We start from the raw sequence: 72,089 nt of genomic DNA, 5'->3' as shown, positions 1-72,089 counted from the left end.
TTCTATGCTAATGCATTTCACATGACACCAGTGTCATCTTGCAAGTTGCAAGTCGTTTTAAGTTGTCTTATTTTAATAGTACTGTGACCCATGCGATGCATGAATTTTTGTGTAATTTTTATTACATTTGTCAAATGAAAGATTATGAATTAGAAGAATAAAAATAATTTTAAATATAAGAAAATACAAATTCAACAGATTTTTTGTTGTGATAAATCTCTTTGATTTTGTTTCGTAGAAGCACAACAATCATATTCGTGTGTTTTTTTTTTCTTTATCTAGAGAGTTTAAGCAATATATATGAGTTAATAAAAGTCACTGAGTGAATCCTCATCTTTTTACAACTGAAATAATTACTTGAGAGTAAAATTGGGATTATGATTGTCTTGACGAACTCCAAAAATAAAAGAAAAAAGGGTTTAAAAGTGGACACTTCAGTCGATGGTGGTGATTGGAGTAGCATATTTGGAAATGCAGCAGCAGATGTATTTAAATCTTGACCCAAGCTGCTTTACTCTTCATTCTTAGTCCCTGATATTGCACCAAGTGCAGTGGCTCATTAAGAAATCGGCGGCCTGTATCAGCAGGAAAAACACAACAATTACGCTAAAAATTGAACATATGTTACATAAGCAAATATAGATAATGTGCCAAAATTGACCACCATAAGAATTGAGTATAAAGAAAGCTATAAAAATATGCAACAAAAATTTTAAGAGGCTTAAAAAGTTGTACAGAAAGACATCAACCAATTAATAAGTAACAATCCAGTTTCCACCTAGCTATAGCAGCTAAATTACTTGAAAGCAGCTAATAGATCCCCAATTTTCTCTCAAGTCAAGAAACATTTAAACAATGATAAGTAACTAAATTTGATGCAAATATAAGCGGTGAAATTTGTACATTTTCTTCCCTTAAGGCTTTTATAAAATTTCCTCGAAAAGCCTAAGACATTCTTTTACGACAATTCCCCAAAACTTTACCCAACAGCTGACAGGCCATAGAAGCAGAAACCTTTATTATTGGCATAAAATAAGTTATGTGCAAAAGATTGGTACTGAAAAAATTCTAGCTCCCATTGTTTTGTGCCCAAATTCTATTTATCATTGTTTTTTCCATAAAGAAATTTGCCCACGAAAATTTCACAAACTCTACAAAAGAGAGCAGAAGATCATTTCATATATAATTTGCAAATCAAGTCCCCCTTGTAAGCGGAAATTTTCATGTAGCAATTATATGAAATTAGAACACAACACTTACTTGTTGAAGACATGGTATTGGAGAAGAAGGATTGCTTCCCTTGATTCAATTCACCTGCAGTGTCAATGACCAGATCTTCCTCTGTATCTCACACTCCCTTTCACAACTCTCAATGGGGCAAGCTGTGGAGCAGACAAATATCTGATGTCGTGATTACAGAGGGGACCTAGCCAAACATGTTATAACCCTAGTCCCTTCCCATTATGGGCCAAGGGTTATGGCCCACACTTTAACCCACACCAATTAGATTACAGATGCTCAGGCCCAATTAAAAGAGATCACATAACAAATAAAAGAGCCCAATGCACCCCTGTCAGAATTATGAATTAACCCGTTTTTCACAAACAAAATAACAATTAATTGTAGCCCACAAAACGTTAGATAAATCTAACATTCTCCCACTTGGGCAAAATTAATTGTATGATTTTAATTTTCAAAAGCATGTGTATGAAAACGACTCTTGGGTTAATAACTAATCTCTTAAGATGTGGCCACATCTTAAGAAAACGCATAATTTCAGGTGCAGCATCTGAGTACGACTTCGTCCAACAAAAGCCAAGTAATATCGAATCATGGCGATTATTATATCATCTATTGACATAGAACCTTCCATGGTTACAAATATCACCGACTTCGTCAACTAGTCAACAGTGTGGAGTGTGGTAAGAAAATAGCATGCCAATGTGATCCAACAGCCAAACTGCTATTTTCTTTATCAGTCCTAACAATTTCTCTCAAATGCCTTAAAGCCAAAGAAATTGTATGGTTTTATAAACCATCATGCCTCAGCTCCAATCTGGTGTCAACCACCGGCATAGTGGTCCCAACAACACCGAGCTCAAAATTACAATTGTGCCTCAGCTCCAATCTGGTGTCGACCACCGGCATAGTGGCCCCAATGACACCGAGCTCAAATCTTGCAATTGATATATAAATAAACAATGGCAAATAATAATCAAAACTCATTGCATTATCAATTGCTTAAAATAAATAGTACTTGACAATCCAACACTGCACTTACAGTGTTCATAACAAAATTCAACATGATACGGAAAATGACATAAAACATAAAAAGAAGCTCCCACTAACCAAAAACATCAAAAGAACTCACTATGCCCATGTTCTCAACGTGTTTATTAAACGCAATGGGCCTAAGTCCCTTGGTTAAGGGGTCAGCTAGCATGAAATCAGTACCAATGTACTCAACAATTATGTCATTTTTCTTTACAAGATCTCTAACTGTCAAATACTTCAATTCCAAGTGCTTAGAGCCACTACTAGTTTTATTATTTTTAGTGTAGAACACAGCTGCACTGTTATCACAGTAAAGCTTTAGTGGCCTAGCAATGGAATCAACAATGCGAAGTCCGGTCACCAAATTTCTCAACCAAACAGCATGGGTGGCAGCAGCATAGCAGGCAATGAACTCTGCTTGCATAGTAGAAGAGGCAACAAGAGTTTGCTTCTTACTTTTCCATGATATTGCACCTCCAGCTAGCATGAAAATGTAACCAGAAGTAGATTTCCTATCATCAAGGCATCCAGCAAGATCTGAATCAGTGTACCCAACTATTTCCAAGTTGTCAACTCTCCTAAATACAAGCATATGCTCTTTCGTTCTCTGCAAGTATCTCATTACTTTCTTAGCAGCAACCCAATGATCATTCCCAGGATTAGACTGGTATCTTCCCAAAACGCCAACTATGAAAGCAATGTCAGGCCTAGTGCACACCTGAGCATACATCAAGCTACCCAATGCACTATCAAAGGGTTTCTCCTTCATCTCTGCTCGCTCAATCTCATTTTTAGGACATTGATCTTTACTGAATTTGTCACCTTTAGTAACTGGAACATCCCCATGCCTACAAGTTTGCATATTGAATCTTTCCAGGACTCTATCAATATAGGCCTTCTGAGACAAGCCAAGCAGACCACGTGATCTATCTCTAAGAATTTCAATTCCCAACACAAAAGATGCTTCACCAAGATCTTTCATATCAAAGAACTTAGTCAGCATATGTTTGGTCTCATGAAGTAGACCAAGGTCATTACTAGCAAGCAAAATATCATCAACATATAACACAAGAAAGATGAATTTGCTCCCACTGACCTTAAGATAGATGCACTGATCAACTTTATTTTCTTCAAAACCCAAGGAAGTCACCACCTCATCAAATTTCAAGTACCATTGTCTAGAAGCCTGTTTCAAACCATAAATAGATTTCTTTAATCTACAAACCAAGTGCTCATTGCCACTTGTCACAAAACCCTCAGGTTGTTGCATGTACACCTCCTCACTGAGGTTACCATTCAGAAAAGCTGTCTTGACATCCATCTGATGCAACTCCAAGTCAAAGTGGGCTACAAGAGCCATAATAATTCTAAAAGAATCTTTGGTTGAAACAGGAGAAAATGTCTCATTAAAATCAATCCCTTCTTTCTGTGTGAAGCCCTTAGCCACAAGCCTTGCCTTAAATCTTTCAATTTCACCTTTTGAGTCCTTCTTTGTTTTGAATATCCACTTGCAACCAATCGCCTTACAATTCCTTGGTAACTCCACAAGCTCCCAGACATCATTGTTGGCCATGGATTTCATTTCATCATCCATAGCATCTGTCCACATATTAGATTGAGAACAAGTAATAGCTTCTTGATAATTCTTAGGATCAACAACATCACCAATATCATAAGCATCCTCGCTGAGATAAACCACAAAATCATTAGTGATAGCAGGTCTCCTTTGTCTAACTGACCTTCTAACAGGAATTTGCTCAACTGGTACATCAGATTGTGCAACCTCAACCTGAACAGGAGGATCAACCACATTCTCAACAAGTGGTTGAACCACATTATCAACGAGTGGTTCAGTCGCATTCTCAATGGGAGTAGAAACTCCATGAGTGGTGGATGAGCTAGCATTATTAAAAATAGGCAATGATATAGTTACAACATCAGGCATAAGAGAATCAGTATTATCAGATGCAATGGCAGGCTCGGCTACATCAAGCTCAAGAAATTTTGCATGCATAGACTCCACAATTTTATTACCACTATTAGGACAAAAGAACCTGTAACCTTTAGCGCGATCTGGATATCCAATGAAAAAACAACGACAAGTTTTGGGGTCAGTCTTTTTCTCAAAAAGATTATATATTTTAACCTCTGATGGGCAGCCCCAAACTCGAAAATGGTTCAAACTGGGTTTTCTATTGGTCCAAAGCTCAAAAGGTGTTTTTGGAACTGATTTACTAGGTACTCTGTTTAGTATATAGAGGGCTGTTTTCAAAGCTTCACCCCACAAGAATTCTGGTAAGTTACTCCTACTCATCATGCTTCTCATCATATCTTTAAGTGTGCGGTTTCGCCTTTCGGCTACACCATTTTGTTCAGGACTACCAGGCATGGTGTATTGCGGAACAATTCCACAATCTTGCAAGTATTTAGCAAAAGGCCCCATATGTTGCCCAGTAGAATCATACCTACCATAATACTCTCCACCACGGTCAGACCTCACAATCTTAATCACTTTTCCTAGTTGCTTTTCAACCTCAGTTTTAAAAATTTTAAACTTCTCAAGTGCTTCAGATTTTTCCTTAATCAAATAAAGATAGCCATAACGGGAAAAATCATCAATGAAAGTGATAAACAATTTATTACCACAAATAGTAGGGGAAAGAGGTCCACTAATATCTGTATGAATTATTTCTAAAAGATCTGAACTTCTAGTTGAACCTTTCTTTTTGGTTTTAGTAAATTTTCCTCTAATACAATCCACACAAGTTCCTAAATCATTAAAATCTAAGGAAGGTAAAACATCATCTCTAATCAATCTTTCAACTCTCTCCTTAGAGATATGACCTAAACGCTTGTGCCACAATAAAGAGGATTTTTCCCTAATTTTAGACCTTTTGGCAATGGAGCTCTCAACATTCAAAGATGAGGAAACATTATCAAAATCCAAAGATAACCTATATAAACCATCCAACAAAATAGCATTGCCAATAACTTCAGAATTCAACATCAAACTTATTTTTCCACCAGAAATATTAAAATCAAATCCAAGCTTATCCAAACTAGATACTGAAATCAAATTCCTCCTAAAAGAAGGTACATAAAATGTATCTTTCAAAACAAGTTCAAAACCAGTTCCTAGGACTAAGCTAACATCTCCCACTAGCTCCACCTCTACTTCAAGATCATTTCCTACCCTGAGCTTGCTTTCCCTCAAACTTGGTCTCCTCTGGTTTCTGAACCCCTGTAAAGACACAGCAATATGGGTTGTGGAACCACTGTCAAGCCACCAGGTATTAATGGGAACATCAACTAAGTTAGACTCAAAACAGACAAAAGCAAAATGATTACCTTCTGGTGTATTCTTTTTGTTCTCTAACCAAGCTTTAAAAGAACGACAATCAACTTTCTTATGCCCCTTTCGTTTACACCAAAAGCACCAGGATGGATTCTTGAAAGCAACAGAATTAGGACTTCCTACATTGTGATTCTGACCGTTGCCTGGTTTCCTCAAATCATGATTCTTATGAGAAGCTCTAGGAGCATTTTTCTTATTTTTCCAATTACTCTTACCAGAATGGGGTTTAGCATGGTAAGTCAGAAGGGCTAATTCACTCTTTTCTTTCTTAAGTTTCTCTTCCTCAGCCACACACTTAGTAATAAGGTCATTAATAGACCACTTCTCACCATAAGTATTATAGGCAGTTTTAATTTGTGTGAAATCAGGAGGTAGGCTGTTTAAGGCATGACAAACAATGTAATTATCATTCAGGTCAATGTTGTGGGTTTTCAGTTTGGTTTGGACATGAACCATCTTCAGAATGAACTCCCTTACACCCCCAGTGTTATTATATTTCATGTCAGTAAGTTGTTTCATTAAACATCCAGATTCAGCGTTATCAGATACCTGGAACCTTTCTCCTATAGCGGCAAGAAGGTCTTTAGCATTATCCTTTTCAGGCAATCCACTGATCAGATGTTCAGAAATGGTCCTCTTGATAGCATACAGACTGAGGCGGTTTGACCTCTGCCACTTAGCTAATTTCTCCTTTTCATCAGGTGTACTTTGTGCATCAACGACAGGTTTGGTCTCAAGCAACGCCACATCAACGTCAGCAATCCCTAATGAAAACTCTAAGTCTTGCTTCCACTTCTTATAATTGGATCCAGTCAGGATCTCAATAGAAGCAGAACAGTTATTCACAGAGAAGTTCACTGTTAAGACAAAACAGGAATGCATTAAAATAAATAATATAGGCAAGATATAGCTTTAATTAACACAAGCTATTATGATGAGGCCAACATCATTACGTATTCCCCTTTGGGCGGAATGCGCAAACCCAAGTCGCAACCAAGGTCAGAACCTCAGATGAGTTACTCAATGAGCATATGCATTGGGTTCAAAAATCTATCTTCTTTGGACAGATAGATTCCCTAAACCAAAACACCTCCAATAACTTCATCCACAAATCTCAAGAATAAGCTACTCAGTGAGCATACATTGAGTTCAAAATTTTATCTTCTTTAGATAGATAAATTTATAGACCAATGTACCTCCAATAGCCATCCTCAATCACTACACACAATAACCCACCTTTGGGAGGAAAATTGTACACAATGATCAGAGACAATCAAAATTCTCTTTTGCCCAGAATTCATGACTCAGCCATGAAATCAAACCATATAGCATTCCCAATCAGTTTTGTACTCAACAGTTCAAGTAAATATTTATAATCAATTAAGAGGATATTATATGATTACTAAGTTGCATACATAGATTATATATATATATATATATATATATATATATAATATGCAATATAATATTGTTAAAAGGGTCACAACAAATCTGGGTTAAATGTTGTTACTGGTAAAGAAAAGAGAAGGTTTCATTATCTGGTTTCTCGATAAGCTTAATACAGGTTGAGCACATAAGAACACATAAAATATATATATATATACACACGTTCTTTGAATCAAACATAATGATCATCTAAAATCAGGAAATCCACAATATAACAGTGGCAACAAATTGGACACATCAAAACCATAATATAATCAAAATCCTAATATACCGAAACGGTTTTTAAACTATCCAAATTCAGTGTACGTTCTACAATACTATTTTTAGGAGAGTTGATTTCTATTTCACAATGTCATGTAAAATTGATGCTATCATAACAAAACAAAATCATGTACAAATAATGTATGATAATTCGATTCATACAGATCGCTTGAGAAAGAAATCATGGCAGGTGAAAGAAATCATGGCCGGTGAAAAACGCATGTTTGAAAAGTGAATCGATTTTAAAATCATACCGTCAATCACGAATTGGGTCCTAATTCATATAATTAAGGCTCTGATACCAAATGTAAGCGGAAATTTTCATGTAGCAATTATATGAAATTAGAACACAACACTTACTTGTTGAAGACATGGTATTGGAGAAGAAGGATTGCTTCCCTTGATTCAATTCACCTGCAGTGTCAATGACCAGATCTTCCTCTGTATCTCACACTCCCTTTCACAACTCTCAATGGGGCAAGCTGTGGAGCAGACAAATATCTGATGTCGTGATTACAGAGGGGACCTAGCCAAACATGTTATAACCCTAGTCCCTTCCCATTATGGGCCAAGGGTTATGGCCCACACTTTAACCCACACCAATTAGATTACAGATGCTCAGGCCCAATTAAAAGAGATCACATAACAAATAAAAGAGCCCAATGCACCCCTGTCAGAATTATGAATTAACCCGTTTTTCACAAACAAAATAACAATTAATTGTAGCCCACAAAACGTTAGATAAATCTAACACCCCTCACATCGGCCAAAGTAGAAGAGCGCATATTTAGTGATCCAACTATCATTCAAGTACATGTTTTTAAGGACAACTCCCCAAAAACATTGCATGAACTATGCAGAAAGGAAAGATGGCTAGGAAACCGAAGTGACAGTTCCTCACAGTTAGTGGAATTTTTATGTCAATCTTATGTGTGATGTGTAAAATTAATAATTTTTCAATTTTAAAGCAAGTGGATATAGACCTCATTCTATGAACTGCAGCATGGTACTCACTCAAATGTTTGAGATAAGAAAATTGACACATATTATATATATATATATATATATATATATATATATATATATATATATATATATATAACAACGTACTTTAGTTGAAACCAATGGAGCTCGTTCACCAAGTATCTTCACATTTGGAAGGCAACTGAAATCAGAAGCAATCAAAGACATCTTTGGTAGAACCTCATAGAGAACCTCAAGTATTTGGTCAGTTGGCTTCTGGTGACATGACTAATGCAGTTGTTGCAATTCAATTTGCCAAGATCAAGCCTTTCGAAGGTATTTATTTAATCTGCCTATCATTAATTATTCCTTTTCTGCAATTCTCAATTTTTTTTAAATCTTTTACAGAAAAGACTAGCATTCAGAATGTTTATGGCGCTACAAGGATTTTGTTTAATCCTGCAGTTGAGGAGGCTACTCCTCTTCGAGCAAGGTTACTATCTGTTTTGTGTTCTTTATTTCATGTCTGTAACATGTCTAATATTATAAATGTGCTTATAGTTTTTTTGAGACCAATGATCTTGCTTCTCAAGTCCTTAGCCAGCTTCAAGATTCTGGAAAGTTGTCACCTGCAGAGGATTTTCTACGTCAAAATGAGGGGAGAACAATTGAACAAATTAAAGATTCGGTTGAGGTTTGTTTTCTGAGGGTTTTTTGCACTATTGTCTTAATTGTATTATTTTTTAAACAATTTTTTTTGTTAATTGTAAAAAAATTTATACTTAGTTTATCCTATTTGTTTTTTCAGAAATCAGTTTGTGTGGTTCTTGCCATTGTTAAGTTCATCCCTGATGATAACAGTTGGTATTATCCTGCTTGCAAGTGTAACAAAAAGGTTTACCCCGCAGAAGACATGTACTTCTGTGAGTCTTGCGTTCGTCATGTTGTTACAGCCATTCCAAAGTACAAAATTCGCCTCAGAGTTATGGATGTAAAGGATTCTACTACTTTTGTGCTCTTTGATCAAGAAGCTTATAATTTGCTGAACAAACCATGTTCTGAGTTGGTTGAGAAATCTCATAAGGTAACATTCCTAAACGTTCTTTATTATTGGTTTTAAATAATTGACCTTGATTTATTTATGACTTCTCTATTAATCTGCAGGACCCAAATGATCCCCAAGTTCCATTGGAAATTTTGAGTTTGATTGACAAAACTTTCTTATTCAAGATTGAGGTAGACAATAGTTCCAACACTTGGTTTGAGCCATCATATAGAGTGAAAAGAATATGTGCAGATCCTGATGTGATTTCCCAGTTTAAGATTTTAAACCCCCAGTTAGATGGTTCCCCTCTCTATTTGATGTCAACTCCTAGCTCGAGCTCTATGCTAGAAGGATCTTCTTCAAGTTATTCAAAGGTTGCTTGATGTCTAATCTATAATTTTTATTTTCATTGTCATTTTTTTTTCTTAAGCATTCGGTGATCTCATACCATGTGTATTCAATTTCATTTTAGAATCTTAGTGAAGAGTTTAACGTGGCTGGTGATCCTAATGTTGGGAATTCATTGAATTCTCCTGCCGTTGATTTAAGTAAGGACACTCAAGAAGGTTCAATATTTTGGCTTCTGTTGCTGAATTGAAGATGCAGTTCTCATCCAATCGAAAATCCCGTGTTTGGAAGCCAGAAATTAAATACAAAGACAAGGTAAACTACAATCTAACTACGCTAGGAGGCTCATTTGTTTGCTGAGTATGATTGATTTTGTGGCCTTGCTGATTGATATGTATTTTATAACTTAGGTTCTCAATGGGGCTAACGTATCAAAATCTGTTCGAGCTGGAAGTTTTGACACTAAGTTGCCATCTGTAGTTAAGGAAGAACCTACACCTGTTTCTGTCAAAGTTGAACCTGTATCCTATGTTGCTCAGGAAACTACTCCCCAGGATGTTAGGAAGGTGGTTTGATTAACTAATCTTTTATTTCAAATACCTTAATTTTAGTTTTTCTGATTCATGTTCTAACTGAATTAATTTCAGGTTAAGGAAGACCAAGTTGAACAAACTATTGAAGCTGTAGTTCCTAACAATGAATCTGGATCTGTGAATTTGAGTCCTTTTTCTGTCCAAGTTGATACTGTATCCTCTATTTCCAAGAACACTGAACTGGTGCTTTGATTGCTTATTGTTTGTAATTCTTGATCTTCTTTCATTTAAAAATTACAGAACTGTTAATTCTGATTTTTTATATTTTCCAGACTGATGTTAGTGAGGTTGATGTGAATCTTAAGCAAAAAACAGTGGCTGGAAGGAAGGTTAATTCTGTGGCAAACCTGAAAGAAACTTCTCCTCCGGATGAGAATAATGTGGTGCAGTTTCTCGAATGCTTATGTTAAGTTTATTAATTTTATTTTATCTCATCTATATGTTCTGATTGATTTTTTCTTTTTTTTTAGGTGAAGGTTTGTGATGTTGTTGACAAGATTGAAGCTGCACTTCCTGACAATGTATTATCTCAAGTCCCCCTTCAGGCTGGAAACAATGATTCTCCTCCATCCAAGCGTCCTGTCCCTGTTGATGTTGATGCCCTTGCAAATGATGTTGGAACCAAGAAGCCGTTAAAGATTGTTAAGCAGGAGAAGATGTGAAAGATCAAGATTTTTTTTGGAGTTGTTTTTTGTCTTTTGGTGTTTTAGTGGGGTCTTTGACCCATGAATTTCCCTTTTAAGAACTTTGGTTATTTTGTTTCTTTTGTTGAATTCTGTTTCGAGTTGCTCATTGTGCTGAGCTTGATGGTTATAATGACATTGCTATGATTTTTGCTTTCATCATTTTGGATCATAGCTAAATTTAATTTTCATGTTTTCAACAGTGATGTGTTTTCCATGACCTCTATTTTCTAATGTGTTATAAGTTTATTTATATTATGGTTATTGGTATTATTTGGTCTGTGGGTAAACCTGTCTCTTTATGTCAGGATGAATATTTCAAAAATGGGTTAATTTTTAACGAATTGAAAAATAAATTATTATTTATCTATTTAAATGGAAATTTCGATAATAGAAAACCTTTTGTTTTCTAAATATTTTGCTGGGCTCAGTCAATATTTTTTTGAAACAATAGGGTGTGATGAAAAACTTTTTGACTTTGAAATTCAAATTTAAAAAAATAACAATTATCCACGACATGCCTTTTGAAACAATTGGTTGGCATTTTATCTTTTTTCTTGAAGCACAAGAATATTATAAAATTACATTCGTTATTAAGTTGTGTTTAATCTGGAGTTCTAAAACCAATTTGTATGCCTTTTTGACAATATTTTCTTTGTGATTTAAAACTATTTGACTTTGATATTCAAAGTTTGAAAAATATTTAATCAACAACATGCTTTTTGAAACATGCGGTTGTGATTTTATTTTTTTACTTGAAGCACTATAATATTGCAAGAGCGTTTTTTGACTTCTTAATTATTAAATCTGAATTTCAATGTCAATTGTTTTTTTTTATCACATCTATGTTTTTTAATTCTGATTCAAAGTTATTTATACAGAAAATCTCAATTAAATATGAATTTTTTTTAAAAAAATACTTGCTGTTTCATATCCATAGAATGAGGGATTTCAACTTGCATGATATTTAATCGGTTGTGGCCATTACATATTTTTGTACATCCATCCCGTCTTAAATTCTATTTTATTATTTATTTATTTTTAACAAAAAAACAACTATTCAAAAAAAAAAAACAAAAAAAAACTGTTTGGGACTCTCTATAAAAAGCGTGATAGTCTTTTGCGTTTTCAATACTTATAATATTAATGTTCTGTTTTGGAAAAATGAAAAATTGATTAAACACTTCATCTTCTTTATGTCTGCAGCCGTTTTTACTTTTGGAATTAACATTATGAGACTTTCTCTCTTCCTGAAGTGGGAATTTAATATTCCCATATCCCCACAAACACTCTTCCATCTTCCCAAGTAAGTTTCTGTTCAAACTATTGTTAAGTGGGCACGTGTTATTATGTGGTTTTACATGCCATTACATCAATCATTTGCTTTTCTACTCATTGTTGCATATCATCTGCAGTGTATTTCGAAATCTTCTTCTTGCAACTTCTATTCTCTTCTTCATTCCAGTAAACCCATTTCACAATGAATCCCCAGAATTTTCCCCGACTGTTCTACAAGAGTTTTCTCCCTGTTGTGAGCCGGAATTTGGAGGTAAATATGTGTTCACATTTTTTCTCCCTTTATGAGTTTCAACATGTCTACTTCAGTGCATGTGATTTTTCTTTGCAACATTTTTTTTACAGTACGAAGGGGAGTTGGATCGTGGTTATGTCAGGCATCACAAGCAGAAGCTTAAGAAACAGTGGTTGCTTAGGGACGATGGCGGTAACACTCATGTTGTGGAATACAACATGGATGAAAACCGGCCAAGGCTAACCACTGGGTGGTATCAGTTAAGAGTTTTTTACGATTTGGAGGGCAATTGTACTATTTGGCTGCATGAGGTTGGAGACTCTATTTTCCATATTGAAGTTCTTGATCAATATGGGAAAGAGAAGCAGGTTCCGGGAGGCCCTCCTCCAAGTGATTCATACACTGATGATGAAGTTGATAAACTTGATGTATTTGATTTCTATCCAGATTTTAAGTTCCCTCCTGAAGCATCCTCCTCTCTCTTTCCTCGACCTGCTGGATTTGTTGAGGGGGATGCTGAAATTGAAGTTGTTACTGATGTTGAGACTGAGCCTGCTGAAGTTCAGGAAGGGGGGGATGAATGTGTTTTCAATTGCCGTCTTACTTCTCAACATTACCTAGGAAATCAATTTGTAATTTTAAATCTATATTCTTTCTTTCATATAATGTTGTTTTTTATTTTTTTATTTTGATTATTAGATAAATTTCTTTTTTTATGTGATTGTCTTTCTGATATCTTTTATTAATAACCCAGCCTGTTCCACCAACTGCTGCAACATATCTTAAGAATTATGGAGTTCAAAGCTGGATCTTCATAGGTCCTGATCAATATCCTGGCGAGTTTAGGGTGCATGTCCTTCCAAACTCAGGAGTGGCCAAGATTGGTAGAGGTTTGAGGCAGTTCTGCAACTACAACGACATTTCTCAGACCGACCAGCTCAGATTCAGGTTCTCGAATGCTATGGATCAGATTGTCCATGTTGACAAGTTTGAGGCTATTTGATGAAGGAAGGCTTTAGGTTTTATTGTGTGGAAATGTGTTTTGTAATTTGGAAGGGTTATGTTGAACCATTTATGCTGTTTTGATTTGTTGGCCGTTTTATTATTCAGGACGTGTTTAATTTTCATGAATATGTTTAGGTTAATTTTCATTATCAAACAATCTGATGCGTGAAGTATATTATGAATTGCCTCTTCATTTTCCATAATCTGTCATATTGGTTTTGTTATCTGAGCAAATTTTTTTCTATATTTAAAAATTATGATATTTCATATATTTAAATTTAAATATTTAAGTTTATATTTGTAAGATATTATATTGTGAAAATAATCCTGGCGTTTTCCATCCCATTTAGTGATACCAATTTCAAAATTAACATATTGGATTTCTTAAAAAAATTTACAACCGATTCTATAGTTGTTGAAGAAATTTGAAAAGTAAAAAAATAAAAAAATAAAACAATTTTGTACTATATTCTACAAGGCATATAAGAGATACTTTTATTTTGTTCAAAGAATTTTGAAACAATTCATATCTTATTTTAAAAAATAGTTAATTTAAACTTAATTATGTACTATATTTTACAACGTATATAAGAGATTCTTTTATTTTGTTCAAATAATTTTTAAACAATTTATATCTTATTTTTAAACAATTCATATCTTATGAGATTAGATTTTCCCTAATATCGTGCTGAATATATTTAGAGGATTATTTTTTATAATGCTGTATAACCATTTATCTACACATTTAAACAGAATGTCAACCATCTCTACAATGAAATTAAATTATTAATTTTTTTAACTAAAAAGAATGTCAACCAACTCAATCCTAATTTACGATTTCAAAAGTTATTGCTGGAATCTCATTATTAAGATCATGTTTAGAGGATTTCAATATTTAGTTGGGGTAAGTCCAACCATCCCTAATTGAGTGCCTAAAACCTCTTAGTTGCCTAAGCATCTTTTCTCCTTAAAGCCCAGAAAATAACAGGAACTTTTCTCCTTCCTCTGTCGTTCGCCTTTGATAGCAAACCTTGAAACGTTTTGCATTATTTCCATGGATCCCCCATTGACAAGTCATGCTTCCAACTCACGAGAAAATAGAGATAGAAGGAGAGTGGAGAAGTCAAATAAGAAGGCGTCAAGATATTCAGGTTCTCCGGCAGGCGGTAAAGGGAAATCTACTGAGGAAAATACATGTAAAAAAATCTAATCCCCTTATTCTTTTTCGATTATTCACTACCCTGTGGCTCATGCTTTGGTTATTTGCAGCTGTGCATCCATCAAGAAATTCTACTATTCGTCCTTCATGCACATCCAGACTTCCTTTAGCAAATGTAACAAATATTGAATTCACAACTCCAGCGAATGTAAAGTTTGGTTCTCAAAACAATAAGTCCAAACTTCTTGGTTAGTCTATCTCAATGTTATTATTTTATTTTACTACTCCTTAAATTCAACTCACATTCTTCCAAATTCATTCGTGTTGCAGCATCTCCACAAACACTTTCCTTTGAGCATCATATTCCTACTCAATCTTCTCAAAAAAAAAGGAAAACATTATCTGTGGATAGTAGGTATCAACATGAAGGCAAAGAAATATATCCTAATTCAGGTCTTTATGTTTTCCTACTTACTATAATAGGAAGCTTTATGATTGGTGTTTTCATTGTTGTTTTTCTTTTCACAATAAATTAATTCTGATATTGATTGTGTTATTTATTAATTCGCACGAAGTGTAATTCTGGATTTTACCCAACATGGGGTTCCTGTGACTACTGGAGATTCGAATATATTGAATGGAAAAAGCCCTGCAAATACACTTTCATTTAGTAATTCAACCCCACTGCCGAATGTTGCTTCCTCAACTTCATCTATGGTAAAAGTTGGTTGTCAAAACAACAAGTCCAAAATTCAAGGTTAGACTATCAAAATGTCATTAATTTATGTTACTGCTCCTTAAGTTGAACTAATAATCTTCTCAATTCATATGTGTTGTAGCATCTCCTCAAACAATTTGCTTTGAGCAACCTATTCCTCCTCAATCTTCTCAAAAAAAAAGGAAAACATCATCTGGGGATAGTACGAGTAAACATGCAGGAAAAGTTAAATTACCAATTTCAGGTTCTCATGTTTTTCTATTTACTATAATTTTCTGGGTTTTATGATTGGCGTTTTTTTTGTTGTTTATTTGAATTTTCATAGTAAATTTATTCTGATATTCAATGGGCTATTTTTAATGTCACAGGAAGTATCATTCTGGATTTCACCCAGCAAGAGGTTCGTATGACTGGTGGAGGTTCGGAATTGTTGAAAGGAAATAGCCCTATAAATTCCCTTCCATTCATGAATTCAACTCCACTATCAAATAATGAAGCTATGGCTAGACGATTTTCAAATAAGGGGTCCAAAACAAAGAACATTGATCTTTCTACTTTGAATTCAGTTAGACCTTTTTCACTAGAAGAAGCCTCTATACATAGGAGTGGTCCTAATGTACGAACTCATGCGTTGAATTCGTCTCAGCAACCGCTGTTTCCGTCTGTTATTGGTTCATCTTCACAACAAATTCTCACCTCATGCTTAACTGCCAGTCAAGAAAAACAAAAGAAATATCCAAACAAGGCCTACCAGGGGCAAAATTGCTAATTCCTAGCCCTTTGGAGAGCAAATATGCACGACATAGAAGGAAGATAATTATGCATCCAAACAGAAGTGAAGGGCAAGAGGATAATAATATGGATGATGACACAGGACTGTCTAATATATCTATGTGTGAACCAGGAGCTTTGAGTAGCGATTCCGACGGTTCTGAATCAGGTTTTTTAAATAGAAATATTTCAGTCTCTTAGTTCTATAATAATTACCACTATCAATTTACTTTAATCATTATTATGAAATTCAGATTTTTATAACTGATTTAGTGCATCTATTTAATTTATATGTAGGTGAAGATGATTCCGATAGTGAATATCTTGATGACATCGAGGGGGAGATTCCTGAAATCCCTCCAAACATTGCGGCATTACTTCGGATTGTTGAAAATATAAGTAACAACATTAATATTTATATCAAGCAATTTTATAAATATGTTATTCTCTTTGTTTTTTAATTTTCTGAGTTTGTGACTTCTATATTGATACAGATGTGCTTGATTTGGGAGACCCTACCAACCTTGCTTTTATTGCGGAGCCCTCATGTGGTCTAATGAGAAAACTGGCAAAATAAAATCCACTGGAGCTGCAGCTTACTCATTGTGTTGCCTTAAGGGAAAGGTTGATCTACCTTTTCTCCCTAAGCCTCCTCCCCTACTTCTTGATTTATTAACAGACAAAGAACCTAGAGCCCATAATTTCAAGGAGAATATCAGAGCGTATAACAGCATGTTCTCATTTACTTCTATGGGTGGTAAGGTTCAAAAGTCAATTAATAACGGAGGGGGACCCCCATAGTTTGTTTTGAGTGGTCAGAACTATGACCGAATTGGGTCTTTAATTCCAAGTCAAGTCCAAACTCCTAAGTTTGCCCAACTATATATTTGGGACACTCAGAATGAGAATGCTAATAGAGTGAAAAACTTAAGGTATTATATCGGCAACTTTTTTTAATTTTTAGTTTTAATGTTTGAACTTTTTTAACTTGCCATATTGACATTTATTTTATCTTATTTTTTTTGTAGTTCGGATGGAAAAGGCAAGGGTCTTGATCTTTCGTTAGTAGAAGATTTGAAGCAAATGGTTGATAGTCATAATGTCCTTGCAAAAGCATTTAGGCAGGTTCGAAACCACCTAAATACTAATGATTCCTGCCAGTTATCAATCCGTCTTTTTAGAGCAAGAGGGAAAGATCCTAGAACCTATAACATGCCTTCAACAGATGAGGTTGTAACACCCCATTTTCTGATTAGTAGAATGTTAATTATTTTATTTTAATTATTATTAGGTTATATATTTATTTGAATAAATATGTGATTTTATTATATAATAAGGTGATAAAGTGATATATGTAGTGAATAAATTATTTAAATTGGATATGAGTGATATATGTGATTATTATTTAAATCTTATGTGATATAGTAAAAGATTTAATTAAAAGGGGTTTTAGGGTTTAGAGTGAGTAATTAGAAGTTAAATAGAAAGAGAAAAGAAAGAAAGAAAAATCAGAATTAGAAGAGTAGAACAGAAAAGGGAGAAAGCGTGAAAGCAAGAAGGAGAGGAGAAAAGAGAAGAAAACCTAGGCTTTGATCTTCAAGAGGTAAGGGTTTGAATTCTTATTTTTTTGGTTTGGCATAATAGTTAGTGATGGTAGAAAGCATGATTCAGGAAGTAGGATTTTCTAAATTGAAATAGATAAGGTGAATTAGCAGACGATATATGATGAAGTAATGAAATACGAGAGTGAGTAAAGCTTGAAGGGATGAATATGGCAGAGAAGTAGAGCAGATTAGTATTTATATTGCTGAGCGTGTTTGCGAAACGAGTGAAAGGAAGGTGCAAAGGAAGGTCAAGAATTGCGTTGCGGTGGACAATTGTAGTTGAAAGAAACATTAAGATATTTGCCAATTGACTGTCATGTGATGTGCGTTACTTATCATGCCCATGAGTCAATCCAACATCTTTATTATGTAAGGAATATGAGGATCCAACTTGAATAAACAATCCAATATATTGATAGAAACCAAAGATCAAACCATATGTCAACGTTGAATGCAATACAGCAATACCAAGTTGCATTCAAATTGCAAAAATTTACAAACTAGGAGGCATTCAACAGTCAACACGTTACTCAATTGAAATTTGTTGCTGGTATGTAGCAGATTGCATAGGCAATTTTCTTGTTGTTACATTTGTGTGTCGTGGGAATTTAGCAAAGTATATTGACCATAGGATCCAAAATAGATAGGTTTGATTTTTAGATGATTTGTCGCATGGTGGGAAGGATGGGGTGCGCGTAGCGCGCGAGGGATGAAGGTGGCGAGAGAGGAAGAGGGTGTTTGGGGAGAATTAAGAAAAAAAAAATTAATTTTTGTATAATAGTTGCAGAATCTGTTATATATGCATTATATTTGATTTTTATCTGTTTAATAATTCTTATATGGTGTTGCTTTTATTAAATTGATGTTATGAGTTCAGTTGATATATTTTGTGAAATTGGAGTTGATTTCAATTGTTGAGGTGGTGATGAATATGCTAAAATAATTAAGACTTTGAGATGGTCTGAATATGCATATGTTAGTTGAGTTTTGTACAATACACTGCATAGTTGTCAAGAGGCAATGTTTGCTAGTTCTCGTGGAGGCTAGTGACTTGTCCCAAAACTGGAGTGGTTTTGAAGCCTAGAGCGAGGGCTTATTGGTGGTTATCTGTCTGGAGTGGACGCGGTGATACCGCTAAGGATAACAACTTTGGTACCAAAGACATTTGCACGGAGTCACACTTGAGTCATATAAGTTATTGTAGGGAGTTATTGATGTCAATTAAAGTTAACTGCAATACCTTTGGAGAATTTTGTTCTTGTGGTAATTGACAATATTTATATTTGCTTTATCTGAGCTATGATTATGGAGTATTGGCATACTTTGAAAATTAATTGATTATATTAAATTTTATGATATATCTTCTTAATTATGTATGAGAAATTTATGGATAATTTTTATAAGCTTTCGCATTACTTATTATTATGCTTATCCATATGATATGAGTTCTCACCCTTCTGTTGGAATGATGTTCTATGCGACATCGCTCAGGTACGGAGAACAGTGGAGCTTCTCGCGAGGGTTAGTCAGAGGAGCTAGTCTTTTAGATATGCTTTTAGTGATGGGAGTCATGCTCTATTATGTAACACCGGGGAAACGCTTAGTTTGAACCTTGATATTAAGAGTTATTTTGTGAACTCTCTTTATTTATTTTTGGAGTATGTTTTAGTTTGGAGTTGAAAAATAAATCCGCTGTGCTATGCATATGACGTTATGACACTAAGTTTGGAAATTTATATATTTATTATGAGCATGACAGGTGTTTTGATTTATGGCTTTGGAGAATAAGTGTGACACCCTCTGTGTTATGCATTTTACTCTGATTTATGCCTTAATAATTACGCGGGGTTTAGAGGGTGTTACATTAGTGGTATCAGAGCATGATCGGTCAGTAGGCTAGGTTTATTAGCATGTCTATTAGCATGTTTAAATCCTTTTTGTATTCGATATGTGTTTTTGACGCAATCGATACTGTTTTGGAATTCTCAGGACAATGGTTGCAGAAAGGAATGATGAAGCTATCGCTGAGGCATTGGCATTGTTGGCCGGCGCCATTGGGCAAGGTCAGCAGGCGAATGCTGGAAACCAGAATCAGGATGAATTTCGTGCTTTGGGGAAGTTTCAGAGGAACAATCCACCAACCTTTGAAGGGGCATACAACCCTGACAAAGCACAGGCATGGCTGAAAGCAATTGAGAAGATCTTTCGTGTCATGAATTGTACTGATGCGCAGAAGGTGCAGTTTGGCACCCATATGCTTGAGAAAGAAGCTGAAGATTGGTGGGACAACACTGTTCAGAGGTTTGAAGGTGATGGGATGGAGATTACTTGGGATCTTTTCAAGGGTGCATTTCTTGAGAAGTACTATCCAGAAGATGTGCGTGGAAAGAAGGAAATTGAGTTTCTTGAACTGAAGCAGGGTAATGGAACTGTGGCGGAGTATGCTGCAAAGTTTGAGGAATTGATTAAGTTTTGTCCCCACTACAATACTGCTGAAGCTGAGAGATCTAAGTGTAACAAGTTTGTGAATGGTTTGAGACCTGAGATCAAGAAGGCTATGGGCTATCAACAGATTGTGCGATTCTCTGATCTGGTTAACAGGAGTAGGATCTATGATGAAGATAGCAGGGAGAGTGCTGCTCACTACAAGTCTTTGAAAGAGAAGAAAGAAAAGGGGCAATTCAGAGGAAAACCGTATGGGAAACCTGCTGATATGAGTAAACAGAAAGCTGGTCATGACAAGAAGCCAAGTGGGGGAGGAGCTCCTATTCCGGTTAGGTGCTACAAGTGTGGTGTTGAAGGACATCGTTCTCCAGAGTGTCCCAATTCTGAGGTGAAATGTTTCAGGTGTGGCAAGCTAGGTCACAGGTCTTATGATTGTAAAGATGGCCCGATGGTGACTTGCTACAACTGTGGTGAGCAAGGTCACATTAGTACCAAGTGTGACAAGCCGAAGAAGGATCAGGCGAGAGGAAAGGTGTTTGCTTCATCTGGTGCTGAGACTACTGCTGAGGATAGACTGATCCGAGGTACATGCTTTATTAATAGTACACCTTTGATTGCTATTATTGATACTGGTGCAACACATTCTTTCATTTCTTTGAGTTGTGTCAAGGAGTTGAATCTTCAGTTAACTGTTATGGATAGAAATATGGTTATTGATACTCCAGCTATGGGATCAGTGACTACTTCTCATGCATGTTTGCGTTGCCCGTTAAGTATTTGTGATAAAGACTTTGAAGTCGATTTAGTGTGCCTTTCTTTAGATCAACTAGATGTTATTCTTGGTATGGATTGGTTGAGATCCAACCATGTCTATATCAATTGCTTTGCTAAGGCAATTCTTTTTCTTGAACCTGAAAAGAACGCGGATATGTTTATGTCCACTAGGCAAGTGAATGAGTCACTGCGGGAGGGCGCTGAGGTGTTTATGCTATTGGCAACCTTGAGTCTTACTGAGAAAGAAACAACTGGTGAGTTAGCGATCGTTTGTGATTTTCCGGAGGTCTTTCCCGCGGAGATAAGTGATTTGCTGCCAGAACGTGAAGTTGAGTTTGCGATCGACTTAGTTCCTGGAACTAGGCCGGTATCGATGGCCCCATATCGGATGTCAGCACCTGAATTGAAAGAATTGAAGAGTCAATTGGAGGATTTGCTCGAGAAGAAGTTCATTCGCCCTAGTGTGTCACCGTGGGGCGCACCGGTTTTGCTGGTTAAGAAGAAGGAGGGTACTATGAGATTATGTGTAGATTATAGACAGCTGAATAAAGTGACTATCAAGAATAAGTATCCACTTCCCAGAATCGACGATTTGATGGATCAGTTGGTTGGTGCAAGTGTGTCCAGTAAGATAGATTTGAGGTCTGGGTATCATCAAATTCGTGTGAAGCCTGAAGATATTCAGAAAACTGCTTTTAGAACCAGATATGGTCACTATGAGTATTCTGTAATGCCATTCGGAGTGACTAATGCCCCTGGTGTATTTATGGAATACATGAACAGAATTTTCCATCAGTACTTGGATAAGTTCGTTGTTGTTTTCATTGATGATATTTTGATTTATTCCATGAGTGAAGAAGATCATGCTGAGCATCTGCGAATTGTGTTGTCTGTGTTGAAGGAGAAACAGTTGTATGCTAAACTTTCTAAGTGTAAGTTTTGGTTGAAAGAAGTAAGTTTCCTTGGCCATGTGATATCGAGTGAAGGTATTGCTGTTGATCCATCGAAGGTTGAGGCCGTGTCGCAGTGGGAACCTCCGAAGTCTGTCTCTGAGATCCGAAGTTTTCTGGGTTTAGCAGGCTATTACCGGAAATTTATTGAAGGCTTTTCCAAGTTAGCTTTGCCAATGACGCAGTTGACTAGGAAGGGTCAAGCTTTTGTTTGGACCGCGGAGTGTGAAACTAGTTTCCGGGAGTTGAAGAGAAGGTTGACAACCGCTCCTGTTTTGATTTTGCCTGATCCGGTGGAACCGTTCGAAGTGTATTGTGATGCTTCTTTGATGGGTTTGGGTGGTGTGTTAATGCAGAATCAACAAGTTGTGGCTTATGCTTCAAGGCAACTTAAAGTGCACGAGAGAAATTATCCGACTCACGATCTCGAATTAGCTGCCGTTGTATTTGTTTTAAAACTCTGGAGGCATTATTTGTTCGGGTCAAGATTTGAGGTGTTTAGTGATCACAAGAGTTTGAAGTATCTGTTTGATCAAAAAGAGTTGAACATGAGGCAAAGAAGATGGCTAGAGTTCTTGAAGGATTATGATTTTAGTTTGAATTACCATCCGGGTAAAGCGAATGTGGTAGCTGATGCATTGAGTAGAAAGTCTCTACATATGTCGATGTTGATGGTGCGAGAGATGGAGTTACTCGAGCAATTTAGAGATTTGAGTTTAGTTTGTGAAGAGACTTCTTATGGGGTGAAGCTTGGTATGTTGAAGCTTACTAGTGGCATTCTTGATGAGATTCGAGAGGGCCAACAATCTGATTTGAGTTTGGTGGATCGATTTACTTTGATCAATCAAGGTCGAGGCGGTGATTTTCGGATCGATGAGAATGGTATCATGAGATGTCTTGACATGGTTTGTGTTCCGGCTGTATCTGATTTGAGGAAGAGGATTCTTGAGGAGGGGCATCGTAGTGGACTGAGCATTCATCCTGGAGCTACGAAAATGTATCAAGATTTGAGAAAATTATTTTGGTGGCCGGGAATGAAGAAAGAAATTGCGGAGTTTGTGTATTCTTGTTTGACTTGTCAGAAGTCGAAAATTGAGCATCAGAAGCCATCTGGTTTGATGCAACCGTTATCCATTCCTGAATGGAAATGGGATAGTGTTTCCATGGATTTTGTGTCTGGATTTCCTAGGACACCGAGTCATTGTGATGCTGTTTGGGTGGTTGTAGACAGGTTGACGAAATCTGCCCACTTTATTCCTATAAGGATGGATTATCCCATGGAGAAGTTAGCGAAGTTGTACATTGAGAAGATTGTCAGTTTGCATGGTATTCCGTCTAGTATTGTGTCGGATCGAGATCCGAGGTTTACCTCTAGGTTCTGGGAAGGATTGCAAAGTGCTTTGGGTACGAAGTTGTGTTTGAGTTCTGCTTACCATCCGCAAACAGATGGTCAGACGGAGAGGACAATTCAGTCACTGGAAGATCTTTTGAGAGCTTGTGTGTTGGAACAAGGAGGTGCTTGGGATAGTTTCCTGCCTTTGATTGAGTTTACTTATAACAATAGTTTCCATGCTAGTATTGGGATGGCACCATTTGAAGCTTTGTATGGAAGGAGATGTAGGACACCAATATGTTGGTATGAATCTGGTGAGAGTGTGGTTGTAGGACCGGAGATAGTTCAACAGACCACTGACAAGATCAAGATGATTCGGGAGAAGATGAAGGCTTCTCAGAGTCGTCAGAAAAGTTACCACGATAAGAGGAGGAAAGCACTCGAATTCGAGAAGGGAGACCATGTATTTCTTAGAGTTACTCCGGTAACGGGTGTTGGACGAGCATTGAAGTCGCGTAAGTTGACGCCGCGTTTCATTGGTCCTTATCAGATTTCAGAGAGAGTAGGTGCAGTGGCTTATCGAATCGCCTTGCCACCGTCACTTGCTAATCTCCATGACGTGTTCCATGTGTCGCAGTTGAGGAAATACATTGCAGATCCGTCTCATGTGATCCAAGTAGATGATATGCAAGTAAGAGATAACTTAACCGTGGAGACATCACCTATGCGAATAGAGGATAAAAGATTGAAGCAGCTTCGTGGCAAGGAGATTGCATTGGTGAAGGTTGCTTGGGGAGGACCGGCAGGGGGAAATGTTACTTGGGAGCTTGAGAGTCAGATGAAGGAGTCCTACCCCGAGTTGTTTGGTTAAGGTAATTTTCGAGGGCGAAAATCCTTAAGTGGGGGAGAGTTGTAACACCCCATTTTCTGATTAGTAGAATGTTAATTATTTTATTTTAATTATTATTAGGTTATATATTTATTTGAATAAATATGTGATTTTATTATATAATAAGGTGATAAAGTGATATATGTAGTGAATAAATTATTTAAATTGGATATGAGTGATATATGTGATTATTATTTAAATCTTATGTGATATAGTAAAAGATTTAATTAAAAGGGGTTTTAGGGTTTAGAGTGAGTAATTAGAAGTTAAATAGAAAGAGAAAAGAAAGAAAGAAAAATCAGAATTAGAAGAGTAGAACAGAAAAGGGAGAAAGCGTGAAAGCAAGAAGGAGAGGAGAAAAGAGAAGAAAACCTAGGCTTTGATCTTCAAGAGGTAAGGGTTTGAATTCTTATTTTTTTGGTTTGGCATAATAGTTAGTGATGGTAGAAAGCATGATTCAGGAAGTAGGATTTTCTAAATTGAAATAGATAAGGTGAATTAGCAGACGATATATGATGAAGTAATGAAATACGAGAGTGAGTAAAGCTTGAAGGGATGAATATGGCAGAGAAGTAGAGCAGATTAGTATTTATATTGCTGAGCGTGTTTGCGAAACGAGTGAAAGGAAGGTGCAAAGGAAGGTCAAGAATTGCGTTGCGGTGGACAATTGTAGTTGAAAGAAACATTAAGATATTTGCCAATTGACTGTCATGTGATGTGCGTTACTTATCATGCCCATGAGTCAATCCAACATCTTTATTATGTAAGGAATATGAGGATCCAACTTGAATAAACAATCCAATATATTGATAGAAACCAAAGATCAAACCATATGTCAACGTTGAATGCAATACAGCAATACCAAGTTGCATTCAAATTGCAAAAATTTACAAACTAGGAGGCATTCAACAGTCAACACGTTACTCAATTGAAATTTGTTGCTGGTATGTAGCAGATTGCATAGGCAATTTTCTTGTTGTTACATTTGTGTGTCGTGGGAATTTAGCAAAGTATATTGACCATAGGATCCAAAATAGATAGGTTTGATTTTTAGATGATTTGTCGCATGGTGGGAAGGATGGGGTGCGCGTAGCGCGCGAGGGATGAAGGTGGCGAGAGAGGAAGAGGGTGTTTGGGGAGAATTAAGAAAAAAAAAATTAATTTTTGTATAATAGTTGCAGAATCTGTTATATATGCATTATATTTGATTTTTATCTGTTTAATAATTCTTATATGGTGCTGCTTTTATTAAATTGATGTTATGAGTTCAGTTGATATATTTTGTGAAATTGGAGTTGATTTCAATTGTTGAGGTGGTGATGAATATGCTAAAATAATTAAGACTTTGAGATGGTCTGAATATGCATATGTTAGTTGAGTTTTGTACAATACACTGCATAGTTGTCAAGAGGCAATGTTTGCTAGTTCTCGTGGAGGCTAGTGACTTGTCCCAAAACTGGAGTGGTTTTGAAGCCTAGAGCGAGGGCTTATTGGTGGTTATCTGTCTGGAGTGGACGCGGTGATACCGCTAAGGATAACAACTTTGGTACCAAAGACATTTGCACGGAGTCACACTTGAGTCATATAAGTTATTGTAGGGAGTTATTGATGTCAATTAAAGTTAACTGCAATACCTTTGGAGAATTTTGTTCTTGTGGTAATTGACAATATTTATATTTGCTTTATCTGAGCTATGATTATGGAGTATTGACATACTTTGAAAATTAATTGATTATATTAAATTTTATGATATATCTTCTTAATTATGTATGAGAAATTTATGGATAATTTTTATAAGCTTTCGCATTACTTATTATTATGCTTATCCATATGATATGAGTTCTCACCCTTCTGTTGGAATGATGTTCTATGCGACATCGCTCAGGTACGGAGAACAGTGGAGCTTCTCGTGAGGGTTAGTCAGAGGAGCTAGTCTTTTAGATATGCTTTTAGTGATGGGAGTCATGCTCTATTATGTAACACCGGGGAAACGCTTAGTTTGAACCTTGATATTAAGAGTTATTTTGTGAACTCTCTTTATTTATTTTTGGAGTATGTTTTAGTTTGGAGTTGAAAAATAAATCCGCTGTGCTATGCATATGACGTTATGACACTAAGTTTGGAAATTTATATATTTATTATGAGCATGACAGGTGTTTTGATTTATGGCTTTGGAGAATAAGTGTGACACCCTCTGTGTTATGCATTTTACTCTGATTTATGCCTTAATAATTACGCGGGGTTTAGAGGGTGTTACAGAGGTTGCGGCTTTGATTGTCGGGGACATTGGGAAGACTGATTTTGGCAGAGATGTTGTTGTTAAAATGAATGATGGCGGTCTTTCAAATATTCATGAAACTCATACTGCTTTCATACCATTGCAGTACCCTATTCTGTTTCCATATGGAGAAGATGGATTTCGTGAGGATATCCCTATCAGTGAGATGTTCAGAAACATGGGAAGTTACAAAAGATGGAGAGTTTCTCTGAGGCAATTTATTTCCTTTCGACTTCAAGAGAGATATAATGAATATGGGAATATTGTCTATGCTAAAAGGTTGTTTCAACAATTTGTTGTTGACGCTTATACAATGATAGAAGCAAACAGACTTTCTTATATTAGAAGAAATCAAAATGTCATTAGAGCAGATTATCTAAATGGGGTTGCAGAGGCCATAGAAAAAGGGGAAACTTACCCAACATCAGTTGGAAAACGAATAATTTGGCCTCCTTCTTTCACCGATGGTCGTCGATACAAGTTTAACAATTGTCAAGATGCCATGTCTATTTGCAAGAAATTTGGCTACCCATATCTTTTTATCACAACAACATGTAATTCCCAATGGGGAGGGATTCAAAGATTTGTTCGTGCTAGAAATCTTAAACCAGAGGATAGACCAGACATATGTGTTCGAGTTTTCAAAATGAAACTTGATCACTTAATGTCTGTTCTAAGAAAAGGCAAGATTTTTGGTGCTGTTGATGCAGGTATATTTTATACCCCAATATCAATTCTGTAGTTTTTTTCTTTGATATCTAATGATTCCTTAATCTAAATTGTAGGTATGTACACTGTTGAATTCCAAAAGCGTGGATTGCCTCACGCTCACATTCTGCTTTGGTTGAAACCCGTTGAAACCCCAATATAAATTGAATTCATGTGAAGATATTGACAAATTTATTTCAGCTGAACTTCCTGACCCGCAGTTGTATCCTAAACTTTATAAGGCAGTTTCATCTTATATGATTCATGGCCCATGTGGTGTTATTGATCCAAAGTCAGTTTGCATGGTTGAAGGCAAGTGCTCTAAACATTTTCCCAAGAAATACCAAAACTGTACTTCTATTGATGATGATGGATTTCCTATTTATAAGAGAAGGAAGACAAGGATTTCTACAGTGAAAAAAGGAGTACCTCTTGACAATGGATTTGTCGTTCCATATAATCCCCAACTTTTGATGAGCTATCAAGGACATATAAATGTAGTGTATTGCAATAAATCCAATGCAATCAAGTATCTTTTTAAATATATCAACAAAGGAAATGATAGAGTGAATGTTCAAATTTCCAAAGACAATGGAGATTCAACCCAGCAAAATCAAGATGAAATTAAACAATTCTATGATTGCAGGTTTGAATTTACATTACTTAGTTTTATATTTTTCTCTTATCTACATGTTCTTTTAACTTAATTCTATTGTAGGTATCTTACTCCATGTGAGGCAGCATGGAGGACCTTTAAATTTGATATTCATGATAGATGGCCACCTGTAAAGCGCTTATCATTTCATCTTCCTGGAGAACAATGCATTTTATTCAATGACAATGAAGACTTGGAAGATGTAGTTGACACATGTTCAAGAAAGGATACTATGTTCTTAGCATGGATGAAAGCTAATAAGCAATTCCCTGAGGGTAGACATTTGACTTATGCAGAATACCCTTCTATGTTTGTTTATAACAAAAGCAAGCAATATTGGTCCAGGAGAAAGAAAGGGTTCTCCCTTGGTCGCCTACAATATATAGCTCCAGGCATGGGAGAAGTGTATTACATGAGGGTATTATTAACAAAGCAAAGAGGCTGTGATAGTTTTGAAAGCTTGCGAACTGTCAAGGGTGTTATTTATCCAACATTTCAGGATGCTTGCGATGCCATGGGTCTAATGGAAGATGAGAGATAGTATATTGATGGATTTGCTCATGTAAGTGAATTTGGTTCAGGCATCTATATGAGAGGTTTATTTGTTACATTGCTATCTACAAACCAAATGAACAAGCCAAGAGAAGTATGGGATAAAACATGGAGATTTTTAAGCGATGGTATTTTATACCACAGGAGAAAGTCTCTTAATATGCCAGAAATTTTTTATGAATTACTGAACTTATTAATTGCTGTCAAGGATCTACTCTAATCTAATTATAAATTTGCAGATCTCCAAATCATTGATTCCGATTTGATGAATTTATGCCTAATAGAAATAGAGAAGCTCTTGCAATCGAATGGAAGGTCCCTTAAAGAATGGCCAAGCTTGCCTTATCCCAATTTTTCAGAAACATTCAGATTTGAAAACCAATTTGTTGCAGATGAACTTAATTATGATAAGGATGAAATGGAGAAAACGCATGAACAATTTGTTAGTTGTCTAACTTCTGAACAGAAGGAAGCTTACACGAAGGTACATTTTAGCCTATCTATAAAAGTGATTCTAAGTCTGTATGTTTTTTATTTTTCGCTGTATTTAGATTTCAAATTTATTTCCTTTCTTCACAGATTTTGAATGTTGTGGAGTCAAACAATGGGGGGTTTTTTTTTCTTATATGGATTTGGGGGATCTGGTAAGACGTTTGTGTGGAATACACTTTCTGCTGCCATGCGATCTAAAGGGAAAATTGTCCTGAATGTTGCTTCTAGCGGGATTGCTTCATTATTATTGCCTGGTGGAAGAACAGCTCACTCAAGGTTTTCTATCCCTATTTCAATCCATGAATTATCAACCTGTAATGTTCGGCAAGGTTCTCAAAAAGCTGATTTACTTCAAAAAGCAAGCCTTATAATTTGGGATGAAGCTCCAATGATGAACAAGCACTGTTTTGAAGCTCTAGACAGAACTTTAAATGACATTATGAAAAATGAAGCAACTTTTGGCCATCCAAAATCATTTGGAGGGAAAGTTGTAGTTTTAGGGGGAGACTTCCGGCAAATTCTTCCGGTAATCTCGAAAGGTAGTAGATTTGATATTGTTTCATCTGCGGTTAATTCATCTTACCTATGGGAGCATTGCAAAGTATTGAAGCTAACAATCAACATGAGGTTACAACAAGCTGCATCTTCATCTTCTGCAAGTGAAATCAAGGAATTTGCAGATTGGATTCTTCAAGTAGGGGATGGAACAGTGAAAACAATTGATGATGATGATTCAATTATTGAGATTCCCCCTGATCTCTTGGTGAAAGATTGTGATAATCCTTTACTTGAATTGGTTAACTTTGCATACCCCAATATTGTTGCTAATTTGGAAAACTCAAAATATTTTCAACAAAGAGCACTACTTGCACCTACTCTAGAAAGTGTAGAAGAGGTCAACAACTATATGCTATCTATGATTCCTGGAGAGGAGACTGAATATTTGAGTTATGATACTCCATGTAGATCAGATGAAGATTCATATATAGATGCAGAATGGTTCACTTCTGAATTTTTGAATGATGTTAAATGCTCTGGTATTCCGAACCATCGAATTATACTCAAAGTTGGGGTCCCTATTATGCTCATCCGTAATCTAGATCAGGCTTCTGGTTTGTGTAATGGCACTAGATTGATGGTTACAGATTTGACTCGTTATATAATTGTAGCTACCGCACTATCAGGACTAAAATCAGGAAAACATATTTATATTCCTAGAATGAGCTTGACTCCTTCCGACACTGGCCTCCCTTTTAAATTCTAACGATGACAATTCTCAATAACTGTTTGTTTTGCCATGACTATCAATAAGAGTCAAGGACAATCTTTGTCGCATGTTGGATTATATCTTCCACGGCCGGTGTTCACGCATGGTCAATTATATGTAGCAGTATCAAGAGTTAAATCCAAAAAAGGGTTGAAGATTCTCATTGTTGATGACAAAGGAGTAGTTTCAAATAGCACTCAAAATGTGGTCAATGAAGAAGTATTCCAAAACATATGATTGATTAGATATAAACTATTTACCCTTGAAAATTATGAATTCTTTTCAAATGTTTTCATTATGCTTGAAAGTTATAAATAAAGTCCTTAAAAGACGTTGAATAAGAAAAATAGAAAATCATTACTAACTCATTCTCCTACTTTTGCAGGTCCCTTGGAGTTCAATTATAGAAAGGAAGAGATGGCAGTCCAAGGATGCATTAACTAATAGTGATATCTATGTATTTTTTGTGCCTTTATTGAATTTAGAAGAGATTCTATTCAAAAGATATTCAATTTGAGTTCAAATTATTCGTAAGTTTAATGAAATTCGTATTCATATTTGGACTTCAATGGATTGTTGTCTTTTTAATTTGTTAATGTACAAAGTTCATAATCTTTTTCGCCGTGCAGCGCACGGGTAAAAGCACTAGTACCCTCTTAAATATGTTAACGCGTTTGGAATACTTTTGTCAACTAATACCTAGTGGGGTTATTAGATGATCAGCTCGATCCCACGCAGCACGCTACATAATATATTGGCTTAAATAAGTTTTCATATAGTCAGATTAGTTTTCATCCTCTATACATATAGTACTTTTCTTTATATAATATATATTACTTTTATGTACTCAACTTTGATGGTACAAAATATATAATTAACTCTAGTTTCAATCTCTGTGTCATTTTTAACCGGTGATGTGTGGCTATCAAATGATCATTTCACCGTTTTCACATTCATAAATCATAAGAATATTATGTGAGATATTTACCTGTTTTCATATCAATTACTCCTGCATGGAAATTCAAAGAAAATCTTCTTTGAAATAATAACTGAATTATTTGGTTGCAACAAATATAGAATGAATTACTGCTATAGAAACGGTACAATTGAAACAATAAATGTGGGTAGCATATTCCTTTTCCACATATAATTACCCAAGTAGTGCACATTTTTTCAATTTTACTAAGTTGTGTGGGAAATGTGCTAAGAGAAATGAATGAATTTGCAGGGTGAAAGACCAGGGTTCAAACCTGGCGCGCGCAGAATGCTTTTTGTATGAAGAACATTTAGTCCAACCTTCATTGTTTGGCTTTGAACATTGATGCCATGGCTAGAGATTTGAGTCGGTGTTATCTTTCTACCCCAAGCGGTGTTCCTTCTCCTCCTAGGTTGTTCTAGTGGCTTCGTCGAACTGCTAAGAGTCTTGTGATTAATGTGGATGGGAGTGTGAGGGACAACCCAAGGAGGGGGGGTTTTGGGGGTTGTTTTCGCAGCAATTTTGGTCAATGGTCAGGTGGTTTTTATGGCTTCTTGGATGATATAAATATTCTGCATCTTGAGCTGCTTGCTGTTTATCATGGTTTGAGATTGGCATGGCAGCGTGGGGCTCGTAGTGTGGAGTGTCAGTCAGATTCTCTTGATGCGGTTACTCTTGTACATGTGAATTCGGTTCCCTTCACGTCTCATTTGTATGCTTCCCTTGTTTGAGATATCAAGGATTTATTGGTTGGTGTGCGGATTTCCTCGCAAAGTTTGGTGCTCAGCAAGATAGCGAGCTCATGGCCTTAGATCACTCTCTGGAAGGGATGAGTTTTTTTGTTGGTTACTGATGTTATGGGAGTCTCCTATGTGAGACCTTAGTTTTTTTTTTTTCAAGCACCGTAAAAAAAAAGGTAGTTGTAAAGTCAACATTAAAGGTCCAATTAGAGGCTTAGAGCCATAAAACTTTCCAACAATATTGTAGTGTTTTATTGGGGCCATGCATTAAAGGTTCAATTATTTTTATTTTTGTGTCACCATTGACTTAAGTCTCCCCATAAGAAGAAGCAGAATATATGGTAGAGGTGCTTGCTAGGATACCTCAACACTTAGTTGGGGTATGATACAAGATGTGACATGGACCAATAACATTTAAGTGAGTGTATCTTGTTTTTACCATATATGTTTTAAAATGAATAAAAAATTCAAATACACTATCAGATGTCGGTTTCCTATTGGTACACGTCAAATCGCGTCAGTCATGTACCATACAATGAGGGTATGGTAGAATTCACCATTTATTTAAGTTTCATCATTATTATTTCTCTTTTCAGTCTTAACCTCTACTTGCGAGCTATTTTTAGCATATCCATCTTCTACAATGAAAATTAAGCCAGCCCTATTAGTTATGGTGATGCCATTATACTGGCTTATGGCCTTGTAATCACGTAATTGTGATTAGCCTTTGTCTTGGTGATCACAAGTCTTTACTACTTCAACCCAAGATCACTCCCCCACGCAAGAATCTTTTAGGCTTGAAGCGCAAACAATGCACAAGCTCATCTATCATGTATTTTTTAATTCAACTTTTTACTAGAAGAATTGGGGGTGACCCTCTGGACTACTTGGTCATAGAGGTTATGATATCATGTCAAAGTAACCGATTATCTAAAAAACTTAATTGGTTACTTCGACATAGTATCATAGTGAAACGCACCGTTTCAATAGAAAAAAAAATAGCAATCAGATAATATAAAAGAATTGGGACCGACCTACCCCACTCCACTTTCCTTTCTCCTTTCCTTTTTCCATTTTATTTGTCCTTCGACAGCATCACTTCTTCCCCTTTCTCTCCATCATTTTTATTTCCCAATCTTTACTCAAATCAACATCAAAACTATTCACTCAAAAAGCTCCAAAATTCCCACCGTATAATACTCCAATTGAAGAATAAAAGAAGCTGAATCTTTCAAGTGGGTGTATGCTCTTGGTTAGTGTTTTGGGTGTTAGGGATTTTGCTCTAAGAGAGGAGAAGATTACCCACCCCATAAAGAGTATTCACTTGAGCTCAAAGAGGTATATTCACAACCCAAAAAAATTATAAAGAATGGTATTCTAGTCTATGTTAATTTTGGGTAAATTAATTTTAGGGATTTGAGCTCACAATTAGGGATTTCATGGTTGCTTTTGGATAATAGATAGCTAAATTAAGTTCCTAAGGAGTTGAAATTTGTTGTTGATGTTCAGACTTGCCGACCACGAACTCATCCGGACATCTTGAAGTTGTTGGGAGCTCTTCTCTCGATCCTTCATAGTTGTGAGTGGTTTATGACCATTGTAGCATATTTTTAATTACTCTATGTTTATGGTTTTGACTATTTTATTATAACTTGAAGTATCTATTTATTTAGAATTGGGGGAAACATCCTTTCATTCGCAATACTATCTTTTATTGAGTATTTAAGGATAGGCAATCAAAAATGAATAATGAATTTGAGAATGATTTTAGTTTGTTTTAAGCTATGAAGTTACAAACTTTATGTATTGAATCATGTTGAACTGAGAATTACATCTTGATGAGCTTTGATAATCATTGAGAACATTCATATTTGAAACTTTGATATGAGATTGCTTATGGTTTTGAAAAGATGGTTGTGGGAATATACATGTTAGAACCCCGTAGCCGTTAACGGAGGTAACGGCCTAGGTGCACCTAGTTATTTGATTCCGGGTGGAGAGGGCTATCCGTTAGATGGAGCCGACAGTGCACGGAAAGGGCTATCAACGAGATGTAGCTTCCCCCGATGAGATTGATGAGATATGACATGATTCCGGGTGGAGAGGGCTATCTGTTAGATGGAGCCGCCTCTTGGATACGATAATCCTTAAGAGGAAAGGGCTATCAACGAGATGTAGCTTCCCCCGATGACACGATGTGACTTGAGAAAGGAAAGGGCTATCCGTTAGATGGAGCCGCCCCTAGGGGAAAGGCCACCCCGTAGGAGGAAAGGGCTATCAACGAGATGGAGCCGCCTTATGATTATGGTTCTCAAATGTGTGTTCCCTATTGTATTTGGATTATCGGATTTTGAGTGATTTTATAAATTGAAAATGATTTAACCGCATTATGATTCTTTAAGTTTTCTCTATGTCAAAGTGATATTAATTTGAGTTAGTAAAGCATGAAGCTTTTACCATACCATATATGTTTTATGAAAGTGATTTGAGTTACTTGACTTGATCAAATGTCATATTTATCCTGAGTTTTAAAGAGAAAATCGTGCCTATGATGTTCCCCTTCTAGTTCATGGTGGTTTATAGGCCCTCACTAAGTCTTTGTGACTTACCCCCTCCTTATTTCCATTTCAGATTCACAGGTAGCTGAGTAGGAGGTTGCGTCAGTTGCAGCTTGTACAGTTACTTCTTTTTGGTAGGCCTCCTACTGTTGGTGGCCATGTTGATGTCTTTTGTTAATCTTTTTGGTATTCTGCAGCTATAGGGAATATGTGATAGTTATATTTTGTAAAGTGTAAAAGTTCTACGATGTATTTGATGATGTTACTTCTTGGATAATGGATATGTGTAGATTTGGATCTCTGGCTGAATGATATACCTCTTTAGCAGGTCTTGTTATTTTGTAAAAATGTAGAAATACAAAGGAAACTCTGTCCAATTATCGTTTGAACTTCGTAAGCATGTTTCTTTCTTTATAAGAGGTATTGCGGAAACGAATCATGTGAAAGCAGGCTTGCTAGGCTATGGTAATAGCTTATGCGCCGGTTACGGCTTAGGTTTGGGTCGTGACAAAGTTGGTATCAGAGCTTTGGTAGTAGGTCCTAATAGCTGCAGACATGAGGTAGTAATAGAATCTTGCTAGTAAATTGTGAACCGCGGCACAACTTACTTCCAAGATGCTATTAACATCTCATGGTTGTCCTAGAGTCTTTTTCAATGTTGTGATTGAGTCTATTCTTAATTCCTTCAAGATTGAGTATTGTCTTGTATTTGATCAATATTTTGTTCTTAGGTGAGGTTGCCACCCAGGATGAGGATTCCTGCTAGAAGGGGAAATTCTGATGAGTCCGCTACCCAACCCCAAGACCCTCCTCCAAGGGGTCGTGGTCGGCGTCGTGGTCGAGTTAGAGGGAGAGTTGGAGGAAGAGATGCGCCGGCTGGGCGTGGATTGGCTGATGAGGTAGCCAATGATCAGGTTCCTAGGGCAAGGAGGAGCAACCCAGGGGTTGCAGAGCTTGCAGCTACTATGCAAGTGTTTCAGCAATCTGTACAACAACTTGAAGGAGTTTTGGGCGGCCAGCAACAACAAGGGAACCCAACTCCTATAGCTAATGATCCGCAGCAAGGAGTAAGACAAGGACAACAACAACCAGTAGCTACCCTTGGTGAGATTACTGTCTCATTGGCAGACTTCATGAAGCTCAAACCGCCTACTTTTTCTGGGTTACCGAGTGTGGACCCACAGAGGTTCATTGATGCTTTGGAGAGACTATGGAGAGCCTTGGGGTGCTCATCTGTTAGGGCTGTAGACTTGGCGTCATTCCAGTTGGAGGGTATAGCACATGATTGGTATGATACCTTGATTCATTCGAGGCCAGCGGGATCGCCTCCATTAGACTGGGGTTCTTTTTCTCAGCACTTTATGAGTCGTTTCCTTCCAGAGAGTGTCAGAGATGGTTTAGTCCATGAGTTTGAGAGACTGGAGCAGACGGAGGGCATGACTGTATCAGAGTATAGTGCTCGTTTTACTCAGCTCTCTAGACATGTTCCTTATCCCCTCTCAGAGGATATGCGTGTCAAGAGGTTCATCAGAGGCTTGAGGGAGTATTTGTATAGATCTGTGGTTGGGTCTAATTGTTCCACTTTTACAGAGGCTTTGAGTTTAGCACTTCAGATTGAGCAGCGGCAGAAGGAGAAAAACAGTGGTACTCGAGATTCTCGCAAAAAGCAGCGACTAGAGGCGTCACAGAGTAGCCAGCCGAGTCGTGGCAGTGGATATGGTGGACAACCGAGGTCAGTGGTTCCAGGGAGTGTATCTAGTGGCTGATCTTCAGGCTCTGTACAGAGTCATAGATCACGTTCTGGAGGGCCTTCCCGACCTAGTTTTTCTCAGAGGCATGGTGATGTGAGATCTATTCCTTATCCTACTTGCGGAAGGTTTCATTCTGGAGCTTGCTTGGGAGATAGTAGAGCGTGCTATCAGTGTGGCCAAACTGGTCATATTAGGAGGGATTGTCCTTTGACTGTGGCACATCCTTCCTCTAGTCATGCATCAGCACCAGGTGGAGCGGCTTTAGCGTATTCTCATACTCCTACAGCATCTATGAGACCGTCTGGGAGTGCTTCAGGTCGAGGTTCTGGAGTATCTCAGCAGGGTGGTAGAGGTACTAGTGGCAGAGGTCAGGGACAGGCTGGGAGAGGTCAGGCACGAGTGTTTGCTTTGACTCGTCAGGATGCTCAGGCATCCAATGCAGTGGTTACAGGTACACTTTCTGTATGTTCTCAGGATGCTCGTGTTTTATTTGATCCTGGAGCTACACACTCTTTTGTATCAGAGTGGTTTGCTTCTCAAATTGGTAAATGTTCTTGTCCCATGAATGATACATTGGTTGTGGCTACCCCTCTTGGGGAGAATCTTTTAGCTGATTCTATTTATCCTTCTTGTGAGGTATTCGTTGGGGATAGAAAATTGTTAGCAGACTTAATAACTCTAGACATGGTTGACTTTGATGTAATCTTGGGTATGGATTGGTTGGCCTCTCATTATGCTACTGTGGATTGTCGTAACAAAGTGGTGAGGTTTGATATGCCTGGAGAGCCTTCTTTTTCATTCCAGGGTGAACGGTGTTTGACACCGTATAATCTAATTTCAGCATTAGGAGCCTTTCGGTTGCTAAGGAAGGGTTGTCAGGGATACTTAGCTTTGGTAAAAGATACTCAAGCAGTTGAAAAGAAACTTGAAGAAGTCCCGATAGTGTGTGAATTTCCAGATGTATTTCCTGAAGAACTTCCTGGTTTACCACCTGATCGGGAGATAGAATTTTCTATAGATTTGGTTCCTGGCACCCAACCAATATCTATACCTCCTTATTGGATGGCACCAGCGGAGCATAAGGAATTAAGGGAGCAGTTGCAGGATCTTCTTGATAAGGGCTTTATTCGCCCTAGTTCTTCTCCTTGGGGAGCACCTGTCTTGTTTGTGAAGAAGAAAGACGGGACCATTGATAAGTGCTCATTTTACGTATATTTGAATATCATTTTAAGCACTTATTTGACTTGCATGCTTGCATTTTTTATCATTATACTCCCCAAAAGAGTTAACTTAGTACGTATTTAGTTTTAGCATAAATATAATGAAAATATCATTAATTTCATGTTCTAACTTGGAGTTTTGATGTAGGGAAGAAATTCAAGGAAGAGCCAAGTTGGAATTAAGAAAATGAAGATTTGAAGGCTTGATGCTTAGCACAAGGAAATGGTGCTTAGCACCATTCTGGCAAAAAGACCATGGCGCTTAGCGCCAGAAAGTGGCGCTTAGCACCAAAGGCGGTGGAGAAAACCCAAGGGGGAAGTAACAGGGGCGCTTAGCACCAGAAAATGGCGCTTAGCACCATTCTGACGGATCCAACTTTTATTTAAGGGCCAGAACAAGTTTTTATGGGGATCTCTCCCATTCTCTTCGAATTTCTCCCACTTTTGGCACCAAAACAGAGCTAGGGACTTGGGCTTCATGGAGGAGAGGTCCCTGGGTTTAGGATTGATGGATTGAAGCTCCGGAGCATGGCGACGACCGCCGAAGGACCGTGACAACCTCTCGGAGGCGATGGAAAGCTTGGGAAAGCTTCTATCGTCGTGGATCCTTCGCCGTTCTTCTGGGTTTCATCTTTTCTTCCTTATCCCTTGTACTTGTTGTTTCTATTTGTGTATTTAGATTGTATTACTTGACTCTTTGATTGTTCTAAGTTCGTTCATTGATGTAAGTGGAAGTCTTTCATGTATGGTGTTTCTCTTTGTACTTCATGTTTCTAACCAATCAATTGATAATCAAAAGAGTTGCACTAGTTTATAAATAGATCGAGAGGTTGATATGAGTTGGTGTATGCTTAGATCAATGAAAGTAGACACCTATGTCTTAGGTTTTTGCTTTCTTCGCTTCAAGTATTGATTATTTGGGTTAGATTTCTATGGACTAGCATGAGATCGGGAGATAATTGTGGGTCCGGTTTAAGAGAGAAACCACTTAGTGAACTAGTTGTCCTAGAATAAGAATATCTTGGGTAGGAGCAATAGTGGATTTCCACGTGACAGGTGGGGTTCTGAGTTCTAACAGGAGTTTCCGGGGTGACAACGGAGATTTGCAAGCCTATGGTACCTTGTTCTAGGAAAAATTGGTCATTGAGAATGTCTTTGAGAGAGAATTCGAGTTGTATTGTTCCTTTTGGGCTGTCTAGATGGTAAGGGATTACGTCTAGGAATTCCAATTGATAGATTCACCTAGGCTAGGGATAGTTAGGTGGATAACTCTCGGCATCGTAAATGAAATGAACCATTGCAAAAGTGTTTGAGTTGAAAGCAATTAGAGGATTAGGGGAATGCATTCTAAATACGTTTTCTTCTTTGTTATCCCTGTAAACATTCTTTTACTGCTTTCCTTATATTCAAAAACCACAAAAACACTTTATCCAACATCTTCGTATCCGCTCAGATCGATATTTAACTGGTGGAACTAATGTTCACACAATCCCTGAGGACGATAAACCCGTATCTGCTTTGCTATGATTGAATCATAAGGGTTTAGTTCCAAAGCAGTACTAACAAGGAAAAAACCTTTATCAACCATGCGGTTATGTATTGATTACAGACAATTGAATAAGGTGACTATAAAGAATAAATATCCTTTACCTCGCATAGATGATTTGTTTGATCAGTTGCAGGGAGCTCAATGTTTCTCAAAGATTGACTTGCGATCAGGGTATCACCATTTGAAGATTAAGAAGGAAGATGTTCCTAAGACGGCATTTCGGGCACGCTATGGCCATTATGAGTTTTTGGTCATGTCCTTTGGACTCACTAATGCCCCTGCTGCTTTTATGGACTTGATGAACCGAGTCTTTAAACCCTTCTTGGATCACTTTGTGATTGTGTTTATTGATGATATCCTTGTGTATTCTAAGGGTAAAGAAGAGCATGAAGAACATCTAAGGTTGGTTTTGCAGACTTTGAGGGAGAAGCAGTTGTTTGCCAAATTCTCTAAATGTGAATTTTGGCTTGATACTCTTGCCTTCTTGGGGCATGTTATATCCAAGGATGGTATAAGTGTTGATCCTAGCAAAGTGGAAGCAGTGCAAAATTGGCCTAGACTCACGACAGTGAAGGAGATTCGGAGTTTTCTTGGTTTGGCAGGGTACTACCGTCGCTTTGTGAAGGACTTCTCAAAGCTTGCCTCCCCTTTGACCAAACTAACTCAAAAGAAAGTTGAATTTCAATGGTCTAACGCTTGTGAGGAAAGTTTTCAAAAGTTGAAAGAATGTCTGACTTCAGCACCCGTCTTGGCTTTACCCTCAGGTGGTGGAGGCTATGCAGTTTATTGTGATGCTTCTAGAGGGGGCCTTGGTTGTGTGCTTATGCAGCATGGCAAAGTCATTGCTTATGCTTCTAGGCAACTCAAAAGGCACGAGCAGAATTATCCCACACATGATTTAGAGATGGCTGCAGTAGTTTTTGCTCTTAAAATCTGGAGGCATTATCTTTATGGTGAGACTTGTGAAATTTTTACTGATCACAAGAGTCTTAAATATATTTTTCAGCAGCGAGACTTGAATTTGAGGCAAAGAAGGTGGATGGAACTTCTAAAGGATTATGACTGCACCATCTTGTATCATCCTGGCAAGGCAAATGTGGTTGCTGATGCTCTAAGTAGAAAATTTATAGGTAGTCTTGCTCACTTAGCGGAGGTTAAGAGACCCATTGTTAAAGAATTCCAAGAACTTGTTGACAGTGGAGTTCAATTTGAACTTGCACATTCTAACTCATTGTTGGCTAATGTGCAAATTCGTTCTACCTTTGTTGATGATGTTAAACAGGCTCAATGTCAAGACCCATATATGGTGAAGATGGTGGAAGATGTTCAAAATGGCAAAGTTTCACAGTTTTCAGTAGATTCTGATGGTGTCTTGCGCCTTGGATGCCGGTTGTGTGTGCCTAATGTAGAAGGCCTAAGGAGGAAAATTTTAGAAGAAGCTCATCATTCTTCTTACACTATCCATCCTGGTTCTACTAAAATGTATCAAGATCTAAAGGAGTTTTATTGGTGGGAAGGGATGAAGAAAGATGTAGCAGGTTTTGTTTCTAAGTGTTTAGTGTGTCAGCAGGTGAAAGCTGAGCACCAAAAGCCAGCAGGATTGCTTCAGTCTATTGAGATTCCAGTGTGGAAATGGGAAGGCATTGCTATGGATTTTGTGACCGGTTTGCCTCGAACTTTGAAAGGTTATGACTCTGTGTGGGTGATCATTGATCGATTGACTAAGTCTGCGCACTTCTTGCCAGTGAAGACTACTTATACTGCAACTCAGTATGCTAAGCTTTACTTAGATGAGATTGTCTCTTTGCATGGTGTACCAGTTTCTATTATTTCAGATCGAGGGGCTCAATTTACTGCCCACTTTTGGAAGTCTTTCCAAAATGCTTTAGGGACCCGCTTGAATCTGAGTACAGCTTTCCACCCTCAAACCGATGGCTAGTCTGAGAGAAAAATTCAGATATTGGAGGATATGCTTCGCTCTTGTGCTTTAGATCTTGGGGGAAAATGGGATCAGTATTTACCTTTGATGGAGTTTGCATATAATAATAGCTATCAGTCTAGTATCCAGATGGCACCATTTGAGGCATTATATGGCAGGCGATGCAGATCACCAATAGGTTGGTTTGAAGTTGGCGAAGCCAAACTTGTAGGCCCATAACTTATTCAAGATGCAATTGAGAAAGTTAAGCTAGTTCGTGATCGCTTGGTTACAGCTCAGAGTCGGCAAAAGTCTTATGCTGATAAGAGACGACGCCCTTTGGAGTTTGCAGTTGGAGATCATGTGTTCTTACGTGTGTCTCCAATGAAAGGGGTGTTGCGGTTTGGCAAGAAAGGGAAGTTGAGTCTAAGATTCATAGGACCGTTTGAGATTTTAGAGCGAGTTGGCCCAGTAGCTTATCGGTTGGCACTTCCGCCAGATCTTTCCGGAGTTCATCCAGTTTTTCATGTCTCTATTCTTCGGAAATATCTATATGATCCTTCGCATGTTATCAATCATGAGGATATGCAGCTAGATGAAAACTTATCTTATGAAGAGCACCCGGTAGCTATAATTGATAGACGAGTGAAACATTTGCGCTCTAAGGACGTAGGGTCAGTGAAAGTTCTTTGGCGAGGACTAGCTGGCGAAGAGACGACATGGGAACCCGAAGATATCATACGTGAGAAGTATCCTTCCTTATTTGAGGCTCAAGGTTAGTTAATGTTTAATTTTAAAATTCGAGGGCGAATTTTCTTTAAGGGGGGAAGAATGAAACGCACCGTTTCAATAGAAAAAAAAAATAGCAATCAGATAATATAAAAGAATTGGGACCGACCTACCCCACTCCACTTTCCTTTCTCCTTTCCTTTTTCCATTTTCTTTGTCCTTCGACAACATCACTTCTTCCCCTTTCTCTCCATCATTTTTATTTTCCAATCTTTACTCAAATCAACATCAAAACTATTCACTCAAAAAGCTCCAAAATTCCCACCGTATAATACTCCAATTGAAGAATAAAAGAAGCTGAATCTTTCAAGTGGGTGTATGCTCTTGGTTAGTGTTTTGGGTGTTAGGGATTTTGCTCTAAGAGAGGAGAAGATTACTCACCCCATAAAGAGTATTCACTTGAGCTCAAAGAGGTATATTCACAACCCAAAAAAATTATAAAGAATGGTATTCTAGTCTATGTTAATTTTGGGTAAATTAATTAGGGATTTGAGCTCACAATTAGGGATTTCATGGTTGCTTTTGGATAATAGATAGCTAAATTAAGTTCCTAAGGAGTTGAAATTTGTTGATGTTCAGACTTGCCGACCACTGACTCATCCGGACATCTTGAAGTTGTTGGGAGCTCTTCTCTCGATCCTTCATAGTTGTGAGTGGTTTATGACCATTTTGGCATATTTTTAATTACTCTATGTTTATGGTTTTGACTATTTTATTATAACTTGAAGTATCTATTTATTTAGAATTGGGGGAAACATCCTTTCATTCACAATACTATCTTTTATTGAGTATTTAAGGATAGGCAATCAAAAATGAATAATGAATTTGAGAATGATTTTAGTTTGTTTTAAGCTATGAAGTTACAAACTTTATGTATTGAATCATGTTGAACTGAGAATTACATCTTGATGAGCTTTGATAATCATTGAGAACATTCATATTTGAAACTTTGATATGAGATTGCTTATGGTTTTGAAAAGATGGTTGTGGGAATATACATGTTAGAACCCCGTAGCCGTTAACGGAGGTAACGGCCTAGGTGCACCTAGTTATTTGATTCCGGGTGGAGAGGGCTATCCGTTAGATGGAGCCGCCAGTGCATGGAAAGGGCTATCAACGAGATGTAGCTTCCCCCGATGAGATTGATGAGATATGACATGATTCCGGGTGGAGAGGGCTATCTGTTAGATGGAGCTGCCTCTTGGATACGATAATCCTTAAGAGGAAAGAGCTATCAACGAGATGTAGCTTCCCCCGATGACACGATGTGACTTGAGAAAGGAAAGGGCTATCCGTTAGATGGAGCCGCCCCTAGGGGAAATGTCACCCCGTAGGAGGAAAGGGCTATCAACGAGATGGAGCCGCCTTATGATTATGGTTCTCTCATGTGTGTTCCCTATTGTATTTGGATTATCGGATTTTGAGTGATTTTATAAATTGAAAATGCTTTAACCGCATTATGATTCTTTAAGTTTTCTCTATGTCAAAGTGATATTAATTTGAGTTAGTAAAGCATGAAGCTTTTACCATACCATATATGTTTTATGAAAGTGATTTGAGTTACTTGACTTGATCAAATGTCATATTTATCCTGAGTTTTAAAGAGAAAATCGTGCCTATGATGTTCCCCTTCTAGTTCATGGTGGTTTATAGGCCCTCACTAAGTCTTTGTGACTTACCCCCTCCTTATTTCCATTTCAGATTCACAGGTAGCTGAGTAGGAGGTTGCGTCAGTTGCAGCTTGTACAGTTACTTCTTTTTGGTAGGCCTCCTACGGTTGGTGGCCATGTTGATGTCTTTTGTTAATCTTTTTGGTATTCTGCAGCTGTAGGGAATATGTAATAGTTATATTTTGTAAAGTGTAAAAGTTATACGATGTATTTGATGATGTTACTTCTTGGATAATGGATATGTGTAGATTTGGATCTCTGGCTGAATGATATACCTCTTTAGCAGGTCTTGTTATTTTGTAAAAATGTAGAAATACAAAGGAAACTCTGTCCAATTATCGTTTGAACTTCGTAAGCATGTTTCTTTCTTTATAAGAGGTATTGCGGAAACAAATCATGTGAAAGCAGGCTTGCTAGGCTATGGTAATAGCTTATGCGCCGGTTACGGCTTAGGTTTGGGTCGTGACACATAGCCTATCTTAGATTCATTTGTTGTGAAGACTTTTCATATTTGAGTCACTCGTGGATGTTCATTCCACGCTCTAGTTGTCCAGCCCTAAGCGTAAATAGTTGTGTTAGAAGTCATACATTAACTAGAGATATGGTCAAACTATATTTTATAAATAATAAAGCAACCCTTAACTTCAGCTAGTTTTTGAGTTTAGTTAGACCCTAAATTCTAATAAAAACAGTAGGATGTAACTTAAGAAGTTTTATTAAATATCTACCCCTCCTTTGTATTTGAAAGTCTTAATGGAGATCATGCTTCACTTTTCTTATATATGTACCCCAAAAAAAAATCATGCTTCAAAATGGAGGAGCAATTAATTATACATTTTTATGACTTGCAAAACATAATTGAGGGGCACCATGATTTGATTAAATGGTCATTTTTCAAAGAATTTGGGTTTCTTTAAACTTTTTAAAAAATCATTATTTTAAAAGAAACTGAAATCAGATTATTTAAAAAAAACTACTTTGATCAACTTAATCATAAAATAAATTGGTGCGATATAAGAGAGGAAATTATTTTTTTCCATTAGTGTAATCAGATTCTGATGATCTATAAAATATAATATTTTTGGATACGAAAATCATTTTAATATGAAACAAAGCTGGCGTATACATAGAATGAGGTAATGATATATACACACCTTTTTTTTTATACACTTCATTTCCACCTATTTTTATTTTTATCTTTCTCCCCTTATAATCTATTACATCTTATACTTTCTCACTCTTACTTTTTTCTTTTCTTCCTATCTCTCTCTTTCTCCACTCATTCCACCTCATTTTGAGGTGTGAATAAATAATTATTGCATAGAATGTGTTTGATTTCTCAATCGGAAACAGAAACAGATGAATCAGATTGGCATTTCCATAAACACAGCACTTATCAAAAGCAGTAGTAAAGATCGATCTGCCATGACATGAAGTTTCCTTTCTTTCCTATGCGGGCCACGCCACTCAATCACTCAAGTTTGTCGTGTCCTGATATACAAGGTATGAATCTTATCCACATTCTCTTACTCTATTTTTCTGCCACGAATAATAAAATGTTATGAATTCTATGATATCCTTTTCTGCCACATTACATACGTCAATTGACCTGGTTAACGTACTGTGTGAGCTAACATTAATGGTGAGTAGCTTCTATGAAATTCACCATTGACTCAAGTGAAGTCTCCTCGCAAGAAGAAAGCAGCGTGTATTAAAGGTGAGTGGCTTCTATGCACTACTTCACACAATCTTAATTAACCTCTCTACTTTGCAAACCATCAATCATCTATGATGAAAATTAAGCCGCCAGTCCCATTAGTTTTGGTGATCATGCCCTTATTATACTGGCTTTGCCTTTGTAATCACGTATTTGTGGTTTCTGGTCTTTGTCTTGATGATCAGAAGTCTTTGCTGCTCCAACTTAAGAACAACCTCTCATTCACGTCAGAAAGTAGCCGCAAGCTGAAGTTGTGGGATCCAAGTGATGATGATTGTTGTTCATGGATGGGAGTAACATGTGACAATGAAGGACATGTTACTGGTCTTGATCTCAGTGGAGAATCAATCACCGGTGGATTTGACAATTCAAGCAGTCTTTTCAGTCTCCAACTTCTCATGAATCTGAATTTGGCTGATAATTATTTCAACTGTACCATTCCATCTGGATTCAACAAGTTGAAGAATTTAATTTACCTGAACGTGTCAAATGCTGACTTTTCAGGGCAGGTTCCAACAGACATTTCACAACTCACAAGGTTGGTTGCTCTTGATTTATCTCCTAGTTACTCTTATAATCTGACGATCTAAAGTTTACAAAAGCTTCTTCAAAACCTCACTAGTATACGTCAACTGTATTTGGATGGTATGCAAATAAGAGATGATCAAGGACAAGAATGGTGCAATGCTTTGTTGCCGCTGCGTGACCTGCAAGAACTCAGCATGGCATATTGGAATCTCAGAGGACCCCTTGATGCTTCTTTGACACGATTTGAGAATTTATCAGTCATTATTCTTGATGGCAACAACTTTTCATCCCCTGTGCCAGAGACATTTGCCAATTTTAAGAATCTCACTACCCTCAGTCTTAGCAGTTGCAACTTGAATGGAATATTTCCACCGAAGATCTTCCAGATTGAAACATTGTCATTTATCGACATATCATTGAATGACAATCTCCATGGTTTCTTTCCAGACTTCCCACTGGGTGGATCTCTCCGTACCATAAGAGTGAGTGTCACAGACTTCTCTGGAACTCTCCCACACTCTATTGGTAACCTGAGGCACTTATCTGAATTGGATCTTAGTGGTTGTCGATTTAATGAAACACTTCCCAATTCACTGTCAAACCTCACTGAACTCACTCACCTGCATTTGTCGGTTAACTACTTCACAGGTCCATTGCCATCATTTGGTATGACTGAAAAACTTACCCACCTAGACCTTTCTTATAATGGCTTAAGCGGTGCAATTCCTTCATCTCTTTTTAGGCTTCCATTACTAGAGGATATTTATCTTGACTACAACCAGTTTAGTCAGCTTGATGAATTCGTAAATGTGTCTTCCTCTGCATTGACCCTCCTTGACTTGAGACTTAATTCTATTAGTGGGAGCATTCCATCATCTCTTTTTAGGCTTCCATTACTAGGGGAGATTTATCTTGACTACAACCAGTTTAGTCAGCTTGATGAATTCGTAAATGTGTCTTCCTCTGCATTGACCCTCCTTGACTTGAGTCATAATTCTATTAGTGGGAGCATTCCATCATCTCTTTTTACGCTCCCATTACTAGAGACGATTTATCTTCAAGACAACCAGTTTAGTCAGTCTCATGAATTCACAAATGGGTCCGCCTCTGTATTGAACTACCTTGATTTAAGCAACAATGATCTATCAGGGAATTTTCCAGAGTTTATCTTTCAGCTCAGTGCACTATCTGTCCTCGACATTTCCTCTAACAAGTTCCATGGACCATTGCAGCTAAATAGGTTTTTACCGCTTAGAAATTTATCTGATCTGGACATTTCATACAACAGCTGGTCAGATAATGTGGATATAACAAATTTTGAATGCTTTCCCAGACTATTCTATCTAGAGATGGTATCCTGCAACTTGAAAGCTTTCCCTAGTTTCTTGAGAAATCAATCCACATTAACCTATCTAGACCTTTCCAAGAATCAAATTCATGGAGTAGTGCCCAATTGGCTTTGGGAACTAAATCTTAATCACCTTAATATTTCAAGCAATTTGCTGACTGATTTGGAAGGACCTATTCAAAAGCTGAAAAATGTTTCTTCCTTATCATACCTTGACCTTCATAACAACCAACTACAGGGTCCAATACCTATTTTTCCTGTAAATGTTGCCTATGTGGATTACTCGAGGAACAGATTTAGCTCTGTTATCCCACAAGATATTGGTAATTACATGTCCTTAGCGTTTTTCCTCACTCTTTCAGACAATAAATTTCATGGCAACATCCCAGATTCCCTCTGCAATGCTATAGGCCTCCAAGTGCTTGATCTTTCAATTAACAACTTTTCAGGAACAATTCCCTCTTGTGTAATGACAATGGCTAAGCCTGAGAACCTTGGGGTATTAAATTTGAGGGACAACAACCTCAAAGGCACTATCCCAGATATGTTTCCAGCTTCTTGTTTTCTAAGCACGCTGAATCTCCGTGGAAATCAATTGCATGGGCCAATTCCAAAATCCCTTGCCCAGTGCTCCACATTAGAGGTACTGGACCTTGGAAAAAATCATATTACTGGTGGCTTCCCATGCTTTTTGAAAAACATATCCATACTCCGTGTCTTAATTTTGCGAAACAACAGATTTCAAGGTTCCTTAGGATGTGGACAAGCCAATGATGAGCCGTGGAAAGTTCTTCAAATCATGGACATCGCTTTTAACAACTTTAGTGGCACACTAAAGGGAACATATTTCAAAAACTGGGAAATAATGATGCATGATGCAGAAGATCTATATGTATCAAATTTTATCCACACGGAATTAACAGGAAGTAGCGTGTATTATCAGGACAGTGTGACAATAATCAACAAAGGTCAACAAATGGAGTTGGTTAAAATTCTGAATATTTTCACATCCATTGATTTCTCATCTAACCATTTTGAAGGACCAATACCAGGGGAGCTTATGGATTTTAAAGCACTCCATGTTCTCAACCTTTCAAACAATGCTCTCTCTGGTGAGATCCCATCATCCATAGGGAACTTGAAACAGCTGGAGTCCTTGGACCTGTCACAGAACTCTCTGCATGGAGAAATTCCTGTGCAGCTTGCAAGTTTGACATTCCTTTCTTATCTCAACCTCTCCTTCAATCATTTGGTGGGGAAGATCCCAACAAGTACCCAACTTCAGTCATTTGAAGCTTCTTGTTTTGAAGGGAACGATGGACTACATGGACCTCCGTTGGATGTAAAACCAGATGGTAAAAAGCAAGAGTTGCTAACGCAACCAGCATGCAAAAGGCTGGCTTGTACAGTTGATTGGAATTTTTTAAGTGCGGAGTTGGGATTTTCTTGTGGCATTGGAATTGTCATCTTTCCCCTCTTGTTTTGGAAGCAATGGAGGATATGGTATTGGAAACTTCTGGACCAAATTCTTTGCTGGATCTTCCCTCAGCTATATCTTGATTATGTAACTCAAGGAGGACAGAAGTACACTGTTTTAAGGTGGTGGCGCCAGTGATCAGTGAGGGTGCTAATAAGTTGTGATGTAATCTGAAACCTTTCCCTCTTAATTTCCTAGCTAATTATGTTGTTGATTGTATGGGTTTATTTGAGTGGTGATATGATATGTACAAGAACTTTGAAGAGACATTCTTCTTGATTTAAAGAAAAAGTGTCATAGGGAGTGGAGGTGTTCAGTGTTTCATTCAATATAAAAAGAGATGAGCTGATCATAAAATCAGACCATTTCAATGTCATAGGAAGTGTTGGTATTTAGTGTTTTATGCAGCCATATATCCATCATCAAAACTTTGGCGTTAGTGATCAGTGAGGATGCTAATAAATTGTGATATGATCTGAAAGCTTTCACTCTTAATTTTCCAATTATGTTGTTGTTTGAGTTTATTTCTTCAAGTGAATAGCATAAATAAAGGTGAGCAGGGTATGATATAAGAACTTTGAAGAGACATTCTCCTTTGGTTTAAAGAAAATAGTGTCATAGGGGGTTGAGGTGTTCTGTGTTTCATTTGAAATAGAAAAAGATGAGCTGATCATAACTATAGACTTCTTAATCATACCATTTCAATATTTATCCTTTCTATAATTTCTAGCTACAGATCCAAGAAATACTATTAAAAGGCAACATATAAAAAGATACAGCTCATTAGCTACTTTTGAAAGCATTTTAAGTGTTCTAAGATTAGAGTTGGGTGATTAAGATTTTTTATTATTTTACATGAGCTTTTTAACTTTCTGAATTCAACTGTGCTTAACATCTTTCTTTGTTGTTCCTTCAGGAACTAGTTTCATTGTAGCATTGTATTTTTAACTAGTGTGGAGTCCACAGTGAAAACTTGAAATGCATTTATACATCCCTTTAAAATATTACTATAAGATAATGAACCTTTACCTATAAATTGATAATAGTACTGCCACAGCCCACAGGCAAGTTTTGGTGAAGATGGCATCGATGGAATTGTGAAGATAATTGAAAAAGAGTGGCTCAACAAAGCAGTCAATTATGCTAAATAAGTCTTTTGAAGACTATGAAATTTTCAAAGTAAATAGATGTGATTCTAACTCATCACTGGCCCTGGAAGTGAGAATAGTGTATAATTTATCCCATTGGAAACCTTTAAACCACAAACCTAGCTACCAAAAATCAGGAAATTTGAGTTCTTTTTATAGAGGTTGCAAAATTTAGGTGAAGCATTTAAGCACAAAGAAGGTAGCATATTTCACATATCTTAACTTAATGAGCTTCTCTAACCTCCTAATTAAGCATTCTTTACGTCCAAACATCAGATTATTAGCAGTCAAGGACCATGCTCCCTGCTAACATAAATCAAATGGATTGATGGAAAATAATTTACTCAATTTGAGAAGCTAAGGCTGTCAAGTTAACAAATAACATTAGAATTATTGTCAAAGCAGATTTCATAATTCTATTTGATGTTGTTAGTACTAGTTAGTTGCTCTATAAATATATAAGGTTCTGTGTAACATTTCATCATCTTTTTTAATAATCAATGAACTTATGGTATCAGTATTTCAACTCCTCAATCTATTATGTTTGGGACCATGTGCTAGATATTTAAGTTCATTACAGATATAAATCCCTACCAAATATCACCAAACTGTGGGGTTGTCTAAATAACTCATGATAAAGTTTGGGTTAAATAATTCATCATCCAATCACATTGGAGATAAGTGAGTTGGAATTTTTATATTTTATGTATTAATTTATTTCCAACTCATTAATCTCAAATGTAATTGGATGGTTGGTTATTTAACCCAAACTTTAGTCATTTAGACAACCTCAAACAGTAAATGAAGATTGAAACAAACCATTTGTTAATCAGTGTAACACTTAAATCAGTCAGTGATTGCTGAAGGGTAAAATAAGCAATAAATTAACTGGTGATTTGTTTTTATTTTCTTGAAAAAGGAACAATTTCATGCTGCCAGATCATCATAAAACATACATAAGAAAGGCTACATGAGTTTTCATAAAAATGTCATGGTGCATACATGTCATTTTATGGAAAGCATTAATTAGTAAAGATCAATCTGCCATGAAATTTCCTTTCCGTCCTTTGCGCGCCACCCAATCACTTCCTTGACTTAATTTGTCTTTCTCTCATCATCATCACCCCTCGATCATTCAACTCAATTAGTCGTGATAAACAAGATATGCATCATTTTTCCAAGTTATTATTCTCTCTCTTGATCTATTTTTCATGCATGCCACATTACATACGTCAATTGTCCGGGTTAACGTACTGTCGGCACTTATTATGGGAAAAATAAAATTGACGGAATTACAGAGTTAAAAATCAAATCAAAGATATTGTGAAGACTGTCTTTCTTGCAAGTCGTTCGAGCCATACATTAAAGGTGGAATAGGAATAATGTTTGGTGGATATATGTTTTCCACGAGCCGGGATCCTCTTTAGTTAAATTCTCTCAAGTTTTCTCCAGTGGACATTTGTGGCGGTTTTGGATCGCCACAAAATGTTTCCAGCTGCCACAAAATCTGTCAATTTTTTTCAGCGGCATTTTGTGGCAGCTGAAAAAATTTTGTGGAAAAAAATTGAGAGAATTTCACTTGAGAGGATCCGGATCCGTTTTCCACCTCCACCTAGTGTAATATGATGAGAAAAGAGTGATTTTTTTATGAGAGAAATATGGAGAAAAACGTGTGGAAATAAAATGAAAGAGAAATTAAGTGCAAAAATTTCAGTTTTTTTTTTACTCCAGTAGTGTAATTTCCACCAATAATTATGGATGAAGTGCAACTTTATTTTTATTTATGAGTTTGGTATATATTGCCACCGACACCGGCAATACCCTAATTGATTTTTAAGCATCGAGACGATACGTCTTTTTTAATTTTTTCTTTTATTTTTCATGTATGTCGAACTGCTATTGGATATATACTTCCATTTTTTTCAATATCACCTAAAACAATGGCGATTCATCGTTCATCGCTGAAGCCACAGCGCTTTGTGAAGGCTTTGATGATTGCTTTGTGAGGTAGTCCTTGAAAATGACTACTTGGACCTTATTTCAGCGCTGATAAGCCTGACAGTTGGAGGTACCTTGTTAAGTTGGAGGTACCTTGTTAATGCAGCCTTGATTGGTGAAATCCGCCCCTGACTAAAATCATTGGCAATGAGAAAGAGGGAGACGGGCTGAGTGCGCGTGTGTGTGTGAGAGAGAGTGAGAGGAGTAAGTAACTCTGAGTCTTTGATGCATAACTTAGTCTATAAATATAATTTAAAATTGTCAGAGTTAAAAAAAATTATATAGGGAAGTAAGGACGATTATTTTCCCATAAACCCCTCAGTGGGTCCGCCACTAACTAAAATCATTTTAATATGAAATAACTGCGTACTTAGAATGTGATCGATTTCTCATTTTATTCAACATGAATAGAAAAACACATATATATCCTAGCAGAAACACACGTATGAAAAGCATTAATTAGTAAAGATCAATCTGCCATGACATGAAGTTTCCTTGCCATCCTATGCGAATTAAGCTAGAAGACTTAATTTGTCTTTCTCTTATCATCCTCACCCTTCAATCACTCAACTCAATTAGTCGTGATAAACAAGATATGCATCATTTTGCCAAGTTATTATTCTCTTTATGTATTTTCATGCATGCCACATTACATACGTCAATTGTTTTTCAAACATCGCCACCACGACTGAAAATACATTTTTTTTTTATTTTTCATGTATCTTGAACTGCTATTGGATATATGGTAGCGTTTGGAATCTGAACGGAACAGGATAGAACGGAACAGAACATAATGGAACAGGACAGTAATGTTCTGTACAATGTGTTTGGTGGTTACATCACAGACAGAACAGAACTACAAGGTTATTTACATATATGCCCATAAATTATAGAAAAATATAATTTGCAAATATTGATTTATTTTCCTAGAAAAATTCATTAGTGCCGGAAACATGTAACTTTTCTGAAAATTCCTGTTGAATAATGAAACATGTGGTTGAGATTGGTGTAATAGATTAAAAGCCAAAAGGAATATTAGGAGGAAAAACATGTGTCTATCTGCGACTCAAAACAGCGTTTGCTTTCTTTTCCTCATTTCTATGATTTTAGGGTTTTTCGTTTTTTTTTTCTTCAGATCTTAGGGGTTTTGTGAAATTGTTTCTGGAGATTATAGAAAGAACAAATTTTTAACATTTGCAAGGATTGTGTATCGGGTTCTTGTTTTTTATATGATTTTGATTTGTTTTTAGCAAGTCACATGTCACATAGTTTCATCTTTCATGTTAATTTCTCAAAAAAAAAAGATTAGAAGGAAAAACAGTGATAGGAATCACAGCATCCCTGACGCTAAAGACACATTGATATATATATATTCAGTTCTGTTACTGATCAGGGTGACCAAGCCACTCGGAGAGCTGGAGTGGCGGTGAGGGGTGAAGAGGTGGAGAGTAGGCGAGTTGGACGATCCCGGGGGGGGGGGGGGGCTCTTGCAAAGGACTCCGATGCCAAAGTAAGTATGGGAATCAAGTAAGTGTGAAGTGAAGTGAAGAGAATAATGTACCTTAGTGTGGAGAAGGAGCCTCCTTTGTATACACGTAGGGATATTAGGGTTGGAGCCATGCAACGTCATGCATGGTCCGTACAGGTAGGTTCAGGACCGTTGGATCCTCTACTTCCCCTGCTGCTAACAGTGATCTAACGGTCTAGGATTTCTTGGGACCCACACCCAACCACCCTAGTTTCGTAGGGTAGTGGGCCTAGGTCAACTCCTAGGTGGTGGGGTTCTGGGTCCGGGGAGGACGCCGTCCCGAGCAGCGGTCGCCTGGTATGTGATCGGACCTTATCGGGCACTAGTTTCGGGTCGTCCCAGTCGGACACTCGCCCCGGGTCGTCCTAGTCGGGCACTCGTCACGGTCGGCAAACGTCCCATACTATACCGAGGCCGCGGTCGGCCGGTTCGAGCAGTCCCCTAGTCGTCCGGTTCCGGGGCTTCCCAGAACAGTAGTCCCCCAGCTCTGGTCCACTGCCTTAGTGGAGCTTGAGCTTGGGAGGGGCTCCCCTAGGAAAGGGTTGTTAGGGCGGCGTCTTGCTGCCTTAGCCGCCCTGCGTTGGGCCTTACCGGAACAGTAGTCCCCCAGCTTTGTCCCACTGCATGAGTGGGGCATGAGCTTGAGAGTGATGGCCCGCCGGGTGGTGGAGGAAGAGTGGGTACATCAGACGGTCGAGTGAGTTCAGATATCTTCGAGCGGCTCGGTGCTGGGACCAGACAACTCCAACTTCCTCTGGACGAGCGTTACCTTGCGTTTCGGGACAAGCTGGGCTCGGGATGAGTGAGGTGTTTACCGTGTCGGGGCTGATTGAGTGGTTTCGAATTTCAAACGTCACACAACAATAACGTGAAACGACGTTTCTGCGGCATAATTAATGCGCCTGACAAGGTGTGGCACGCGTCGCACCGTTTCGTTTCCCTTTAGCTGACGTGGCGGATGTGGATTGGACGAGTTTTTTCCCGCCTTCCCTAGCGTCATCATTACAATCGTAGGGTTTGGTGAAGCGTCGTTTCCCTTTCCTGAGTCTCCTTATAAAATAAAGGGGGAGGCCTCATTTGCGCTTCTTCGCACTTTAAGTCTTCTTTCTCTCTGGTTGAAAGTTCTAAGCTTCTCCGCCGTCAGACGTTATTTCCGCGGTGGTCGTCCTTAATCGCCCGATGGTCGCTCTTCTCTCTGCTACCATTTTCCTTGTAAGGTCATCTCAATTTCTTCTTCCTTCTTTTTTTTTACTTTCCCTTCTTCCTACTTCCATTCTTTAGGGGTTCTAAGTTGTGTCTTCCCGGGTGGGAGTGGTCTCCTCCCCCCGTGCGGCGGCGGGACGATCCACAGACCGTCCGTTCGGCGCAGAGTCTGCTCTCCCTGCCGGGGACAAAGGTGGAGCCTGCGGGTTTCTCCTTTGAGTCGTTTTCAATGAGTTTAGATATTGGCACGACGTTTTCCCTTGCGCAGGCGTTGATATGGTCGGTGCCCAGAAGAGGAAAGGTAAAGCGGTCGGAGAGAGTTCCAAACCCAAGCTTAGTAAGGACGCTCCGAAACGGAAGAAGATTGATCGAGAAAAGTACCCTCATTTATCGGGGGACTTGGAGGCTTCAGACGATTGGTGCAGGGAGATCTTGAAGATCGAGTCCTGCTATGAAAACGAAGACGAGGGCCACTTCCGGAAGCAATATTATCTTTCGCAGACGCAGATCGGTCCTGATCATGACGTCTTTGCTCTTGGGAAGACCGAGAGGCTCCCTCAAACTCCTCCCTTCGGCATCTACATGCATATTTACACGATAAAGAAAGTGAAGGTGCGGATGCCGCTCACCGACTTCCAGGTCGATGTGCTCCGGCACATGATGGTGGCTCCCTCCCAGCTTCACCCGGGGGGATGGGGTTTCGTGCGCGGTTACGAGGTCGCGTGCGTCCTCTTTGGGCGAGCGTCCTCCATTCCGCTATTCTTTAATCTTTTCGCGGTTGCCCACACCCAAGGGCATAAGGGTTACGGGATGGTGACCCTGAGGACGGTGTATCCGATCTTCAAGGCCTTTGCGGAATCCTATAAGGATTTCAAAGACCAGTTCTTCCGAGTGGCGCCAACCTCGTTCCCCCCCTTTTGGTGGTTCGAGGCGGGTCCGAGCGGTGGAATGCGACCACGCTTCCCGCTGGCCTGGAACGCCGGTCATTATAAAGAGAAGGTGACATCGTTCAGTTTCTCGGACGAGGGCACCCTATCGGAGACCGATCTGGCCTTCAAACGCCTGCTGATGGGTAACGCTCGCTACGTCATGGAGGGAGACAAGAAGGTCCCGGTTTGTCCCCTTCGTTGCTATGACTTGTGTTCTTTCAGCGTCCGGAAGAACGCTAAAATGTTGCGTAAGTCACGAATATATTATGCCTTTCCTCGTTCCTCTCTTTTCCTTTTCTCTTACAAATATCTTTCTTCTTTGTGCAGGTGCTTTGGCAGATACTGATCGGACTTTGCTGGTGGAAGAAGGGGAGACCATGGATGAGGAGGCTGATCAAGAGAACGAGGTCCCCGGGGATGAACAGCGGGAAGAGCGGCAAGACGCGAGCTCAGTTGGTCCCCGATCACGAGTGTACGGAAGGGACCGTTAAGGGAGGGACGTCGGGGTCTGCGGACGCTTGGGAGAAGACCTTGACGAAGGGTGCTCAGGGTGCAGGTTCCCCTCCGAAAGGTGCTGCCTCAGGGGGCCTGAGCTCTATTCCTGTCCACGAGGAAGGGGGATCGTCTGATGAAGACGAGGCTGCCCTGGACCCTGCCATAAAGAGGCGTCGCGTGGAGCTCAACCAAACACATCTTGAAGGTGAAGGTCAGAGCTCTAAAGCGGAACGGGTGGAGCCCGTTAGTGTGGTGACCCCTTCGAGGATCTCGATGTGGGGTCCTAGGGCGGCCAATTGCCAAGAACATCTGGAGCAGATCGACGATCTGGTGCTGACAGAGAGCGCCCAGAAGTATTTGGGTGATCAAGATCCCTACGGACTCCTGAACTATGCCCTCCGAGGTTCGCTCAAGATCGCTTCCGCTGTTCGATACCTCCAGCTGTCGGCCCTGCCGGAATTGGAAGAACTTAGAGCGAAGAAGGAGGAGGATGGTCGGTTGAAGAAGGTGGAGCAGGATCTGGCGGGAGAGAAGGCTGCTCGTCTCTTGGAGCTGGAGGCGGGGTGCACCACGATCGAGGAGCTGGGCAAGGTGCTGGACACTGTGAAGGACGAGAATGAGCAGTTGAAGAAGAAAGTGTCGGTCGGGGACGCCGCTCTTCAGGACTTGGGGAAGAAGCTGAAACTCACCGAGGAGGGGGCCGAGGCCGGGGCTGCTCAATTGAAGAAGGTGGAGCAGGATCTGGCGGGAGAGAAGGTTGCTCGTCTCTTGGAGCTTGATCAGGTAACTGCTTTGAAGAAGGAGAAGAATGAGCTCGAGGCCAAGGTCGTTTCTCTGGAGGCCGATAAGAAAAGGTTGGCGGCTATAGTGTCGAAGATCAACAAGACTTCTTTTAACAATGCGGTGAGTCAGCTCTCGATTGTCAACCCGAGCTTCGACATTGGGCCGGTTGGTTATCGAAAGGTTGTCTCCGGGGGGCAGATCGGGACGGTGGATTCCAAGGGGAAGTTTACCCCGACCTTCCCGACAGAGAAGGCTCCTTGAAGGCGTTTTTATGGTTTTTTGTTTAAGTGTTTTGCGTCCTTTTGGACGATCGTAAAAGTTGAACGTTTGTAATGATAACTTTTTATTAGTAATGTTGATGACCTGCCTGTTCGGTTTATGCTATTTTTTATTTGTTATTTAGTCTGCCCGATTGGATTGTTGCCTTGTTGACCTTTTGTATCGTGCCCGGTGGGGTCTTTAACTATTGTGTCCGGTAGCTCTTTTAATTATTGTGCCCGATGGGTCTTTTAATTATTGTAGTCGGCGCCCGTAAGAAAACATCTAAACAAAACACTCCTTCTCGTTTCTTCATAAAAAGCACTTTTTCTTTTGCGTACAAGAGGAGGACTGGAAACAGCTCCTTGATTCTAATTGAAAAGAAAGCTTAAGAAAAAAAATAACAGGAAATCAGAGGCGTGGGGCGCTCGGGCTGTCTTCACTTGGTCGGGCGGAGCTAGCTGTAGTAACGGCTCAAGTTGGTAGCACTGTAGTGGCTTGAGTTTTTCTGGTCTTATCCAACCACTATGCCAGAAATTGCATTTAACAGCGCTTATTTTTTAACTTTTACAACGCTTATGAAGCGCTGTAGAACTTACCGCTGTAGTACTGTCAAGCGCTTTTTTAGAAAGCGTTGTAGAACATGTATTGTTCTAAAGCGCTTTTGTAAAAGAAGCGGTTTAAAAAGTGCATATGCTAAAGCGAATTTTAGAAAGTAGCGCTTTAATAAGTCTTTCTACTAATCACTTCAATTATGAAACGCTTTAATATATGTGTTTACTACAACATTTCTATCAAAAAGCGCTTTAATATAAGTGCATACTAAAACATCCCTATACAGAAGCGCTGTAGCACTTGTTAACCATGTATATATCTATGGGCAGTCTGAAGACATATTCTGGGGACTCAAGACCCCAGGAAGTTCTATTTCCTTTAACTAGAATCACTACCACCACAAATTTACTTGTTTCACCAATACAATACAAAGAAAAACACCCCAACAAGACTTCCCAATGTGTCCCTGTTACCATTAAAATAAAGCAATGAAAATTGCAACATTCTAGCTAACATAGGTATTATCTATTGAAAAAGAACATAAGTAATTGCTCAAAGTTGACACAGTCTTAGATTTTATGTGCTTGCTAAAACCTGCATACTATATATTCCACTATGAAATTTTCGTTTCTCAAAACACCAACTCTGAATTGTTGTCTTAGCCTCAGGATAAAGTCTAAAATAAAATACAGTAATTGCAAGATGGAATTCAAGATAACATTAAGAATTGAAAAAGGAAGGGAAAAAAAGGGCTCTACAATTTTTTCGAACCTTTATGCAACTAAAATCTCAAGCCAGAATTTTCGACTCTGAAGCATAAGGTGCTGAGGACGAAAATGAAACTTCTATATCATTATACTCCATTATGTCTACACATTTCGCCCAAAGTTGCTTGTTGCTAACTCGAAAGGGCATCCACAATAGATTGCTGATCATGGGATCTACAAGCACACCGCAAGGGAAGATTTACAATCAATACATAACAATTCATAAAGAATACAAGATGAAATATCAAAAGAACGTCCATTTTTATAGCAGCAACAACAGGAAAACGAGGGCATCTGCCTGTTCAACAAAGATGTACGTTGATGTTTACAACTCCAAAATGAAATCAGCTAATCCTAACTAATTCAAAATTCAGAAGATCACCTCAATTGAGGTAAGACATAAAAAGCTCAATGAAAGATGGATAAATAAAAACACACTGCATAGATATTAGATCTGAATGAAATTAAAATGAGAACATAGCTTGAATGAAAAAGAGAAACAAACAAGATATGGAGTGTATAGATTGACTCCCACAAGTTGAGTATTGACATTAGATAGCATATAACTGGAAATAGATAAATATATAGAAAAAAATGCATTCACACAAGACACTATGACTTTCCATTGTCTAATTTTTTTTTGATAAGCCAGAATAATTATATACAAGCACAAGAGCTGCTTGAACTCGTTTACAAGAGGAGAAAAATATCAAAATAAAAGAAGAGATAGTGAGTATACTACTCAGTATAGCACTCTGAAATTATAGCAGCATCAGGTACCCACCACTCTAATGGACTACTAAAACCAATATATCCCCAACATATACATAGTACACAACTGAAATTGACTAACTCACAGCCTAACAAAATAACAGAAGCAAGATGAAATTAGTGAGACTAAATTTGGAAACAAATCAAAGGCAGAAAAACATCACGTGAGCACAGATCTGAAGCTTTAATGCAATCCCATCATAACATAGAATCACCATGGTATCAACACACCAAGATAGAACATCCAACCCCACTTGAATTAACATTCATATCAGTATCAAAGCCTTTACTGGTTTACCAATGGTATACTGGTTTCTTTAATGATTTTCAGCTACCTTTATTATTGGGGGCGCTATCTTGGATCCAAAAAATCTGTTGGAGCTGCCATGATTGTTTCTTTGCTTGCTGCAGAACTGGAAAGTGTCTTTCTTAGGGGGGGATATATTGCAGTGCCTGGAAAGTAAACACATGCTAATAAATCAGTAATAGAGTTGGGAATGACTAATGTCTTGCCTTTAGTCGTCGGTGATTAACAATTGAAGTTGTCCAGTAGCCTTTCTTTTGTTTCTCCTTTGTATTCTCTTCTTTTGCTTTTGTATTTTGTTTTGGGTTGATGCACCCCTAGTGCATCTCTTTTAATACAATTTCTTAGCCCTTAAAAAAATCATTGCTGCAAATTTTTGCTTTTTTACTTCTATCAAAAACCAGCAAAACTGATCACCAATTGGAGCTAGAACACAGCCAACACTCCACTATTCAATGACTGGGCACACACAATACTTTCCGAAGATGCTAAACATCAAATAAAATTACATAATTAAACCAGCAAACAGCTACATAACTATGCTATAAAAAAGGATGCAGAGCAGACTAAGCTTGCAGCAGCACACATAACATGTATATCAGGACATTGGTAGGTATTAATTCTGCTAAGAACAAGTGTCTAAATCAAAGAGGTGATCAAAGAGGGAGTTTTGGACTTACAAATAGGTAATAGAATTAGATTGGGAGAAGCCTGCGTGAGGCAGTAGACATTATGGCTTCGGTGAGGAGCTTCCTGCGAGATAGAAATTGTGAATCAGAGGTAACAAATCTGAGGGAAATCAAGAATAAGAGGCCAAAAATCAACAGGTTCCTTTTCCAGCAAGCTGGTCTTTACTCCTCTGCTGCTGCGTTAGGGTTGGGGCCGTTGGAGGAGGAGGAACCAGTGGCCACTCCCTTTCTCTCCCATGGCTGCACCACATCCCTTCCTTCTAAATCGCCTCCACCACGCTCCTCTGCTAGCCACCGCCACGACCCACCGTTCTCCGTCGTGAGGTTTCGATCCGCCACTGCTTTTCCTCCCACGCGCCGCCACGTTCATCGCTGCTGTTCCTCCACGCGAATCTGTTCTAGTTCGCCTCCCCTTTCTCCTCTGAATCTATGTGTTTTGCTGCTGGTTTTAGATGTGATTCATGTTCGATGCAAGACTTGTTTGGAAAAAGAAATGGAGATTTGGGGGTTTCTCACGTTAAGGAACCAACCTGCAAATTAGGGAAACTGGGAGAGTGGAGGTGCGAGATTTGCGAGAACGTGTATTCCAATTATATTTAAAAAAAAAACTTAGTTCTTCTAAAGCGTTTTATTAAGTAAGGCGCGGTAAACACACAACTTTCTTAAAGCGTTTTTCAGCATAAACGCTGTAAATATATTGTGATTTTTTTATCTATCATAATTAACACGCTCTTTGATATGGAGCGTTGTAAGTAATCTGATATTTTAAAGCGTCATCCAAAGAGAAGCGCTTTAGCATATCCATTCGTAATTATTAAAGCGTTTCGTCTAATAAACGCTTTAAAACAGGCGCTTTAGTAAGCAAATTCAGGCGTAGTGAACTAATGTAGAATAAAACTACATTGGGAAGAAAGGGAAAGTTCCTAATAATAAGTGCGTCTATATAAGCACAAACAGAAGAAGAAACATAAGAAAAAACATCTTTGGAAGTTATAACTAAGTGAGTTTCAGAAGTGAACTATTCGGCATCCAATTATAAGTTGAAATAAAGAAAACATTGTAATAGAAAAAAAAAATGCAATGTTCCTTTATTCTACTCAAATTTAATTCAAATTTTAACCGTTCAATGTTTCAACCAAAAGTTCAAAACATAAGAAAAAAGAAGTTTAATGCTATTAAAATGTAAACAGTGGTAAATTATTACAAACGAAAACTGAAAGCAATTTTTTAAAAAACGAATTAATCCTTTTCACTTTTAGTTGAGAAACTGACATAAAAGAATTAAAATGAAATGATTACACGTAAATGCTATTACTCTTTCATTTCTCACCCATTGTTTCAAAAACAGACTGGAATTTCTGAAATTCCAATGGACTTCCTCCCAGTACTCTCTAAACATCTTTGCCCTCCTGTGGAGAAAAAGTGAAAATAGTTTCTTACCCACATCTTTGATTCTGAATCCTTAGTCTTGACAGTATGGGAACAGAACACCCAGCCAGGGGAAAAAAAGCACTACCCTTGAAAACAGGTCAGTGAAATGTTTTGAGAGAGGACCCCTGTTTCGACAATGCAATCCCATAATCATAGAGATTTTGAAAATTCAAGATAAGGAATTTTTAAAAGGCTCTAAACAAAAAATGAAATCAATGTCACGTAATAATAAAACTATCTAGGGATTATGGGAGGAGATAAACTTAAAATTAAGAGATAATACTAAAATTGTTACCTTGACAACATAAGACACCCTAAATTAGAATAGAGTATGGAATGCAAAGAACACAGGAAAGGCAAATCAAAAGAGTAAATAAATTAAATGGAAATTAAAAGCATTACTGCTAGAAATTATACAATATCTAAACTACAAAGCATTAGACCTCTACGTCAGTTATAGGTTGTCCTTAAGAAAATTATAAAAATGTTGGCTAAAAAAAGTATTGACCAACTATAGAGGATGATTCAAAAGTCATAACTGATAAAATGTATAAGGCAGAAGGCATGTGAAAATTTAAGAAAAAGATTATTAGCAATAAATTAAGTCAACAATTTTATTTTCAAAGGCAAGGACTCAATGCAAAATGGACCCTTGAAGAGTTGAACAATAGTATAGCTTGGGGGATAACCTCTGTAAAAGAAAATCCACATTTATAGTCATTCTAGAATCTATTTTAAAAATCAATCAATGTCGTTATAATAGTATAACTGTAATTCTAAAGAAAATGCAGAAGATGACAATAGCATATATGACATACGAAAAATCAATTCGTAAGATTGATTACAATTATACAAATGGAGGAAGAAATAAGCCACAAAAGGCAACATCGATTTTACAGAGAGAACCTTGCCAGCAAGAGCAAGCTCGACGAACATGGGAGTAAAACGGAAAGGAAGAACAAAAGTTAAGAGAAGAAGTAGTGGCTCCAAGATAGTAACGCTCAGGATAGGGATTTCAGAGAGTCTATGAGAAAATTTATTTGCAGTGAAAGAGAGAACGGCGGAAATGCAAGTGAAGAGAAGATTGTAAGGCTCAGATTGCATCTTTAACAAATAATGTGTTTCTTTACTAAATTGCCCATGCTGTAAATCAAAATGTAAAATGTAGTGCAATGGATAATTAAATGACCAAGTTGCCCTCTAGGCTGCAAAAACTCTCCCTTTATATATAGTATAGATAGATAGATAGATAGATAGATGTTAAAGATTATATATGCTTGTTTTAGTGTTAGTCCTCTTAAGTAGTGTATATATAGTACTCATTTAATTTATCTCCACCCAGTACTGTTGCCATTGTTTTTTCCAATCACATGATCAAATTAAACTTATTTATTGCATCGACTTTCAAATTTCCTTCATTAGAATTATAATTTTCCACATTAATTAATTAATTATCCTTATAAGTAACTAGTATTTTTACCCGTGCGTTGCACGGGGATATTCATTTATGTTTATATCGTGAAATTTTTCAAAATAAGTATTATTTGAAAGACTTTTTTGAGATGAATGTGTTTCATTTTGTTTTGTAAAAGTGTAATAATTTTATATTTATGCTTTTCTTTATGGCACTTTTTTTTTGTACAAAAATTTAATACATATGTACAACATTTTTCTTTCCCACTTACTAAGGTATCATATACGTTGGAATGACATCAGTTTCAAATTTTTTAATAGACTTAATGATGTTACATAGCCTTTAGTTATTTTACTTTTTTTTATATCGGAAAGATAAATTTAGGGATGCAACGGGTCTGATCGGGCTCGAATTTTGTCTTTCCCAAACTCAAACCCGAACTTTCATACCAAACTCAAACTTGTTATAGCCTCAAACTCACTTCCTAACCTAACTTGATGCAGAGTTCTTTGTAAAACAAAACGCAACTTATATGATTTTGTTATGAAAAAACCTTTTATATCTTCTTTGCAAACAAATATAGTATCTTGTTCAAATAAGATCAAATTGTTAACAAATCAAAGTAGTTAACATGGTACATATAAGAGTAATTTTGTAATTTTATATATATTGTTCGGGTTCGAGTGCAGGTTTCACCAATACCAAACTCAAACATATCGGGTTTTGCCCGTAATCGGGCCAGGTTCGAACGGACACCCACGGGTTCGGGTTATGTTGTCATCCCTAGATAAATTACATCCTCAAGGGATTGAACCCTTGACCTTCCCCTCCCCAACCCATATGTCACTCAGCTTTTACAACATGAGCTATCCTTCAGAGACCTTTAGTTATTTTACTTGAGTACATATACGTTGGAATGACATCGATTAACTTTATGGAAGTAGCCAAACCTTTTCTGAAATTTGCTATTGGGAGTTTAGCTGTTTGGATACCTTGCTCTTGTGTTTTCTTCATGGTTATACCTTTCTACTGGTTCTTATCCACTAACCCATCAATAATATATATATATATATATATATATATATATATATATATATATATATATATATATTCTTTAAATTAAGGTTTTCCATTTTCCATTACAACCGTAGCAATACATTATCTGCATATGATTCCACTTCTGTAACAGTAGATGGTAAAAAAAAATAGAAATAATCTGCATATGTTTGGATTAGCCTTTCAACTACTCAAACAAACATCCAAATTCTATAATTGAGATTTATATAGAAAAATGTATTTGGATGCATTATATCAAGATCAAGTACGCACATAAAAGGATTTAAGAAAATTTGATACCAAAATTTACTATAAACCTATTTTGAGATAAAATCTTCCAATTATAAATGACTCCACCTCAAACTCAATTGTAAGCAACATTAATTCTACAAAATCCAGTTCACTCAAAATCAAGGTTGCAAAAACTCATAGAATCAGGTTAACCTTGTAAGAAGTCATAATCACACAAAGACATGCAAATATTAATACCAAATTTTAAATTTTGATCATTTCAAATGCACAATGGTAAACAATACTCAAACAATGAGATTAATTGTCTATGCACTGAAAGTGTAAACTTTGTTTACACAAAGTTAAACAAAGTTAATTATAAAAGAACTGAAATTGTGCTCTCCCTCAGTTCACATGCTTTACCGCTCTTAATTTACTCTTTCACATCCCTTCTCTAGCCTTGCAGTGGTTCTAATTCCAGCTAGAAGAGTTGCTCATAATGAGGGTTGAAGTAGATCTCATCTTTGTAAAGGAGACAGTTTGAAAGCAGCATTTCCGAAAATAAGCACACAAAGTAATGGTCTATGAAGATTAAATCTGAGTATACATATATATCTAGTACTCTTTCACCCTCTTTATCCTTCTTAGCATATTTCAATTTAAGCTTCATTTTGCATGTTTCCTAAGTGATGTATACAATAAGAAAAGGTAGAATTGGAAAACAGGATTAATCTATTCAAGGAAACCACACATTTATTTTAAAACTTCCACGACCTGCACACACACACACGTACACACACACACACACACACACACGCACACACACACACACACATATATATACTAAGTTGCAGTTATGATCACTAACTATCATGTTATTATCCCTTAATATTTTTCCTGCTAAAATATAAAATTAAACATTGTGTAACAACTGAGGGTTGGATCTAAAGCCAAACTATTATCCAGCACATTAGAAGCAACAACTGCTTCACTTTTATTAAGAGGCTTCTACACAAAATTATAGTAAAAGAAGTTAGAAGTTTAACCAAGCGAAATCTCATATTAAAATACATACATTCACCATGTTTGGGGCTTCTTCTTGTTGGATGCGACCTGAGACTTGGGATTCATAACCAAAACAAATAATTAGCATTAAAACAATAATAAAAAATGGAAATCAAAATAAAAATCGATGAATCTAATACCTCCTTTTTGAAAGGCTCTTCCTTTTCAGATAAATATCAATTCAATGTGACAGGGAGATTAAATCTCGACCTTCAATAGAACACCATCTGGATCCCGAGCTACACAACCAAAACAAAGAATTAGCATGGAAACAATAGAATGGAAATCAAAATAACAAAAAGATGAATCAAATACCTCCTTCAATTATGGCAAGCTCTAGAAAGGAAAAGATCAATAATATAATTATCAATATGCACCGAAAATTAAATTATCAAGTTTAAATCTTTGTACTCACCGAAAACCAAAAAGCTCCAATGAAGATCACAAAGGATTCCCCGATATTCATCTCGGATTCCGACCCTAGCCACTGCATTGAGACTTGAGCCCATCAGCCTTGGCTGATTCTACTGAACCGTTCCTTCACCATCAACACAGATGCATCAACTTAATTTTAGCCATCTTTGAAGAACTTCAATATAATATATTTAAAGTAAACTAATATATAAATTGAATTAGGTAATTGACGTGTTCAAATGTAACAGAATTCGAAGTTGGACTTAAATTTCAATTGGAAGGATTCAAATTCTATAACTATTATACAAATACTTAAGACAATTTAATTTGGTAACTGACGTTTCTTTATTATCCACTTCCTTGTCTCACTCAAATTCCATGGCAGCAAAACTCTAATATGTAACCACTAAATTATATAACTATTATACAAATACTTAAGACAATTTAATTTGGTAACTGATGTTTCTTTATTATCCACTTCCTTGTCTCACTCAAATTTCATGGCAGCGAAACTCTAATATGTAACCACTAAATTATATACTAAACACACTAACCGAATAATCATCGAATTAAATAGTCACAACAGGTACTAAACTATGTCTTCTTAGTGTATGTTTGGTTTCACAATTTGCACAAAATCAATCCGAGGCACATTTCTTATAAGCCAAGAGTTGTAGGCTTGTAGCTTCTTGTCAAAAGTGATTCTAGAACTATCCACTGTGGAACCAAATATTCACCTAATGTCATAACTGCAAAAGAATAGGACGTGGAAGTCAAACCTCTTGAACGATGAAACTGCAGCACATGTAGTATCATTGAGATGCTCAACTGTGCTTCTTACTTCTCCAGACGTATCATTTGAAGCAAGAACACTCTTATCCTCAACAACCTATTTGAAGCGCATGCCAATGAATATATATTGGTTAACAATTCAATAATATAATCTTAAATTCTTAATCATTCATCTATGCATTTTGATGCACATGCCAATTGCCTAAGAGGCTCCATGTAATAATTGATGTTGGAAAAATTTTTGAGTGTAGAGATATAATAATCAGTGTACCTTTAGCAAAGCATTGCTCTGATTAAATTCCTCCACTTTGTCATCAAGTCCTAAATTTTGGATTGAGGTTCACTTATTTGTCCACACCAGCAGGAACCCAAAACTCAGGTATTGTCTTCAGAAGACAAAAAGTTGCTTAGTGTGTTGAAGGTGGTGAAAAGAGGATCTTGTAAGTGGCCCCTTAAGAATCCAGCTAGAACGGCTCCCATTATTGATACCATGATACCATTCACCTGGACTTGGGTAGAAGAGCTTCTGAAACTCAACTGTGTTCCTGAAAAAATATTATCAACCCAATTGATCCATCAAGTACATATTCATTGTAATCCTCTTTAACCAAATTAGTTGCAAGGAGAGTAAGAGGAGAAAAAAATGAAAAACAGTGTACTCTTAAGCCAGAGAATAATAATGTTTAATGGCAAAGAAGGGGGGAAATGTAAAATGAAATTAGAGGTATTTAGATAATCTGTTCCTGAAAAAAAGTCACAAACTGACACATTTGAGCCAGCTTAAACTGTTGTCAAAGTAGAATGGCATATTATCAACCTTATTATCTGAATTTATACATTGCATGAGTGCAGTAGTAAATTTGGCTGAGAAAGAATAACAATCAAAGCCTTTTTCCACTAAGTGGGAAGATCAATCGATACCATCAACACTAAGCTTCAAAATAAAATTAAGAAAATATTACCAATGACAGCAAGGAAAACAGCAGGATGAAAATGTGCAACCAAAGCTTCTCTTCCTAAGAATAATGCTCAAGAGAACATATCAAGTCATAAAAGAAAAACAATGTGGTTGATGGTTCCACAATCTTGGATAATTAAATGATAACATTATATTCAAGAGATACTATCTACGGGCATTGAAACTTTCCAAAGCACTCAAACATGATAAATGTGTGTTGAGGAGTATGAACACTTCAGCAGTTCCATATGAAAATAACAAAAAAATCAAGTAGAAAGACAATACACTTCAGGAACCATGCAATTGTTATGAGATGCAACATAACTTGTTAGTTTAAGCCAAACAAAAAAAAAAAGACCAACGATGTAGTTGATACCTCGCCAGGAGTGGAAGATGAAGCTTGTTGCATAGAGGATGCTTTAAGAAATTGGTGTAAATGGTCCCAGTAATAGTTAATTTGTAAAAAAAGGACAACTGAACTTGATGTCATCATGATTTTTGGTGAAGCAATCTGAAAGAAATGTTTTAGTAAAAAAAAAGAATAGTAAAGCCATGAGATGAAACTGATGCAAGCAAGGCAAGCTACGAATTAGAGCTCCAACATTAACTTGCTCCAGAGTCCAGACATACAATGTAAGGAAGCTCATCATCGAAGGCTTTCATGCTCCCAACTGCATTTGAATTATACTGCTTTTTTCTGCCACAAACACAAAGAAGCAATAAATTATGACAATCAGTCACTCAATGCTATGCCAGTGATAGCAATGAAAACTGTAAGATGTAAATGTGCAACCAAAGCTTATATTTCGAAGGATAATGTTAAAGGGAACATATCAAGTCATATAAGCAGTCAGTTGACCAAAGAGTTTTGTACCTGAGGAAACTGGAAAGAGATAAAGAAAATAATTGAAATTTAAAGAGATAGAGGGATAAGAAAACTTAAAGAGTCAATATCAGAATCATCTGTAGCACGAAAAATTTGAAAGTTAAAGGGGTAAAGAGATAGATGTGTAGGCTTCAATTTCAAAATCACAGAGAATGCTATATAACTTTCAAGCTAACCACGAGGTTGCTCCAAACATGACATGCTATAGATATCATAGATGTCTCACCATTAAACAGAAACACACAGCTCTGACTTTCACCTGGTTGAGAAGAGAGAATGCACTCCGAACTGAATAGTGATCATCCATAAATCCCAACGCACAAAGGCCATTCCTATTGTACGCAAGCACCTTGTACTCTGCAAAATCAACAAAACCCAATCAGATTTCCCAACCTTCACAATTTCATAACCAAGTAATGATTGATCACATGTCATCCTTCCCAAATAAAAAGGAAACGTATGTTAACTTCAAACCGAATACTAATGCTAATATATGAAACTACTTTTTTACAGACACACCCGATAAATCATGTCTGAAAGCCAATAAACCTGCACATAAAAATCATGTAGTAAAGATAGAAATTGCAAGCAATAACATTGAGGAAACAAAAAGAAGCACCACCAACAATTCTTTTTATTTGCCAAGTAGAAAGGGGATTCAGATTAGTTCAAAGATACAAAAAAGAATTTTCATGAGAGAGAAACTCAAAAAGTTTCAAATGAAGGCTATCTAGAAGGAAACAAATTAGAGAAAGAAAAGAAGTACCGGAAATCAACAGTAGCATGTGAGCACAGTAGAAATTGTTGATAACACAGATATTGTAACCATGGGAGCGAAATTGTTGATAAGAAATCAACAGTAGCCTGTGAGCACAATAGAAAGAGAACAAATAGCAAAAAGAACCCACCGAAAGTTGTAGCACAGTGTATGGTTCCTTGCCATTCCACGAAGGAGTTGTACACAGCTTCCTCAGTTCGCCATATTCAGAACGGAAACGAATCAACCCTAGCGGAGAACAGAGAAGACGTGTTCTGAACAATGTGATGCAGAATCAAGCGGGCTGACAACACCATGGCCAACCATATCAGCAGCTCATGGCGGAGAAAAATGTTGTTGATGGGTGAAAGCAAAAATGGTCAAGAGGAGAGGAAGTGTCGCTTGAAAGTTTTTTGAAACGACCGAAACGTAACAGTGGAGATGGGAAAGAAATGGACGGATGTGATTGCATATATAAAAAATAATCAATGGTTAAGATTCATCTATTCTCAAATTTACATATATGTCCATGGAAAATATTCACTCATATACTTAACTATATTGAATTACTGATTTGCCCTCGAGGCTGCATAAACTCTTCTTTTATATAGTTTATAGATAGATAGATAGATAGATAGATAGATAGATAGATGTAACAGCACAGAAAAAGGTCTTTATATTTTCTCTTGCTCCTATTCTCTCTCAATAAATTCAATTTTATTGTGGAAAAAAAAACCATTCACACCCATGCACTTTGACATGTTAGCTTCGGTTTTTGTTGACTTAGCTATTAGCCCTGCAAAATTAAAATATCCCATTGATACATAAGTTATAAATAAATATAAGCCTAGCTTTTCGGTAAGTTATGTTGAGAAGCTTATATGTAGGTTATAAAGTATTTATATAAGCTCGTTCAGACTGATCGACATAAGCGTTTATACATTAAGATACACTTTTATCTTCCAAACATAGTTTTTTTAAAGCATAATTTTTATTTGATGAATTGGTTAGAAGTATTGACATTAGACATTGCACCTAAACTCCAATAGTATATAGGAGAACCTTAAATCCAATAGGTTTGGGGCACCAAAGAAAAAACGTAAAAAACCCAGCACCAAATAAACACCTAGCATTAATTACAGGAAACTCCCAAGCAGACTTTGATAAGGATTCAAACCTGGATCAAGCACCAAAACGACCAAAGAGAAGTAGCATTTGTCGGGGCCTGAGATGTGGCAAAGAAAAGCCAATAATTTTTTTTTTAGAAAGCAAAAATTTTAGGTTATTAGATGAAAAGGTTGATAGTACAAACAACACCTGTCAAAGTGAGCATAATCCCTTCACAAGTACATAAAAAACCTAAAACGCAATTTAGGATTATCTAAATTGCTACCCGATGATCCATTGAGCAAGAAACATTGGAACCCAAATGCTCATGTGCACCAAAAATAAACCTTTAGAAGGTTAGCACCTAATAAACACTTCCCTGCACAAACGCAGGATAAAGTTCAAAACACATCGACAAGGACCTATACCCGGATCATAGACAAACAACCAACAAGAAAAGCCACGTATAACCCAACAAAAACAGAGCTCATTTCACTATTGGAAAGGAGGGGACGCGAATTAATCAGCACGAGACATCAACTAAAAAGCGAGAACATAACATTTTGCCAAAATGTCGGGCACATTGCTGCTTCTACCACAATAACATACTGGCCAATGAAAACAGAGTGAAAACACAATCACCTATAACCCAAAAACCCATATCTGTTGCCGCTGACCCCATATTATAATTTTATAAATAAGTAAATTAGTAGCCTACATTTTTATCTTTATGAGTATATATGTTACAAATCTAAAATTATAGACTCCTTATAAGTTATATCTTGTTGGCTTACCATTGAAAAACTACACTTATTTAAATGACTTTACTACTTGTTAAGTATTTGTATAAACTTTTATATTTTTAATTAATTAACATTTTTATTTAGTAATAGCAGTAATTACATTTTGACTCCATATTAAAAAATATAAATAGTGAAATTTATAGTTTGGCTAAGAAATTTGCGGGCAATTACAAGCATATAGGTACTTAAAGAATATAGTGATCGACAAGCACTCAAGTTGTTACCCCACACATGTATAATGTTAGGTACATATACTTTTGAAAACATGAATATGAAGAGGGATACTATAATATCCTACCCATACCAATGTCATCCCTAGTTGGCATGTTCGTTGACACTTAGCATCTACTTATTTACAATTAGCATATGTCCCAAAAGACATTAACATCATTAAACTAATATTGTGTTCACCAACCGACAATTTGGGATGTGTTGAGGAAAGAAAAGGCATATCTCGATTCAGACAGTATGATAGAGCGAGAAAGCACGAATAAACCACACAGAATCTTTGTTCACGCAGTTCGGCCAATTTTGCCTACCTCTGCAGCTATAGAGTAGCTATAGCTCCCTTTATTGATTCTCAATAATCAATTGTGTTTACAATAGCAGTTTCTATTGCTATGTGCCCTCGCACACCGCCAAATTGCGGCGCACTTGCACACTACCCAATTGTGGCGCACTCCGCACACATCTGGTGCACACTAGCACACTTTTAGGGGGATAATGATATATACACACCTCATATGTTATACACTTCATTTTCACCTATTTTTATTTCTATCTCTCTCCTCTTATCATCTATCATATCTTCAATACTAGAAAATATAGATTTAACATCAGAGTTTTTACATCGGGGGATCAAACACCTGATGTGAAAGATAAAGCGGTGGCAAAATTGAAATTACAGGGAACTTTAGTGAGAGATTTCACATCGGTTGATGCTATGGCCGATGTGGAAAGTAATTAGTAAACATTTTTTACAACGGTTGATATAACAACCGATGTGAAAGATAATGCGGTGGCATTTTTGAAATTTTAATAAAGTACTTTTCACATCGGGTATAATACAACCGTTGTGAAAAGTCCCTCACACAACACTGAAAATCCAACACGCACAAACTCAACCAATCACGGAAAAAACCTAAGTTTGCAAACACTTGGAGGAAGAAGATGGAAGTCGCTTAACTTGGAGCTTCCTGCACCAACGACGCCGTCGCGAAGACCCTTCCTGTTGTTCGTGCCAAACGACGCCGTCTCGAAGGTACGCATCTTCTGAGGTCCTCTCTTTTCTCTTCTCACATCCTATCTCACCATAAATTTCATGCGTTCTTCTGCATAACTCTCCATTCATGATGCTTGCTTCGTTTTCTAGGGCTTTCCTCGTTCCGGTATCGACATTCCAGCTGT

General features: G+C 37.4%; 4 protein-coding genes and 3 long non-coding RNA genes across 12 annotated transcripts; 5 read left to right on the top strand and 2 right to left on the bottom strand.

Annotated features, from left to right (window-relative positions):
• Positions 1–26,348: 26,348 nt before the first annotated feature.
• Positions 26,349–28,329, top strand: LOC130727495 (uncharacterized). Its single transcript, XM_057578643.1, has 3 exons — positions 26,349–27,135; positions 27,335–27,779; positions 27,852–28,329. Exons 1-3 carry the CDS (start codon positions 26,349–26,351, stop codon positions 28,327–28,329), a joined length of 1,710 nt encoding a protein of 569 aa, XP_057434626.1.
• LOC130727486 (uncharacterized) lies at positions 26,822–30,096 on the top strand. Its single transcript, XM_057578636.1, has 5 exons — positions 26,822–27,135; positions 27,211–27,779; positions 27,852–28,350; positions 28,580–28,824; positions 28,920–30,096. Exon 5 carries the CDS (start codon positions 28,927–28,929, stop codon positions 30,094–30,096), a length of 1,170 nt encoding a protein of 389 aa, XP_057434619.1. The 5' UTR covers positions 26,822–27,135; positions 27,211–27,779; positions 27,852–28,350; positions 28,580–28,824; positions 28,920–28,926.
• An 11,531-nt stretch (positions 30,097–41,627) lies between these two features.
• LOC130731617 (uncharacterized) lies at positions 41,628–43,608 on the top strand. The gene is made up of 3 exons (XR_009016763.1): positions 41,628–42,013; positions 42,180–42,249; positions 43,302–43,608. It is a non-coding gene; the product is annotated as an uncharacterized LOC130731617 (long non-coding RNA).
• Positions 43,609–44,997: 1,389 nt separating this feature from the next.
• On the top strand, positions 44,998–45,577 carry LOC130733714 (receptor-like protein 7). The gene has a single exon (XM_057585956.1). It carries the CDS (start codon positions 45,059–45,061, stop codon positions 45,575–45,577), a length of 519 nt encoding a protein of 172 aa, XP_057441939.1. The 5' UTR covers positions 44,998–45,058.
• Positions 45,578–45,634: 57 nt separating this feature from the next.
• LOC130733713 (receptor like protein 22-like) lies at positions 45,635–48,821 on the top strand. Its single transcript, XM_057585955.1, has one exon. It carries the CDS (start codon positions 45,635–45,637, stop codon positions 48,476–48,478), a length of 2,844 nt encoding a protein of 947 aa, XP_057441938.1. The 3' UTR covers positions 48,479–48,821.
• An 8,806-nt stretch (positions 48,822–57,627) lies between these two features.
• LOC130733712 (uncharacterized) lies at positions 57,628–63,647 on the bottom strand. The gene is made up of 3 exons (XR_009017574.1): positions 59,760–63,647; positions 59,111–59,228; positions 57,628–58,178 (listed from the first exon to the last, which is right to left on the bottom strand). It is a non-coding gene; the product is annotated as an uncharacterized LOC130733712 (long non-coding RNA).
• A 1,107-nt stretch (positions 63,648–64,754) lies between these two features.
• Positions 64,755–69,182, bottom strand: LOC130733711 (uncharacterized). Of its 6 annotated transcripts, none has more exons than XR_009017570.1 (9): positions 68,924–69,181; positions 68,242–68,372; positions 67,732–67,826; positions 67,506–67,640; positions 66,443–66,716; positions 66,159–66,268; positions 65,381–65,503; positions 65,106–65,204; positions 64,755–65,019 (listed from the first exon to the last, which is right to left on the bottom strand). It is a non-coding gene; the product is annotated as an uncharacterized LOC130733711 (long non-coding RNA). The 6 variants fall into 6 exon arrangements; XR_009017572.1 differs by having other exon boundaries at positions 68,275–68,372; XR_009017573.1 differs by having other exon boundaries at positions 67,760–67,826; positions 68,275–68,372.
• Positions 69,183–72,089: the final 2,907 nt, after the last annotated feature.

This window comes from Lotus japonicus, chromosome 1, assembly GCF_012489685.1.
Source record: "Lotus japonicus ecotype B-129 chromosome 1, LjGifu_v1.2".
Classification (NCBI taxonomy): Eukaryota; Viridiplantae; Streptophyta; class Magnoliopsida; order Fabales; family Fabaceae; genus Lotus; species Lotus japonicus.
The sequence above is the reverse complement of the archived record's forward strand: the minus strand, read 5'-3'. Positions and strand labels throughout refer to the sequence as shown.

Excerpts from the sequence above, each read along its gene's own strand:
- LOC130727495 (XM_057578643.1), top strand. The coding sequence starts at position 26,349 with ATGCATTTTACTCTGATTTATGCCTTAATAATTACGCGGGGTTTAGAG. Across the intron at positions 27,136-27,334 it reads TTTTGGTGCTGTTGATGCAG|CTGAACTTCCTGACCCGCAG; the intron begins GTATATTTTATA and ends AATTTATTTCAG. Across the intron at positions 27,780-27,851 it reads AAACAATTCTATGATTGCAG|GTATCTTACTCCATGTGAGG; the intron begins GTTTGAATTTAC and ends ATTCTATTGTAG.
- LOC130727486 (XM_057578636.1), top strand. The coding sequence starts at position 28,927 with ATGTTGTGGAGTCAAACAATGGGGGGTTTTTTTTTCTTATATGGATTT.
- LOC130733714 (XM_057585956.1), top strand. The coding sequence starts at position 45,059 with ATGATGAAAATTAAGCCGCCAGTCCCATTAGTTTTGGTGATCATGCCC.
- LOC130733713 (XM_057585955.1), top strand. The coding sequence starts at position 45,635 with ATGCAAATAAGAGATGATCAAGGACAAGAATGGTGCAATGCTTTGTTG.